Raw genomic sequence first — 65,504 nt, 5'->3', positions numbered from 1 at the left:
TCGGCAGAGACGACGAGGGCTCCGAGGAGGCCAGCAGGTAGCAGGGCAGAGCTAGGTGACTGCCCGGCGCGAGGGGTCGTCTATGAGGGCAGGGCAGCTGGGCTCGTCCACCGCCTGGCGACCACACAGAAGCCCCCTGCCCTTTCGCTCTCCTGTGCGCGTAGTCGCTATTTCATACCTTCTGTGTCTCAGTCGCCTTCGCCCCCTGGGCTCTCTCCGCGAATGTCCTCCACCCCTACGTCCAGAGGAAACGTCACAGCCACCGGAAGAGAACTTCCCAGGGCCCCACTGTCCCGTCGCCCCTCACGTGCACACCTGCCTTCTCGCCTGTGACAGGGACGGACTGCGCGTGCTCCCAGGAAGACCAGCCCCACCCCCCGCCTCCCCTTGGGCTCTAGGTATGAATTCAGGGACACCCTCGTGCGATTTCCCTCCATTTCTAGAAGGAGAGAGCGTGGACTGTGTCCAGTGAGATGGGGGTGGGGAGCAGCCACTGGTTTGGGCCACCTGAAGGTCACGATGGCCTCTGCGGAGCATGTGACTGAGTGACGGGAAGAGAGGACGGGTGGGGGGTGGGGTGCAGAGAACTCGGCTCCGTGAGGGTCTCCCCTCCCTGGCGGAACCGTGTTCTGTGTTGTAACGAGAGAGGGAGGGGCGGGGCAGGGGTGCAGGGGCGGGAGAGGTTAGAAACAGAAGACGCTGAGGGACAAGGTCCAGCAGAGAAGCTGACGGACGACGCAGGGCGCCCACGGCCACTGGCAGTGGGGCCCGAGTGCCGGGAGCGTGTGACACGGTGACACAGTGACAACACAACCCGCCTCAGAGAACCCGCAAGCAGCGTCCTGGTCACAGGTGGCGCTCTGTGCAGCCAGCGTCAAGAACTTTACATGTACCCGACTCCTGTCTCCCACGGCCCCGTCTCTGAACAGGTCGGGTCGGGGGGTCGCCATCAGCTCTTGCCCGGCTTCCAGCAGCTGCCTCCCGACTCTGCCTTCCTCCGGATCCCCCGCTGCTGCGGCCACTCCGGAAACTGTCTGTGCTGCCCTCAGGTCTGGGATGCCCCCTCTCACGGCCTCTGTTGGGACCCTCAGCGCCGTCCAAGTCTCCTGTTCTCCAGCAGCAAGGCCCCTCTGTCTCTCCCCCAGCATCACGTTCCTCGTGGGCAGGAAAGGCGTTTATCTGTCCTTTCATCCTTCTACCCGGTGTCCACCTCTGCCCGCCCCGTCTGTGGGGCGTTGCCCGGGTCAGGGCTCCCCTCCAGCAGGCAGGGCAGGTCCTGTGTCATGGCAAGAACGTGGAACTGAGAGACCTGGGGTCATGTCTGCCACGGAGTGACCGTGGGCTGGCCTGACCATACCGTCTACCTGTAGACCTTCCGTGGGTCTCCGACCCGCCCTGGATCTATAGGGGCCACGTCGACCTGACCTAATCACCTGGTCATGCTGGGTCAGCAGGATCTGGGTTGGCCGCTGGGGGGCGGGGCGGCAGGGTGGGCGTCTGGGGTGGCGAGTGATCCCACAGGGCAGGAGAGGGATGAGCCCGCGCTCCAGGTCCCCCCTTCTGCCTCCTCGGGGCCGGTTGGACGGGCTTATCTCCCCCTGGCACCCTTGCTGTCCTGGCAGATGGGTCAGTCTTTCCGCAGAGACCAGTAACGAATGCGTGGATTATAGCGGGTCTCCTCTGCCCTCCTGTTTTCTTTTAAATTCTCTGTCGAATCAAGTTCTCCCGATACGAAGCTCGCTGTTTGAAAGGTTCTTGGTGCACTCTCTGTGCTGGGCGCCCATCACCAACGGCTGGTCCCGGAAGATTCCCACCACCCCGAAAAGAAGCCCCATCCTGTGTCAATCTCTCTCCCGCATGTGTCCCTCCCTGTGTCAATCCCTCTCCTGCGTGTGTCCAGTAATCTTTGCTCCGTTTCTGTGGATTTGCCCATTCTGGGCATTTCTCATAACTGGAGCCATCGGTTACGCAGCCCGTAGGGACCAGCCTCCCTCGCGTGACCCTGTTGTAGCATGTGTCGGACCTCCTTCCCTCTTACGGCTTCTCATCGCTTGCCCGGGGACCACGTTGCTTACGGAGTCCTCCGCCGATGGATGCGGGGCCGAGTCCACTTCGTGTCCCCGTGGGCCGCCGCGAAGGGTGCTGTACGAGCACCCGGGCACAGGTCTCCCTGTTCCTCGGTTCCCTGCGGAGGAGGGAACGTGGCGTTACCGTGTGGCAGTGGGAGGGCCCTCCAGACTGCTTTCCCGAGGGTCTGCAACACCTCGCGTTCCCTCCAGCACCGCGGACACTGGGTCTGTGCCTCGTCCGTCTTTGAAGGCGGTGGGAGGGCCCGGGGGAGAGGACGCTGCCGGCTCTCGCCGCCCCTTCCCTGATGCTGGTCACGCCGGACAATGTGCTCTGCCGGCCGTAATTGTGTGAGACGCACGCCCGGCCTTTGGGCGATTTCTCGTCCTTGCCGGGGGGACGACGCAGCCTTGGTCCTTCTGCGGATCCGTGTGCACGCACCAAGGGGACCCGTGTGACTCAGGTGCTGCGTGACCACCCTGCCTGGCATCCCCAGTCTCCGAAAGGGGCCAGGGCTTCGTGGAACGGAGTTGGCGGGGTCTTGCGGGGTCTGGGGCGCGAGGCTGTGGGGACGTCTGTCCCGGGTGACAGGCTGCTTCCTCCGGAGCATCGGCCAGGTCACGCTGAGCAGGAGGCCGGTGAGGGTGCTGCGTCTGGGGCTTTCTGGGCTCCAGCGGCACAGCGGCCAGCACGGTAGGAGGGGGCGGGTGGGTGGCATCCAGAAAGCCTGTCCTGGGACACTGGGCGTCTGAAGGATGAGCACAGCAGGGCACCGCCCTGGAGCCCGCATTCCCGTGCCCGAAGGACAGCCAGGAGGCTGGGAGTAGAGGGAAAAGGGCCGGGGTCCCGGCTCAGGGGTCCCATGGGGCCCCTCCGGCCTCGTTACCCTGAGAGCGGCCGGCAGGGTCTGGGCTTCAGGTCAGGTCTGTGTTTGAAGTGACCGCTCAGGTCAGTCTTGGCTTTGGACACTTGGCCGTAGATTCCAAACTGAAAATACGTATTTCCTTTCCTTTCCCACAGACCGGCTAGATTTCTCCTGGAGGCCAGTGCGTCTGGAAGATTCCATGTTGACTGAATGGAGCCGTGGTCCTGCTTCTCCGGGAGGAGGGGCCACCGGCTGAGAGCAGGGTCACCTTTGGGGGCCGGCGGTGGATCCAGGGCAAGTGGGAGCCCAGCAGGGAGGGTGGGGCCCCCGAGCAGCCACAGCCCCGTCTCCCCGCCGAGGCCGGACAAACTCAGCTCTACGGTGGGTGCCTGGCGGCTTGCCCAGACCTGCCCACCTGCCTTCGCTCCCAGACCGTCCCCGGCTCAGAAGGTCAGAACTGGGTGCCGTGGAGGTCAGCTGGTCAGCTGGCCCGGAGCATCCCGTGTCTGCAGATCCGGGTCCCGCCTCGGACCCTGTGACTCAGACCTGTTTTTGGAGGGCGGGATGGCGGCAGGGCCTCAGAGAAGCAGCATTTTGGGCAAGCGCTCCGGGGGATTCTCGCCCACGCCGTGTGGCTTTCGGGCTGCTGTTCGCAAGTGACTACAAACCTGGTGGCTCTAGAAGCACAGAAACCCTTCGGCCACGGTTCTGGAGGCCGGAAGCCCACACTCTGTTTCCCTGTGGCTGCAGCCAAGGCCATGTGCCTGCAGAGGCTCCGGGGCTGTGTTCCCGGCCTCCCCCAGGTCCGGGGCTGGTGGCATCCGTGGCCTGTGGCTGCAACGCTCCAGCTGCTGTCCCATGGGCACATCGCCTCCTCCTTTTTGTGCTTGACACGTCTGGCCCCGCCTGGGTCTCTCGAGGACACTCGTGGTTGCATTTAGGGCCACGATAATCTCCCCATTTCAAGAGCCTCAACTTAATCTTATCTGCAAAGATCCTTTTCTGAATAAGGCGCTGCTCACAGGTCCCAGGGATTAGGTGTCCAGGTCTTGGGAGACCATTGTCCAGGCTGCCACACACGCTAAGTTCAAAAATCCCTGATGTGTGAACGGGTGGTCTCTGGAGGGGAGGGGTGGGGAGGGGAATGAGAAGGGGAGGGGAGGGGGCAGGGAGGGAAGGGGAGGGAAAGGAGAAGGGAGGGGAGGAGAGGGTGGGGAGGGGAGGGAGAGGGAGAGGAGAGGGGGAGGAGAGGGGGAGGGGAGGGGAGGGAGAGAGAGAGGGGAGGGGGAGGGAGAGGGGAGGGGAGGGCGGGGAACAGGTGCGGGGTTGAGGGAGGCAGGCTTCCAGTGACCATGAGTGCATCTCGGGGGTGGGAAGTGCAGAGCGGGGACTGGAGTGGACAACACTGTGATGACCGTCTGGTGGCAGGGGTGACCACACCGGCCATGGGGAGCACCTCGGAGCGTGGAGACATGTCGGGTCAGTCTCTTGTGCGCCTGAAACCAGCGTAATGCGTGTGTCGACTACGCTTCAGCAGTGAAAGTTAGAACGATCACGAGTGGGGTCCACATCCGTAGAGGAGACCAGGCCCAGGGAACTGGAGCCGCGAGAAGAGTGACCCATCCAAGGTCACATTCCCTTCTCCGCAGAGAAGCCGTGACTCCTGACCCCCAGGCCTTCCCTTCCTGGCCCCCCGGGTCCCCAGGAACAGCGACAGCTGACACCTGCTGAGTGAATCCCACACCCTGTCTCGTGACGCCCCGACTGGTGACACTCCCAACCCTGCAAGGCGGGTCCCCCTATTATCTTCCATTTTACAGATGAGAAAATTGAGGGGAGGAGGTTGAATAATGTGCTCAAGGCGAGCTAATTACTGGTGGACGTGGGACAGAAACAACCTAACCTCGCTCGTGGGGCAGGCTCCGCTGGGCTCGCTCTGACATTCCCATCCCCCCCACTTCCTGGCCATCCTCCGAGCCACTCCCCCAGGGCCCGGCAAACACTGGAGCCACAGGACTGGTCTTCCCACCTCAGCCCACCGGGCCCACGGGGCCAAGGGCAGGGGAGCGGGAGCGGGCCTCGTCCATGGTGGGAGTGGCTGGGATGCCACCAGATCTCCTAGGGAGGGCCCCCCCCCCCCCCCGCAGGTTCCCAGCCTCCTAAGCGTTTGCAGAAACGCTCAAGGCAAAGGCGAAGGTGGGTGACATTCATTAGCGCTTTTGTGACTCTCTTCCCAGGGAGCAGGCCCCTGGATAAAGGTTCCCGGCAGCCTCGCTTCCCCGCGGCAGGTGCCCGAGAGCGCGGCACGGCTCTGCCCCCTGTCCCCCCGGGGAGCCCTCGGCCATGTCTGCGCTCGTGGCCAGCGTATCTCAGCGGCGGGCGGCAGCTCACGGTCTTGGCTCCCAGCACGAAGCCGTCAAGTATTTAGGCCAGGACTTCGAGACCCTGAGGAGGCAGTGCTTGGACTCGGGGGTCCTGTTCAAGGACCCCGAGTTCCCAGCGTGCCCGTCAGCCTTGGGCTACAAGGACCTTGGACCACACTCCCCCCAGACTCGAGGCGTCGTCTGGAAGCGACCCCCGGTAAGGAGACCGGCTTGCAGCTGCGGGTCACACGGATGGAGGGTCCTCACTTCTGGTCGGAAGTAGTTGAGGGAGAAATCATGCCCCTGGGCCCTAAGTTTCTGGGTCCCCTATTGTAGAGCAATCCTCCCCAAGACTTTCTCAGAGGCAGTGAGGTATGGAGGGAACACCACACACAGGCTTTGGGACCAGCCGCATTGGATCTGGGCCCGTGTGGCCGTGTGCAGAAACCTCACCTTTCTCATCTGTGGAATGGTGCTTCAGGGTGGGGGGGTGCAGAACCGTCCTCCCCAAACCCAAGCCGTGACCTCCTGCTCCGGGACCCTTGTCCGGTGACTCAACCGGAAGGATGGGGGCCCCTCTGCAGGGTGAGAGCCGAGACCAGGGCTCCGTGCCGTGTCTGGCACATAAGGCGAGTCACAAGGGACCACGATCAGTGGCCCTACGCCAGGCGCCTCTGTTCTCGCCCACAACGGGAAAGCCAAGCTGTGGGAGCCGTCTCCTCGGCAGGGGTGGGGAACGGAGCGCGAGGCAGGGACAGCACCGTGGACGTGATCAGAACCGTCCTTCGGTTCCTGCTCCCGCTGCCCCAGGGTCTGCGTCCTGTCCGGTTTGCAGGACGGTCTGCTGGGGAAACCCGTCACCCCACTCGCTCCTGCCAACCCCTCTGTACCCGAGACCTGAGGGGCTAGTCGGGGGTGTTGGCAAAATCGAGGCCGGGAATCGGTTTTGGATTCTTATTTCGAGAGTTGACGGCCATTTCATTTCCAAGGACAGGTCGTCCAGCCTGAGTTTTGGGCCAGGCGTGGGCTCCATCCCGGGGAAGGCGGTCGGGGAGATCCTGAGGAGGGAGCTGTGGTCCCAGCTGTGAATCGGGGACAATGGAGGCGCTGCACAGGGACGTCAACTGCGAGCCAGGGGACCCAGGGTGTCCAGAGGGGGCAGCCTAGTGGGGCTGGGGACCCCAAAGGGCCTGGGGAGGGGTGAAAGGGGATGACGGGGGTTTCGCCGGGTGACCGAAGCCACGGGTCAGTTAACCTTTGCCAAGGTTTTCTCCTTCATCTGAGATTCTCAAAGCTCCTACCTCCCCGACCACTTTGCTCTGCCCTAAACTGAGTCTTCACCGGGTCTCACTGTCCACATAAACACGGTCGCTGTAGAGCGCACGCGTGGGTTTGCGCGAGGCTGTGCTCACACACCGTGAGGTGTCACACATCCTCTGAGACCCTACTGACGTCACACAGGCTCCCGAGCTGGAAATGGCCCTGACCCTCCCTCCGTCGGGCGCCTGCCCCGGTACCCGGGAAAACCACCCCGGCCAAGAGGCTGGGCCCCCTCCCCGGATGCCTCGGGGCCGCAAGAGTGGGGGCGTCCCGACTGGAGCTGCACTGATGGGCCCCCTTCCCCCTTCTCTCCTTCCTTCCTTTTCTTGCTTCTACTTGTGGTAAAATACACATAGCGTAAAACTTCCCGTCCCAACCGCCTCTAGGCTTGCCCGCCGAGCACTTACCCTCTCGTGCACTGCCAGCACGCCATGGGCTCCCAAACAGCTTGTGAAACGGGGCCTCTGTCCTCACTAAACACTGTACGTGGAACCACACGGTATTTGTCCTTCCGTGACCGGTTCATCTCACTCTGTCCGATGTCCTCAGGGTCACCCCTGCGGTAGCAGGTGTCAGAATTTCCTTCCTTCTGGAGGCTGAGCCCCAGTCCACTGGGGGCGGACGCCATGCTTCTCTCACTCATTCACTAATCGAGGGACGTTCAGGTGGTTTCCACCTTCTGGCTGTCGTGGATCATGCCGTTACGAACACGGGTGTTCAAGTATCTCTTTGAGACCCAGCTTTCAATTCTTTTGGGTGTATGCCCCGACGTGGAACCTCCAGATCGTACGGTAATAATGTTTTTGGTTGTTTTAAAGGAAATAAAATGTATTTTTTTTAGTTTATTTTTAAAAAATGTTTATTTATTTACTTTGAGAGAGAGAGAAAGAATGAGAGGGGGAAGAGGCAGAGAGAGAGGGAGGGAGAGGCTCCCAAGCAGGATCCACACTGTCAGCGGGGAGCCCGACGTGGGGCTCGATCTCATGAACTGTGAGATCGTGACTTGAGTCGATATCGAGAGTCAGACATTTAACCGACTGAGCCCCCAGGCTCCCCTTGTTTCTTTATTCTTTTGTTATTAATTTTTTTAATGTTTATTTGTTTTTGAGACAGAAAGAGACAAAGCACAAGCAAGGGAGAGGCAGAGAGAGAGGGAGAGAGAATCCGAAGCAGGCTCCAGGCTCCGAGCTGTCAGCACAGAGCCCGATGCGGGGCTCGAACTCACAGACTGTGAGATCATGACCTGAGCTGAAGTCGGACGCTCAACCGACTGAGCCACCCAGGCGCCCCCCAACAAGTGTCCTCCTTAATGCCCATCACCCGTTTAGCCCAACCCCCCACCCACCTCCCCTCCAGCAACCCCCGGTTTGTTCTCTGTATCTAAGAGTCTCTTAGAGTTTGCCTCCTTCTCGGTTTTTATCTTATTTTTCCTTCCCTTCTTGTATGTTCATCTGTTGTTTCTTAAATTTCACAGATGAGTAAAGTCCTAGGACATCTGTCTTTCTCTGCCCGACTTCTCTCGCTCAGCATAATACCCTCCAGTTCCATCCGCGTTGTTGCAAATGGCAAGATTTCCTTCTTTCTCGTGGCCGAGTAACATTCCACTGTGTGTACATACAATGCCGTCTTTATCCGTTCATCGGTTTCTGGACACTTGAGTTGCTTCTGTATCTTGGCTGTTGTAGGTGATGCCGCGGTAAACACCGGGGTGCCTGTATCCCTTCGAATTAGTGTTTTTGTATTCTTTGGATAAACACCTAGTAGTGCAGTTGCTGGGTCGGAGGGTAGTTCAATTTTTAACTTTTTTTTTTTTTTTCTTTTTTCAACGTTTTTTTTTATTTTTTATTTTTGGGACAGAGAGAGACAGAGCATGAACGGGGGAGGGGCAGAGAGAGAGGGAGACACAGAATCGGAAACAGGCTCCAGGCTCCGAGCCATCAGCCCAGAGCGCGACGCGGGGCTCGAACTCACGGACCGCGAGATCGTGACCTGGCTGAAGTCGGACGCTTAACCGACTGCGCCACCCAGGCGCCCCTAATTTTTAACTTTTTGAGGCACCTCCACGCTGTTCTCCAGAGCGGCCGCGCCATTGTGTATTCCCACCAGCGGCGCACGCGGGTTCCCCTTTCTCCGCGTCCTCGCCAGCACCTGCTGTTTTCTGCTCTTTGACAGTGGCCGTCCTAATGTGTGCGGGGTGGCCTCTCACTGTGGTTTTGGTTTGTGTTCCCCTGATGATGACGCTGAGCGCCTCTGCATGTGTCCCTTGGCCACCCGGATGTCTTCCCTGGAGAAATGTCTGTTCAAGTCATTTGCTCATTTTTAAGTTGGGTTATCGGCTTTTTGGTTCCACTCGCTGCTTTGGAGGGTGATGCCTGACTCTGTTTGTATCAGGGACTTCATGCCAGCTGCCCGGCTGTGGCTCTAACGACCCTGCCTCGCACCAAGCTGTTAACTTGTACCTGTCCTGCGGGGCACGCGGATGGGGTGGGCCAAACACGCATGCACGTATGCTTTGGTCCTCTTGACAGGAGATGATGCTGGCTACTTAGATGTTTCCTGAAATCATAAAATTTGGTATCCTGACCCTTTCAGGGTCTTTGCCTGTTTTGTTTTTGGTTTCGTTTCGTTTTGGTTTGGTTTTTTTTTGCCTATTTTTACGCTGCTGAGCAGAAGGTCTGCTTGGGCTCTCCTCTCGGTGGTAGAAGATGAGTTTGCCCAGATTGAAGATCTCAGGGTCCAGCTTGTAAGCCCAGGATAAGCTTTGGCTATTCACGATCCGAGTGAGATTTTCTCCACTGGGGCTGGACACAGACGACAGACACAACGGCGGCCGTGTGAGACCCGGGGCCTGCTGCCGCCCTCCCCATGCTGTCCATCCTCGTGTCCCCACGGCGCCCGGGCCCGCCGCCTGAGGGACGCCTGGCGTGCGCGGCCCAGCTGACGATGTTCTTTTCTGCCTATTTGTTGGCAGTTGAGCATTTGGTGGATCCTGAGGACAGACTCCGGGGGAGGGGGTGATGCCTGCTGCGTAGTGAGGACCCAGGGGAGGGGTGGAGGGCGTGGCTCTTGGGAGGTTGGGGTGCAGATGAGCGGCCGGGCCTCCCCCCGGGGCTGCCACATTCCCTCCTGCTGCTGTCTCTGGACTAATGGATTTGGCCGCATCTATTAGCACTGGTCACGCACAGATGCCGGTGTGGAGCTTGCGCAAGCCTTCTCTAGTCGGGGGCAGGCAGCGTGTGGCTGAGAGCCTGGGTCTGGGCGCCAGGCACATCGGGATTCTGGTCCCCTCGGTGCCGTTTCCTGGCCCTGTGCCCACGAGTGAGATGCTGACCCCCAGGACCCAGTCTCGACATCTGCAAAAGGGGTAATAACATCACTTACCTGGCGGGGTTATCCGGAGGCTTGGATGAGAGAGCGGGAGCGGGTTGAGCACAGCGGCGCTCGGGGCTGGGAGCACCCCCTGGTTCACGTCAGAGGGCGAAGTACCAATAGGAACGGAACACACGGGGCCAGGGCAGGGGCGTTAACCTGACCGTGGAGTCCGGGACGGTTCATCACTGCGGACATTCGAGTCGGAAGGGGGGGTCGGGAGCAGGAGCAGGAGGGCACAGGTGGGAGCGAGCAGGGCTGTGCAGGTGTGCGGGAGAGAGGGAGGCTGTGGGAGACAGAGGCGAGGCTGGGAGGTCAAGGGGGCCGGCCGCAGGGGTGGGAGCGCCAGGTAGGTGATGAGGCCGCCACCCTGGCGGTGGTGACCGAGGTGACAGCACCGCGGGCTCTGGAAGCCACGGCCGGAGCTCCTGAAACTGTCAGACGTGGGCTGATGCCCCGGGGCGCTGTGTTTCCCTGTCACCGCTGTCACCGTCGCCTGGAGTGTGCCGTCCAGTCACTTCCTGCCTCGGCCTCCTCAGGGTGCCCGGGGGTCCCTGTGCCCTGCACCACAGGCTGATACGGGCTGGAGTAACGTATGTGTGTGTTGAGATCCCTGCCCCAGCGGCATTAACACCATTACGGAGAAGGGGAAGGGGGGGACGCGTGTCTCTCTGAAACCGCCCGGGCCAGCGCGTTCCTCGGTATCTCCCGCCTGCGTTCCGGCAGCAAGCCGCGTGGGGAGACTTCGGGAACGCGCTGCGGCCACAGCTCCGAGCCGAGACGCAGTCTGCTCACCGAGCTGAGGGTCCGCACAACCCGGGAGTCGTGGCGTTTCTTGGTGCCTGTTTCCGAGGAGGCGTCGTGAATGATGCTAACCGACGACGCGATAAACCGACGTCCCCTCCGCCTGTAGGCCACGCGGTGCCATTCCTACGACAGGGTACGCCGCCTCCAGGTCTCGCAAACCACCGTCTCCCAGACCGAGCGCAAGATCTTAGCAGAACTTGGTCTGAGTCTGCTTAGATCTCAGTCTCATGAACTTGTGTCACAGGAACTGTGACTTGTGCAGCTGGGGACATTGCCATCCTCCGTGGCTGGGGGTTGAAGCCAGGGGTTTGGGTTGGCTCGACTTGGGACTCGAACTCGCGGACCTCAAGAACAGGACCTGAGCTGCAGTCGGATGCTCAGCTGACTGAGCCACCCAGGCACCCCGAGAGTATGTTTTAATGTTTATTTTTGAGAGAGAGAAAGTGTGAGTGTGGGAGGGGTCGAGAGAGAGGGAGACGGAGTCCCAAGCAGGATCTGCACCATCAGCACAGAGCCCGATGTGGGGCTCGATCTCCTGAACCCTGAGATCATGACCTGAGCCGAAGTCAAGAGTCAGATGCTTGACTGGCTGAGCCGCCAAGCACCCTGGGAGGGGACAGTCTTTCAGGAGGGTTTTCAAGGAGCGAGATTCTGTGAGACCCTGCTCGGTGCGTCCTCTCGTCTTTCTTCTCGACGTTTTTTGTCCCTCTCTTTTTAGTTTTTCATTTTCCAAATCTGTCCCCCTTTTGCTCCCCAAGAGCTGACGGTCTGGAGGCCGGGAGCCCCCAGCACCTGGCATCAGCATTTGCAGCTCTGAGAACCCCTGGCTTGGCTGACACCAGGGCGTCTCTCAACTGCCCCTGGAGGTGGCCGAGAGGGACCCGGACAGAGCTGCAGGCCCGCCAGCGGCCCAGCCGCATAACCCGCGGTTCTTACAGCGAGGTTGCGAAGTCTCCACGTGCTGAGAAAACGCGGACAAGACACGTGTGATCGAAAGCCGGCATCTACCGCGACCTCCTACCTCCCCCCACCATTTCCCCATGGTCGGTCACAGAGGGGTCTCTGTTCCTTGAGGGTCCACCCTCGCCCTGGACAGTCTTCCGGGGCAATGCAGACCCACCTCTCCCTTGGGGACAGAGCCGTGGTCAGCCCCTCGGACAGTCTGCATCCTCTCCCACCCAGAGAGCCCCAGACACAGTCCCTCTCGGGTGTTTCTCGTTTTCCCCTTGAGCGTACGCGGCCTACACCTGGCTTTTCTCCGACTCTTCCGTGAGGGTCGGTCCTGGTTTCCCGAGCAAAGGCCGGAAGCACCTTGAGTCTCAGGACCGGTTCTCCCTTCGCTCCCGCTTTGCCCTCTTGCCTGCCTGCTGAGCTGTGCACGGAGCGGGCTCCCGGACGAGTTGGACAAGCTGCTCGGGGGAGTACACTGGCCTCGTGGTGGGGGGGTTCACCGGAAGGAAGGACTTCTCGCGGGGCCCGGAGTTCCAGGCGGATGGCCCGCGGAGGGGCGTGAGCGCAGGGAGTGCGGCTGCGGTGTGTGGGTGCATCACCGCGAGCTCTCGCCTGGGGTCACACCCCACGCCCCAGCGCCTGGGTCAGTGCGAGGGGCCCCCTTCACGCTGTCAGGCGGTTAATGAGCATCCGCGGGTGCACAGCACTAGTTGGGGCGAGGAAACGCTTCTGTAAGCCTCTCTGTAGGTAGGGGTGCTGTCTGAGAGGTGAGCTCACGAGTCACCACATTATTGCCGGGGCCACTGCCTTTCGTCCCTCCCTGCCCTGCATCTCCGCTCTGCACCCTGGCCGCCTTCCCCCTCCGCACCCCTGCTCCGCACCCCGGCTGCCTCCTCCCTCCTCCAGGCTGCAGAGTCCTCGGCAGGTGATCTGGGCTCCTCCCAGGCTGAGCCCTGACCGTGATGCTCCCTGACCTCCACTCCTTCTGGCACCGGACGACTAGTGACTCGTGTTTTGTCCACTTGCTTTCAGGAGCTGTGTGCCAGCCCTCAGTTTATCATTGATGGAGCCAGGCGCGCGGACATCTGTCAGGGAGACCTGGGTGAGTACGGGGTCGGCCACAGCCCTCTTTGTCCATGGTCAGGGCGCGCATGTGGCCGTGTGCTGACTGACGCGAGATCAAGCCGTTGGACGCGCCATCGCCTGTGCGATTTTCTGCGTGGGTCTGCGTTTCTGGGCGGTTGTCTTCACTGTGAGTCTGCACAGCTGGGAGTGTCACTCCCCAGTGGGGTCCCCGCGTGGCACCCGGCCCCTCCTAACGCAAGAGTCACGAGCCGGGATGGCGGGCGCACGGTGGCGACCGTGCTGCGATGCGCTTCGAGGCTGGTTGCCTGTAAGTGGACGTAACTCGCCCATGGAATGGCCACGTCCGTATAATTGTGGTCTGTCCACGGGACGGTTCTAAACTCTGTAGGAAGACGAGGATCCCGTTTTCTCGCCAAGCTGTGTCTCGTAGCCTGGAATCCTGCGAGAACAGCGTCCACCTCCCAACCTCCCACGCTCCCTCCGAATCAGATGCACTTACACTTAGAAAATCGTTTATCCCAAGTTTTTGCTAAGTTCTGGCCTCGGGTGGGGGGCCGAGGCTCCCCTTGAAGCTGCCTCAGCGCTGCTGGCCTCTCAGCCGCCCCCGGCCCGCGGGGTCTGTGCACGGAGTCGCCCGGCGCCGACGTCTCAGGGGACGGGGTGGCCCTCGGTCGAGCTCACTGGGCTCCTGACCGCCAGCCCGCGCCGGCTGCAAGGCCAGAACTGGAGATCAGGCACCGGGTGATCCAGTCCCACCCGGAAAACCAGCAAAGCAAAAGGAAGCATCCACACAGACCCGGAAACCTGTCTTCCCAGGAAGCCCCTCCCTCCTCTCCTGCTGGTTCCAGCCGAGAACACCTGCTCTCCTCAGCCTGCCAGAAGGTTCTAGGAATTGGAAGTTCACAGGGCATTTTATTTTAAGTGTTCCCACATTCTGGCTGTTACACGTGGAGCAGACACCGCCTTGGCCAGAGCCCACAGAGCATGAGAGCAGAGCGGCTGGGACGTGGCCGCGGCCTCCGTGTCCCAAGCCCTGTGACTTCTGTGCCCCTTGCGCCCGGACTCACGGCCCTTTTACTTCCAGCCAAATGTTTAACCTAATTAGCATGCGTCTCAGGGAAACAGCTTTGAATGTCCACTCGTAACAGCTCCTCGTTATAGACACGTTAACTTTGGGAAAGGTATTTAACAAGTGCCTTTTAATTGTCGGCCTGAATAGAGGCTCTTGAGTAGTTTCGAGCAGGGAGAGGAGAGGTTTCCAGAGGAGGCCTGCGTGTTGCCATGGTGAGCGCATGCAGCCGCGGAGCCAGACATGGACCAACTGCCCTCAGAAGCTGCCTCCTGGGTAGTGAGAGGGGCCGCCAGCCGGTGCCCCGGGGAAGCCCAGCCTCCGCGGTGGCCTTTCGAGAGCGGAGCGTAAAGGGGCTGGAGGGCGCGTGGTGGGGGCCTGAGGGCCAGCCGGGCGCCCTGGGCCCTGGGTGGAGGCCCCCGGGGGAGGCTCCCCATCCGACCAGGAGCCAGGCGGCCCCGGCGAGTCAGGGCGCACCTCCCACGGTGTTCGTCCAAGTGCTGAGAGTCCGATATAGCACAGGGGGCCCTACTCTGGGTTTACTACGTTTTTATCACCGTTGCTACCCCCGGTCTATCATTTTGTTATTTCGGACGCACGCCCTTCACCAGTGACAAATCCCAGAGAGTGTGCGGTGAAAAGCTAGCTGCCCGCCTCCCCGGGGCCCCGCCGCCCTGTCACCACCTCTTGTCCGGCCCGCTGGCTCATCGCGTCCTTGCGCTGGAGGCAGAAAAGTGTAGGCACCGCTGTCTGTTCTCTTTGTGCTTAACCAAGTGCTGGTCTTCCCACAACGTGTCGGAACAGCTCGGTCCCCTTCCCGCTCAGCCCTGTCCCGTCTTGACATCGCCTCCCGAGCCGTCTTCTCCTTTGCTGTTACGACACATGTAGCAGCGGATGTCCTTCTTCCTCAGCCCTGTCGCGCGTGGGTGCCTGTCCCTGGGCCTGCGGCACCGCAGGTTCAGTCCGCGGGGCGCCGATCTGCCACCCGCCGGGCCGGGCCTGCCTCCCGGAGGCGTGAGCCGCTCTGCGCCCAGGGGAGACTCTGGGCTCACCTCCGGTCCAGGGCCTGGCCTTCTCTGGAGGCACAGTTTTAGGAGAATAAAGGCTGAGAAGCAAGTGATGCTAGCCAGCTCCTAGCGCCGCAGGCCAGGAGCGCAGGAAGCGCCCGTTCTGGGCCCCTGAGGGGCTCCGCGACCGCGACTATGGGGCAGACGTCTCCGCCAAGTGGGTTCTGACGCTTGCTGCCTTCAGCAAATGGGGAGCAGAGAGAGACTTCCGGAGTCCAGAGGGAAATTAGATCACTCCTTTTGTTTTTTGTTTTAGGTTTATTTATTTATTCTGAGAGAGACAGAGAGAAGACAAGTGGGGGAGGGGCAGAGAGAGGGGGAGAGAGAGACTCCCAAACACACTCCCCTCTGCCAGCGCAGAGCCCGACGTGGGGCTCGAACCCACAAACTGTGAGATCACGACCTGAGCTGAAACCAGGAGCCGGACGCTCAGCCAACCGAGCCCCTGGCGCCCCGGAATTAGAATGGTTTCCGAATCACGACTGCTGCTGCGGAGCAGGGTGAGGGAGAAGGGCCCCCTACGAGGCCCTGGTGGCTCTGGGGCCTCTGCCCTGCTTCCTCTCTGCCTGGCAGCGGGCGTGGGCGCTGAGTGTGGGCATGGGCTCCCCGGGGGCTCCCCGCACCTCCCTGGAATCGCTGTCCTTTCTTCCTGGTTGTCTTTCTTCCGGGTCAGGCCCTGTGTTCTCGTGAAGGGGGCGTGGGTGGCCCGTTCCCCACGTCTCCACAGAGAACGAGCAACAGGTCCTAAATCCCGGCTCCTTCTCTGACGCGTTCCCGTCATGGATTTTTCCGCGTGAGTCGGCACTCCCGCGAGGGGGCCACAGCCGACTGGTGTCTCCATCCTTAAAACGCTCTCCGGGACGCCTTAGATCTGTGGCCTCCTTTGAGGAGGGCGTGAAGTAAGTCAGTTCATCAGGACTGGCGACCAGGCGGTCTCAGCACGTAGAGAGCCAGACCCCTCACGGACTCTGGTGGGCGCGGGTCAGGCCTCCAGGAAGCGCTCAGCCGCAGATGGCCGTTCCCGCAGCCAGGCCTGGGTGAGGAGGGCGAGGTTCACTTTTGCCAATGGGGCCTTCTCCTACTTAGGTGGTCCCCCTTCCCTCCATTTGATACCTAGTGCTCAGTGCCCCTGCGCTCGGACCCACTATCACAGTATCCCGTCTACTCTGAGGAAGGGGCCCAGGACAGTCATTTACACGTTAGTATGAATCTGAGCCAGTGGTTACAGGAGGATTTGTGTGTCCTGTGTGGTCGGAATGGTTGCAGGCAAAGATGTGCAGCAGTGACAGCCGCGGATCACATCACAGTGGTTGTAAATACCTCAAAATACCGTTTCAATTTCTACTCATTACCACCTCGTAATTAAGCTGTCACCAGGCCCCACCCCAAACCTTTTACATCGAACGTTGACAGAGAAACACAAACCTTCCTGTGTCGTAATTGAAAAAACATTTTAATAACAGTTTCGATACAGTTTATGATGTCCTGTTTTTCATGTTATGCATTTAGAAACATTATTCTATCCGTCCCTCACGGGCAGAGATGCTGCTCAGCTCCGCTGGGGTCACTGGGTCTGAGGCCCGAGGCTCCCTGGCCCCCCAGGAGCCCTGCCCTTGGCTGGGGAGTGACGCTCACCGAGGCCAGTGTAGAACTTTGTCTGGTCCACTAGCAGAGAGAGTCCTTCCGGGGAACCACTTGGTCTTCCAGATGCCTGTCCCCCTCCCGTCTCCTGCCCCCGATGCTGCTGCGCTGGCCTGGCCGCACCCGGCGGGGCGTGTCTGCGGTGGGCGAGGTTCCCGCCTGGGCCTTCTGCTGCCACATGCCTCGGGCACCACGCTCCTGGCCTCTTGTGCTTTGCTGAGGCCACGGGAGGCCTTGTAGGTATCTGTGCCCTCCCAGGGCTTGTCTCCTCCTCGCCAGCTGGAGGCTGCCGGGTCCGTGCAGATGGTCCCTCCTCACCGGCTTCCGTCTCGGTCCCCGTGCCTGTGGGCTCTCGGTCCCTGTGCCCACGCAGCCCCCGGCACCTCCTCCTTGCTCTGAGCTTGGAGCCCCTGTTCCCACTGATCCCCACCCGCCTTCCCAGAAGCTGTATCTATGGACGGGGTCGGGGTCGAGGTACCCTGAGGACATTACGTCTGCTGTTAACCCCCGCACGCGCGTGCACCTGTTATGTCCCGATCCCCTCTGCCAGCTGGGGATTTATATTCATATGTATTCTTAAATATTCCTCTTGTTACAAGTAAGTCCTTTTTGCTCAGTGCCAAATGATCCTGTGCAGTGAATCATGAGGTACAAACTCATTTTACAGATCAGAAAACCCAGGACCACAGGAGTTAAGTGGGGCTGCAGGTGGCTCAGCAGACAAGTCCGAACCCACGTTATTTCTGCTTTTCTGAGCTTGTAGGGACCGATTCTCAAAGCTCTGGTCCCAGTGGCCTGCAGACTGTCCCCCACAGTGTGGGGTTTGGGGGTGACACACAGAGCAGGGCCCCCAACCTGAGGGCGGGAATCTCCCACAGGTGCGTTCTCCTGGAGGGGGGCTGGGACTCTCACCCTGTGACTATAAGGGCCCAGAATGTCCACGGAGGCTCCCGCTCGGGTCCCTCGGGGCACAGGCACTGCTGACTTGTTCACTCGCTGGCCCCTGCACCGCCCAGCCCGCCTGGGCAGATACCGCGACCAAGTGGCAGTGTGGTCAGGGAGCAGGTGACGATGACCAGGGTGAACAGGAGCCGGGGACGCCCGAGGCCGTGTCCCAGCTGCCATGTGTCCCAGGCTGCCGGGCATTTGGGCTCTGGGCAGAGCCTGGGAGAGGGCAGAGAGGTGTCCGTGGGGCAGAGGCTGGCCCCAGAGGAGGCTGGGGCTCTGGGGACCCGGTCACCCGGTGACTCCGAGGTTTGGAACTGTCTGGCTTTGTCTCTGCTTGCAGGGGTGAGGGCTGGCATCAGCGTGCCTTGGAGGGAAGGAAGAACGGTATAATTACAGGGCTCGGAGGGCCTGCAGGAGGCCACGAGGCCACGTTCCCAAATGCGGGTGGGCCTGAGACGGGTCCTGTTGTGAGAGAGTCTCACGTGGGCACCCGGGTGAGATGAGACCCCTCTGCTGGCCTGGGCACCAAGCCAGAGCGGCGAGAGGGAGAGGAGGAGCAGGGGAGCGGAGCGGGGCTCCCGGAAAACTCTGTGGTGACAGGGTTAGAAGGATCGTTGTCACCACCAGGGACGTGTTGCCACAGAGCCACATCAAGCTGTCTTGTCCGACCTCCCTCCAGCGCAGACCCCTCCCGTGGGGCTCTGGCTTGTCAGCCCCCCGCTCCCCGTGCCAGCATGCCCCTCCCCCAACCCCGGGGACGTGTGCGATGTCTGGGGGCGGTGTGGGTCGTCTCCGTGGCCTGGGGTGGGCTGAGCATTCTGTCACACACAGCAGGATTCACTCAGGATACAGGAGCTCAGAGACCCACGTCTGCTTCTGGTCTTACCCGGCTGTCTCCGCTGTCCCCGTGTGGAATGTCGTTGCACAACAGCTAAGGCGTGAGACCTTCTCCCCAGTAATCAACACACGGGTTTTCGAATCACTTCTGACAATTTCGTGCCGACCCACGTGATTCCATTCAGATAGCATTTTATCCTGGGGTCTGCGAAAGCGTCCAGGCCCGCTGCCCGCCTCCGCTGGGCTGTCTGTGCAGCCGGGGGAGGCTGGGAACTGTGCGGGAGGGGACACCCCTGTGCGTGAGTGTTTTAATGCAGCCAGAGGCGGGAGGCCTGGAAGGCGCCAGACGCGGAGGGGAGGAGGCCCGGTTGGCTTTGCGCCAGAGGCAGAGCTAAAACAGCACCTGCCTCGGCCGCTGTCCTGTCGAGTCTTGAAGGTGGACTTTTACAAGGTGGCGCAAAGCCCTCCATGCCCTGGGCTGTTCTCAGCGGGACCCCGGCTCTCTGACCACGAGTTGGGGGGAACGCAGACCGTCCGATTACAGGGGTTCCGCCCTGTCTCTGAGGGGCTCCCATCTCTTTTGGGCCAACGCTCCTCATTCAGTCTCCCTTTTTGGGGCGCTTTCTTGCTTCATAAAGGCCAGCCCCTCCCCAGCCTCCCCGAGACGCCTGAACGCAAGGAAGGCCAACCGTCCCCTGGGCGGGGGAGAAGGGCCACGAGGTTCTGACTGCGTCCCGTGTGTGGCCTTCCCCCTGGGCGGTTCTGTGACACCCACGGGCCGTCCTGTGATCCAACTCAGTTCTGACGTTGTGTAGGTGGCATCAGACCCACCAGCCCCAGGCTCAGCCCTACGAGGCCATCCCCACCTCGGACGCCAGGCTGACCTGTGCTTCTGACCAACTGGCTGTGGGTGGGAAGGTCCCATGACCCCTCCTTGGGTCAACGTGCCTGAGCGGCTCTCACTGCGCAGGCAAGCATTTTACTCTCTGGAGCTGGTTTCCTAGAAGAGGATGCACCTCACGAACAGTGACGGGGGTGGGGGGGGGAGAGGCGCAGGGTGAAGTGGGGACGGGGCGGGGGCGCCGGTCTCCCTGAATCTGCATGTGTGCACCAGTGACAGACGCCTGATGGATAGGATCATTGGCTGCCGGGGGATGATGGGCTCCCAGGTCCGCGGGGGGGGGGGGGGGGCGGGGGGGGGGGTAAGGGGGGACTGAGGGCTCCATTCCCCTGGCAACCAGTTAGGTAGGTCACCTGCCCGGGGTGGGGGAGGGGGACTGAGGGCTCCGTTCCCCTGGGAGCTTTCAAAGCCACCTCATTACCGTAACAAAAGAGTGAGTGACACTGTCTCCCACTGCTTCAGCCTGGGTTACCATAACCGAAGAGTGACACTGGGTTTCCTGAGCCCTGAGCCCAGAAACAGGTCGGAGACTGATTGTCACTCGTTACTATAAACGTCTGAGCATCACAGGCCGGCTGGTGCCAGTGTGGTCCCTGGGCTGGTTCCCGGACGTGGGACTCTGTACCCTCGAGCCCGTTCTCCTGCTACAGCCCGGGGTTCCCACACCTGACCCCGCAGCCACCACAGCTCTGGGGGGCGGGGTTCACCTGCCTTGTTCCCTCCAGGCTCCCTCCTCTCCACCCCACCCCCACCCCCAGGCTCTGTGCATCCTGTTCCCAGAGTCCCGGGGGCCCCGCCCTCTGCTGTGGCTTTGTCTCAGCCCTTCTGCTCTTTACCCTGGTTCCTGCTGTTCAGCTTTGAAGGGGCCCCTGCAGGGGCTCGGGCACCTCACCTTTCTCCGTCCTTCCTCCCACCTCCTCCCTGCGCCCCCGTGGCCCAGACGCTGCCCCCCTTCTCCCTCGGTGTCTGAGTTCTTGACACACAAAGTTCACAGTAACACTGGGTGTTCAGACCTCAGGCTTTGACTCTGATGTGTCAAGGGAATTTTTGATTTAGCGACTTCTGTGTCAAAAGCCTGACTCAGGATGGCTGTCTTTTCGCAGACTTAAAGCCTCTTTTGACAGAGCACCTCATCGTTAGGGCTCGGGTCTGCCTGCTGCTTCGTGGCCCTGAAGCCCGTGGCTGCAGGGGTGGAGGGCTCCCGGGCGTCCTGATTTCAGTGGGATAAAAAATCACTTTGTTATTTTAATAGACATTAGCCCCCTTACAGTATAACCTGAGTGAGAGTGGGAGGAATGAAGCTCAGGTGTCCCCGACTTCCCCTGAGGTCAGGGACCCGGGACTCCCCAATTCCAGCCTCCTCGTTGCTCCAAACTCTGCCCCTCCTGCGGCCGGACCTTGCTGGAAGGTGGATGGCGAGGAGGGACTTGTCCGTCACAATTTCCCCCTCTTTCCTGCCCGCCTTGTTCGTCACCGAAGCCTTGTGGCTGCTTCTGGAAATGGGAACATGGCTACACATCACAGCCGTGTCCCTCTTGAGATTCATGTGGCCCCGGCTTCAAGGCAGGTCCCCAAACAAGTGCTGGAAAGTTCTGAGCAACAGAATACATGTCCCCCCAGGAGCCTCTCCAAGGGGAACATCCTGCCTCGGCGGCGTGTTCCTTAGAAAGAACATCCGCTCACGCCTGGCTCACCGGGGCTGGTTGGAAGCCCAGAGCCTGTGAACCCACCGCATGCACTTCGAGCTCTGCGTGAGCACGAGGGGGGGCCCGCGAGACGTCAGGACTGAGGCAGATGAAAGGAAGATTAACCTCCTCGAGCTGGGCAGCCCCGTTTGATGTCAGCCACTGAGGGATGCTTAGTTTCCGTGACTTGACTTGTAATGTCTGAGGTGTCGGAGGCGGGCAGCCGGGAGCAAGGTCAGTGCCAGAGGGAGCGGGGGGGGGGGGGGGGGGGGGAAGGGGGGGAGCCGCGCCTGGCTGTGAGGGCACCTGCCTCCCGGAGAGGCCACCCTGTCAACCCCTCCCCAGGGGCACAGGCCAGGGTGACTTCCCTTGTTATCTCCCCCTGCCCCCAGGTTTAGGGGCAAAGGCCCCGACGTTGGCGGAGGTGGGATCTGTGGGCCCAGAGCATGTCCCCTGGGGCCTCGCTTCCCCACAGACCCGGGAGACTCAGGAGCAAACACGGAAGGTGCTCCTGGGGATTTGCACAAGGACAAGATGTAATCTATTCATTCATTCCGTCACTTGCTTATTTATTTTTGTCGAACACTCATTGAGCCCCTACTATGGGTCAGCCGTCTGCGGGGGATGCCAGACAAAGAATCCACATCCCTGCTGGGGCTCCAGGAGGGTGCTCCACTTGAGGGGGGAGGCGGGGTCACGCCTCGGCTGAGCACCTGCCGTGCAGAAGGAGCTCTGAGTCCACACTGGGTGCTGACCGTGACCCCGAGGAGCACAGAGCGGTTTAGATACGCTCTTCGGGAAACACAACGGAACAGAGTGATGTGTGGCTGGAGAGGGGCGGGGGCGTTGCAGTGACTTGCAGGCAGAGGGACCAGGGACCGAGGGGTCAGCCACCCAGGGGGAGGCGAGGGCACACTCGTGCACATCCGAGTCTGACCGGAGGTCAGGTTCTTGGTAGGAGAGGAAGGGGGAAAACTGGAGACGTGGGTCACGTTCGCGTGTTTTCTGTCTTTCCACTGTCGACCCCACCAACTGGGTGCGTGGAGGTGAAACGGTCAATTTTCAGGGATGGGGCGGGGAAGCAGAGAACTTCCCAGGACTCCCAGGGAGGGTGCAGGGGCCGCCGTGACCTTCAGATGCCGGAGGACGGGGTCCATCTGACCCTGAAGGGTGGACTGAACAGGACGGTGAGGGTCAGAGAGGGCAGGGACCCTGCGGGCCGGCCTGACCAGCGTCCCCGTGTCACGGTGCAGGTGACTGCTGGCTCCTGGCGGCCCTGGCCTCCCTCACCTTGAACGAAGAGCTGCTTTACCGCGTTGTCCCCAGAGACCAGGACTTCCAGCAGAACTACGCGGGGATCTTTCATTTCCAGGTATCGTGCTCTGCTCGTGGCCCTTGAACAGCGTGGGGATTGGGGTGCAGCCGGAAATCTGTGGATGACGTTGGACCCCCCAAATGTCACTACTCTTAACTTACTGTCGACCTGAAGCCGTCTCAATAACGTAACCAGTCGATTCACACGTAGTTTGTGTGTTACGTGTATTATACACTGTGTTCCCAGAATAAAGTAAGTCAGAGAAAAGAAAATGTTATTAGGAAAATCATAAGGAAGAGAAAACACATTTTCAGGACTGTGCTGTATTTATTGAAAACAGTCCACGCATGAGCCGTTCTCACTGTGCAAACCGCGTGGCCCAGGAGCAGCTCCCGCCCAGACCCACGGAATCTGCGGGGGGCCGGGGGCCCGGCGGTCCCCCCGGGGGCTTCTGGTGCTCCCCTGGGTCTGAGAACTGCGGCCCCCACGCATCCGCGCTCCCCGGCTGTGTGGCCTTGAGGAGGAAGCCCCTTTGGGTGAGGGTCCTGGGGCGTGGGGCCCGGTCGCCCGCTGCGTCATGTGGGCAACTTCCCGCCTCCTGCGTTTCCTGCTTTCTCGTGGGTGCGGAAGACCAGGGCCCGCCCTTGTGGGAGCTGGGAGCTCAGGGGGGGCGCTGCCCCGTGTCTGTGCGCCCGCAGTTCTGGCGGTACGGCGAGTGGGTAGACGTGGTTGTGGACGACAGGCTGCCCACCAAGGACAGGGAGCTGCTGTTCCTTCGCTCCGGGACGGGCGACGAGTTCTGGGGCGCCCTGCTGGAGAAGGCCTACGCCAAGTGAGTGACCCAGGAGCCAGAGGAACAGACCTCAGGGCCAGGAGGTCACGGCTCAGTTCTGTCCCCCGTGACCGCATGAATCGGGGGCGAGCCCCTCAGCCTCTGTGCCTAGTTTTGTCCTCTTTGGACCCCACGCTCCCTTCCAGGTCCAGGCGTATTTTTACAGGAGTGATGAGGACGAGTAGGCGGGGCACTTAGATGCTGACCCCTGCCCTGCGGCCTCCCCCCCTTCCCGTGGGCTCCCCACGTGTGATCTGACGCGTGTCACTTTCTGGCTCCCTGTCCTCCAGCCCCATTCCTCCAGCCCTCTTCCTAGAGCAGGCACCTGGGGGACTCCCAGCCTGAGGGAGGGGCCCCCTCATCCCTGCCTGTGCTCCCTGCCCCCAGGGTCAGCTGTGCAGAGGCTGAACTTTGCTTTTAAAGGGGCAGGTGGGTGGCTTGGTGACAGATGACCTGACATTCGTTCCTGCACCTTGCTGGCCCAGAGCAAACTCGGCAGAGGGCCCTCCCTTACCTTCTGGTCCACGCCGCGTCCCAGCCCCAGGCCCCACGGCCCCCTCGCTTGTGAATGGCGTGCTCTTTCCTTCTTTCACAGGCTCAACGGCTCCTACGAGGCTCTCACTGGAGGGTCTCTGGTGGAGGGGTTGCAGGATCTCACAGGCGGCATCTGTGAGTGTTATGACCTGAGGAAGCCTCCGGCCGGCCTGTTTCAGATCATCCGGAAGGCCCTCCGCGCGGGGTCTCTGCTGGCCTGCTCCATTGATGTGAGTCAGTGCGGGCCCCTCTGTTCCCCTCGTGCGGCAGGGGAGGGGCTGGGCAGGCGAGCGGCCAGGAGGCTTTGGGCCAGAGAAGCATCCAGGCTAAAGGGGCAAGTCTGGTGACACATGGGTCCCAGCACGCGGGGGCGGGTTGGGACCTGATTAGTGGGTAGAACGGGGGCTCCCATGAGGAGTTAGTAGCCGGGGAGCAGCCCTGAGAATGGAGTTCTGCTCCCGGATCCCAGCTCCCTCCTGTGCTCTCCCCTCTCTGCTGAGTAACCGTGGGCTTTAGGAAACAGATTTAGGAAACAGATAAATGACGGACATGCTCGACGGGCTTTGGGACCCCTGAGGAAAAGGGAAGTGGTTCTGGAACCAGGGTGCTGGCCGTCCCGACCCTGGGGCGGCGTGGACGGACGCACTTTTCTGCAACGTCTCTGCATTAGTGTGTCTTTGGTGGAGAGACGGTGCAGGGCCTGGAGAGAAAGGGGGGAGAACCAGGCTTGTTCAGAGCAGCCGTCCTGGATCGGCGGCACGGGGTCACCCTCGGGGAGCAGGTGACGCCCCAGTTTCCGGGGGCATCTGGAGGCTGTGAGCCTGGAGCTGTGGGCCTGCTTGAAGGGGCTGGATGGGGAGGGCTCTGCTCCCTGAGGTCACTGCTGCACCTGCACCCCAGCACTGCACGGGGCCTGTCTGGGCGGCGTGTCCTTGGAAAGCCCTGTAGGGGCCACCCAGACAGGGTCAGGATCAGGGTCCTCATTCCCCATCAGGTCTCCAGTGCAGCCGAGGCAGAAACAGAGACCACAACCTGCCAGAAGCTGGTGAAGAGCCACGCGTACTCGGTCACTGGTGTCGAAGAGGTAAAACCGGGGAGGGGAGGGGAGACTGCACGCGCCCAGGGCACCCTGAGAGGGGCCACCTCTGAGAGGTTCCCTGTCCCCCGAGGTCCCTCTCTGGCTGCCCCTGACACTCACAGCGAGGGCCCTTCTGGCCTTGTAGATGACGTGGCCTGTGTGAGCCACAGCTCCGTGGGCTCCGAGGAGATGCGGCCTGGGGGGCGGGGGTGGGGGAAGGCCCTGGAGAAAGTGTAGAAATTGTCAGATTCCACACTCATCCCAAGCGTGTGTATACAGGTGAAGGGGTGGAAACCCGCACAACCCCGAAGGGGATAGAGGCAGTGATGTCTGCTCTCAGGACGGGGCATAACAGCGGGAAGGAACACGGGTTTTCCCTACTCTCCAACCCGAGCAGAAAGCAGGGGCTGTGGTTTTCAGTATTTTTAGTTACTGGACTCTGCCCACTTCCCTAAAAGGATTTGCAGTTGTTTACAGAGAAAAGCACAGACACTGTCAAACCATAGCACAAGGGTAAATACACCAGACAATCCAGGCAAAAGACAGTGCTACCGTTGAGAAATGAATTTTGCTTTGGGTTTCCCGCTGGCCAAGGCAAAAAGGGAAATGCGATGGGTATCTCAGTTTTTGTTATTTATTAAAATGAAACAGGTGTTCGTTGCATGCGTTTGTGTCCCACAACTATCCTCTTTAGTGAAGCCAGTTCTCCAGTACAGATTGAGCGTGAATGTGTAAGCACAGGGCTGGGTGTCACGGGAGATACAAAGGAAAGCAGGACACCGAGGACCTAATGATTCGTCGTGTCTGGGTGAGCGGGTGCAAATGCTGGCATGAGGGCTCCTAGTGAGTGTTCAGTAACCACCAGGGAGGCAGGAGGTGTGGGCTTCGTAGACAACTGCCCAGATGTCCACCCTCCCTCCACCACCTGCTGACCCTGGATAACTTAACTCTCTGAGTCTAGGATTTCTGAGCTGCAAAATACAGGTGCTAGCAGCACCCAGCTCGGAGGACCCCCATCAGGTTTATTTTATTTTATTTTATTTTATTTTATTTTATTTTATTTTATTTTATTTATTTATTTAAAAAAAATTTTTTTTTAACATTTATTTATTTTTGAGACAGGGAGAGACAGCATGAATGGGGGAGGGTCAGAGAGAGAGGGAGACACGGAATCCGAAGTGGGCTCCAGGCTCCGAGCTGTCAGCACAGAGCCCGACGCGGGGCTCGAACTCATGGACCACGAGATCATGACCTGAGCCGAAGTCGGATGCCCAACCGACTGAGCCACCCAGGCGCACCCCCCCCCCCCAATCAGGTTTAAATGAGGTGATAGTGCCCTTGAACTGCTTAGCGCCCTGCTTAGTCCGGAGCACATGTTCCGTGAGTGCTGACTGCCATGCTGCTGGCATTTGTCTGGAGGGCGCCTGTCACCGTTATGTTCGTTCCGGCCGATACGAACTTGTTAGACACGCTACATGTCCAACCCAATTGTGGAAAACAGAGCAGTTGGCTGCATCCTGAAAATGTGTTCAAATAAGGGTGTGGTTGTTTAGGGGCATTGAAAGTTGAGTGGGAGCCCCCTCTGGGCAGACGTGGGGGTGGGGCAGCCCGGACACAGCAGCTCAGGTGCTTTTGCGCACGCGTGGACCTTGCAGGTGGATTTCTGGGGCCATCCCGAGAAGCTGGTCAGACTCCGGAACCCGTGGGGCGAAGTGGAGTGGACGGGGGCGTGGAGTGACAGGTAGGCTCTCCCTCTCCGTCCTCACCTCCCCCTGCAAGGGCGGCTCGCGGACACGGTCCTCTTGAGACCAAAATCGCCGTGAGCACCGTGGCACTTTCTGTCCACGAGCAGGCCTGTTCAGAGGGTGCTGCGTGGCTCCGGGCTGGGAAGGCACAGCTCACAGCACGTGGTGGGGTCTCTGCCTGGCGTTTGCAGATCTGGCAGCTGGGTTGGAATTTTGCTTGTCACTGAAGTTTGCCTGTTTCCCAACTGCCACAGACCCCCAAGGGAGGCCAGACCCTCAGGTCAACGCCTCCCAACTCACAGACCCTGGTCTCTGACAAAGGCCAAGCTTGGGAAGTGGGGTCCACCCCCAAGGGCCAGCAGGCAGTGGCGGGTGGATGCGAGCAAGGCTCTCACTCACCATGGGACTCCTATTGGTCCTTCCGGCAAGGTCATGAAGGACCGGACAGGCTCCCCTCAGGCAGGCCTCCCGCCCTGGATGGGGAGCCACTGGAAATGAGAATGAACTCCCCTCCGTCCCCTCAGTGCATCCTTAACCTGGGGGGGGGGGGCAGGGATCTGAGTGCTGTCTGTGCGTCCTTAACCTGGGGGGCGGGGAGCCGCGTGCTGTCCGTGCGTCCTTAATCTTGGTGAGGGACAGGGAGCCGTGTGCTGTCGGAGCTCAGCGATGGTGCTGGGCTCTGGGGGGCCTTTGGCACGTGCAGCCACACGTCACCAGTGCCCACCTGCCTGCCTCCCTTCAGGGGTGCGCCACCAGAAACAGGTGTCCCTGGGGCCACAGATTCTGATGCCCCTGCCTGAGGCTGAGCAAAACCCAAAACCTCACTTCTGCCAATGGCCCAGAAAGGGCAGAAACCGAACGAACCGAAACTCCGAGTTTTGGCCGTTTCGGCCGACGGCTGTTTGGCCGGAGGGCTTGTTTGAGCCCGGCTCCTTTCCTGACGGCTCTCAGTCTCTCAGAGGTCGGGGCAACTCCGAGCGGAGGCGTGGGTGCAGGTGAGGGTGCAGGCGGGGACCTGGCAAGGACGTGGGCGTGCATGTGGGTGTGGACAGGGGTGTGGCCGGGGGTGTGGGTGCAGGTGTGATGTGGGTGTGGACGCGGATGTGGACAGGGGTGTGGCCAGGGAGTGTGGGTGTGGAGAGTCGTGTGGACGTGGGTGTGGGCGTGGACGCGAGCGTAGACAGGGGTGTGGCCGGGTGTGGGCGTGGCCACGGGCACGCATGCCTGACCAGCTTCCGCAGGCCTCTTCTCTCCACCCGCTCCTGTCCTCCGGACCGGGAGCCTCAGTCAGACGTGGGAAGGGGCCCCGAGAGTGAACTTAGGGCAAAGTCCCTGCCGCACAACTGGGGTCGCCCTGCAGGTGCCGTGGGGTCCGTGTCCCCGCCGGCGTCCTGTCCCAGGTGCGTGCCCCTCGCCCCCACTGTCTGTTCTGCCTCTGTCTGCTGGGCTTCAGCTCCCGTCTGTCTGTGGCCCTCGGGGGACATCTGTCTATTCTAAACAAAGTGCCCTGCAGGTGACCTTGCTCGGACGACCACCTCGGCTTCGATTCAGAGTATTTCAGGGCGGCCTGGGGGCTCCGTTGGTTAAGTGTGGGACCCTTGATCTTGGCTCAGGTTCGTAGATGGAGCCCAGCGTTGGGCTCTGCGCCTACAGCCCGGAGCCCGCTCGGGACTCTGTCTCCCTCTCTGCCCCTCCCCCCACTCACACTCTTTCTCTCTCTCAAAATCAATAAATAAACTTAAAAAACTAATTTTATGATTACCACCAGTGCACCAGAGTGGAATCACATCGATCCCAGGCGGAAGGAGGAGCTGGACAAGAGAGCCGAGGACGGGGAGTTCTGGTGAGTGCCGTCTGCAGGAATGTTCCGGAATGTGACAGGGTCCCCTCGGGGGCTGTTCTTCCCCCCTTTACTCCCCTGCCTGCGTGTCTGTAGCATCGAAGACGCGCTGTCCGGGCCTGTCCTCCCACATTCCCACATCTGTCCATCGGGCAGAGCGCTAAGCTGGGCTTAGCAGTGAGGCAGGGGGACTCCCTCATGGCGGGCAGAGGCAAGTGACAGGGACGCCGTGAACGTGACGTGGCCTGGGGACGTGTCTGCAAGTCATTGCTTGGAGTTAAGTCAGAAGACGCCTGCTCAGGCTCCCAAGTGGCCGGCCCGAAGGCAGCACCCGCATGCGGTTGGGTCTCTGCCTGGTCCTTACCGCGCCGGGGGGCGGAGGGGGGGCTCCCTGATAAAACGGAGGCGCTGACAGTAGCAGGGACTCGGACAGCAGCCCCGCGGGTGCAGAGAGGGTCAGAGCCGGCCGCGGCCGCCCCTCTGTCCTGCCCGCAGGCTCCCCCTTCTCTCCTCTCAGCCCTGCGCTCTTGACCCCCAGCCCTCTGCCTCTTCTGCCCCCAGGATGTCATTTTCGGATTTCTCGAGGCAGTTCTCCCGGCTGCAGATCTGCAGCTTGTCCCCGGACTCCCTGAGCGGTGACCAGCTGCACAAATGGAACCTGGTCCTGTTCAATGGCCGCTGGACGCGGGGCCCCACCGCCGGGGGCTGCCCGAGCTTCCCAGGTGAGGCAGAGGGCCGAGGGGGCCCGGGCCCTTCTGGTGCGCCCTCCCAGGGCTGGCTCCCGGCACAGGCCCCGCGTCTCCCTGGGCTTGGGGGCCCCGGCAGCCCCCCACCGGAGGCCTGAGCCCAGCTAACACCGTCCCTCAGCTTCTGCGTGTTCAGGGTGTCCTCAGGCCCCCCACCGCCCCCGCCCCCCAAGGGCCTGCTTCTTCTTGTTTAATGTGCCCTTGGCCCCCAGTGCCAAGGCCCCCTGCCCTTTCCTTGGGCTCCTCCCGGCCCCTGGCGGACAGCCTCCCGACTCCGAGAACGTCTGCCGCGTCCCCCAGGGTGCGTGTGCGCCTGGGCGGGCAGCGGACACGGAGGCGGAGGGGCCTGAGCCTGGGGGTCCGGACGGCCCCTCCGCCCTCTCCCGGGGCCACCGGAGCCCCACCCCGCTGGGGACAGCCCGGTACAACCACCCACATCTGCACCCCCGGGCCCTCGTCCTGCTGCGGGTGGGGGCCCTCTTGGCTCCCAGGGCGGCACCGACACACGGGCGCACTGAGAGACCCACCGCACGTCTCTAAGGAGAAGTGGAGGAAAGCAAAGCCCACTGGCTGCACCCCTCCCCCCCCGGAGCCCCACCCACCCCTGCCCGGTTCCCCGCCCTCCCTGCTCTGAGGCCTGCGGCCCCACCGGCTGGTGGAGACCATCGGCCCCCCCAGGCAGAGCTGGGCCAGGGCTGTGTCGTGCTGTGCACGCGGCCCCGTAATAAAGTCCCGCGTGCGTGCAGGCCACGTCTCCTCCTTCGTCACCCCCCTCCCAGACCCAAAGCCCCACTCTGGCGGCAGAGACAGCGGGCGCCCACCTGGCTGAACAGGTGCCGGGCCCTGGGAGCGTCGTTTGGTACAGTGAGAACACCCACCTCGGAAGGCGCTTTGTAAACTGGGTAGTGTTCCGTGAACGGGGTGTAGTATTTTTACGGCCCATTCTGTTCCTCCGGTTCCGTTAAGGAGTGAGCAGAAAATGGAGGGATTGCGGTAAGGTTGCATTTGGGAGAAATTAAATATGCTCGCCATTAGCAAGCTCTCAGAGAATGCCGGGAGATTTGCAAGGATCACTTAGGGGCTCAGAGCCATGGCGGACAGAGGTCTCTGCACGCAATCCCGGTCACCTCCGCATCCTTCCCGCCCTTCTGCGATGGCTTCCTGAAGCCACAGGGGTTTGCCTTTGAAATCCACACACTTGTGCCCTAAATAAACAGTCCTGACGTGGGGATTGGGAAGGCGGGGTCGAGTACGTAATATCACCACTGATAATCCATGGTTCTTGGTCCCCTGCGTGGGCCGTGTCATTTCGTCCAGTTGGGCCCTTCCCAGAAGGATGTGAGAGCCCCCCCATCCCCTCCCCGCCAGGGCCCTTCCCAGAGGATGTGAGAGCCCCCCCTTCCCCTCCCCCACCCAAGGTCCAGTCCCCCCACCGTCCCCTCCCCCCAGGGCCCTTCCCCAGAGGATATGAGAGCCCCCATCCCCTCCCCTCCCAGGGCCCTTCCCAGAGGATGTGAGAGCCTCCCCTTCCCCTCCCCACCCAGGGCCCAGCCCCCCCCCACTGTCCCCTCCCCCCGAAGGCCCTTCCCCAGAGGATGTGAGAACCTCCCCTTCCCCTCCCCACCCAGGGCCCAGCCCCCCCACCGTCCCCTCCCCCCAGGGCCCTTCCCCAGAGGATATGAGAGCCCCCATCCCCACCCCCTCCAGGGCCCTTCCCCAGAGGATGTGAGAGCCTCCCCTTCCCCTCCCCACCCAGGGCCCAGCTCCCCCCCATGGTCCCCTCCCCCCAGGGCCCTTCCCCAGAGGATGTGAGAGACCCCATCCCCTCCCCTCCCAGGGCCCTTCCCAGAGGATGTGAGAGCCCCCCTTCCCCTCCCCCACCAGGGCCCAGCCCCCCCCCCACTGTCCCCTCCCCCCGAAAGGCCCTTCCCCAGAGGATGTGAGAGCCCCCCCTTCCCCTCCCCACCCAGGGCCCAGCCCCCCCCCCATGGTCCCCTCCCCCCAGGGCCCTTCCCCAGAGGATGTGAGAGACCCCCACTCTCCCCTCCCCCTGAAGGCTCTTCCCCAGAGGATATGAGAGTCTCCCCATCCCCTCCCCCCCGGAGCCCAGCCCCCCCACCGTCCCCTCCCCCCAGGGCCCTTCCCCAGAGGATATGAGAGCCCCCATCCCCTCCCCCCACCAGGGCCCTTCCCCAGAGGATGTGAGAGCCCCCCTTCCCCTCCCCCACCAGGGCCCAGCCCCCCCCCCCACTCTCCCCTCCCCCCGAAGGCTCTTCCCCAGAGGATATGAGAGTCTCCCCTTCCCCTCCCCCCCAGGGCCCAGCCCCCCCACCGTCCCCTCCCCCCAGGGCCCTTCCCCAGAGGATATGAGAGCCCCCATCCCCTCCCCCCACCAGGGCCCTTCCCCAGAGGATGTGAGAGCCTCCCCTCCTCACCCCCCACCCCCGTCTTCTCCCCCCAGGGCCCTTCCCAGAGGATGTGAGAGTCTCCCCTTCCCCTCCCCCCAGGGCCCAGCCCCCCCACCGTCCCCTCCCCCCAGGGCCCTTCCCCAGAGGATATGAGAGCCCCCATCCCCTCCCCCCACCAGGGCCCTTCCCCAGAGGATGTGAGAGCCTCCCCTTCCCCTCCCCACCCAGGGCCCAGCCCCCCCCCCCATGGTCCCCTCCCCCCAGGGCCCTTCCCCAGAGGATGTGAGAGCCCCCCACCGTCCCCTCCCCCCCAGGGTGCCGCCTGGGTAAAGTGCTTGAGGCCCCGCGTGGAGATGCCCGTAGGGCCCCTCTTCGGTTGCGCTCTCCCACTTTACTCTGTCACGGAACGCTGTGTGCCCTTGGACGACCCATCTGACCTCTCTGTGCCTTGACTTGTGTAGTCGCGCGCTGAGAGAGTTTTAAGGGTCAAGTCGGAAGTGAAGCGGTCTTTCCAAATACCCGTGGGTGGTGCCGCGGGTGTGCTTCTTAGCTGCCGACCGTTACCCCTCCTGCGCCATCGAGCGAGAGCGTGACCCCGGCCACGTAGGGAGGCCCCGGCCAGGGGATGGACGGTCAGCCCCCCGAGCTGCTTCTGGCCGTGATCTGGGGCAGGGGCCCCCTCTGCGAATGGACAGATGCCCATCAGACAGGTTGTCTCTATAGCCTGTCCTGGGGCGTGACTCCTCCCCCCAAACCTCCTTCCTCAAGGAGGTGGGCCTGTCTCCACAGGCCAGGAGCTGAGAACACGGGGTGTTAACCGATTCCCCGGGGAAGGCACGGAGGTTACTTGCCAGAGTCCTGGTGTGGCCCCGGGGCCATCGGACCTCAAATATTCCCAGTCCAGCATGTCTGGGCCCCCGGTGGCTCAGATGCCCCCGTGCCAGGTTTCCCGATGTCACGGGATGTGTCTGCTGCTGCGTGGGAGGGGGAGGGGAGGGAGGGGAAGGCTGAGCACCCCGAGAAGACGGCTGGCGGACACCTGCCTACACGCGGCTGCCGTTCTCTGCGATGACCCAGCCCTTCCCTTGTATCCTTCCCCTCCTCCCCTGCCACCATCTCCCGGTGACTTCCAGCCACTCACTGGACCAATCCCCAGTTCAAAATCCATCCGGACAAGGTGGATGATGGCCAGGAGGGGGGCTCGGCGAGCCCCGCTGCACGGTGCTGCTGGGTCTGCTGCAGAAGAATCGCAGGCAACGGGAGAGGACAGGACAGGGCCTGCTCAGCATCGGCCTCAGTGTCTACAAGGTACTTCCGGAGCTGGGCCATCCTTCATTCCACACTGGGGGGGGTCTTTGCTTGGGATGTTTTGGCCAGTAATTGGGGTGCATCTTTCCTATCACTTGGATATTTCTCATCAAGCACTCTTCTTGCTCCCCTAAATGCCTCTACTGAGGCTTGAATTCCACCATTAGAGATTCATTCCTATGGCTTACACCTCTGCTGTTAACGTCGAGATGTGTAATTCCTTAAAGTTTGCTGGTTATCAAGGGCTCAGTGTTAATGCACTTTTGGACTTTCCAAGTACAGGCTTCTCAGGGGACCGGAGCCAAGAACATGGGGCATGAGGCACTTGAGTGGGGGGAGGGAGGCTGGATGTGGGAGCCAGACACACCTTTCCTCCCGTGCTGGGCAACCTTGAGACCCTTCTTAGAACCCACAGGCATGGCCGGGGTGAGGGCAGCCACCTGGCCACATTTGGTCCTGTCTCTGGGTTAGGGACACCCTCTGTGTCAGGCGGTGCCCTGCTCCGGTTTGCACCGGAAACCACCCTCTGTGACTCCACGGCCTCAGGGACACGTTAAAGCAAGGCGTCGCTGGGAACGAATCAGAAGCCGCCTTTTTACACAGGCAAAGACTCCTTGCCGCAAATTCCGGAGGGGTTCCTGGTGGTTGTTTTTTTTGTAATTTTGTTAAGAATGAATTTCTTGGGAAAAACGCAATTTCAGTCCGGAAGAACACGAGCCGGCGGGAGGCCCGACACCTCAGAATAAATTGACACACGAGAAAGGAAGCCCACTGCTGAGCTCCGACCACCCCCGGCCCCTTTCTTCCTCCTGCTTTAGAACGTGAGGCTTTGCAGTTCAGGGTGTGGTATGTGTGCGTCTTCTATGGCGGAAGCGTGCCCGTGGAAAGTGGCCGGTGGGTTGATGGCAGGAGAACAGAATGTCCGGTAAACAGCCCCAGTGCCACCCCAGCTTGGCCCGTCCCCCCCCACCTAGAGCGTGCAGAGCCCCAGACCGTCCCCCCCTCCCAAACCTACAGCGTGCAGAGCCCCAGACCGGACTCCTTTTCTGCAGGGATGAAAATCGAGAAGGCGTTTACGAATGTGTGTCAATTCCACGTGCTTTAGTGAGTGTCTGCTTTGTGCCGGTGCTGTGCTGGCGGCTGGGACACTGTTATGCTCTCAGGAGCCATTAAAACCCCAAATTCAGCTGAGTGAACATTAAAGACCATACTGGCTTTGTTCAGTGACTTGTGAATCGGGCAGCGTCCCATTTGGCAAGGAGGGAGGAGCCCTGGTTACAGGCACAGGGTGGGATAGGGGAGTTCCAGGGAGGGGCGGATCGGTTCAGGCTGGGTCACCTTCCTTTGGGGGACAGTTGGGGTCTGTCAGGTGGGTCACCCCTCTGGTGCGGCCCAGTGACTACAGATGAACTGGGTTGAGATTTCATCCCTACAAGAGGATCGAAGTGTCGTCCAGTCAGGTATCAAGTGTCACTGGTCGTGGGGAGCACCTAGGGCTGCGGGGAGCATCTGATGTTGTAGGGAGCATCTGATGTTGTGGGGAGCACCTGGGGTTGTGGGGAGCATTTGGGGATGTAGGGAGTACCTGGGGGTGTAGGGAGCACATGGGGTTGTCAGGAGCACTTGGGGTTGTGGGGAGAACCTGAAGATGTAGGGAACACCTGATGTTATGGGGAGCACCTGGAGTTGTGGGGAGAACCTGACATTGTAGGGAGCATCTGATGTTGTGGGGAGCCTCTGGGGTTGTGGGAAGCATCTAGGGATGTAGGGAGTACCTGGGAGTGTAGGGAGCACGTGAGGTTGTCAGGAGCACTTGGGGTTGTGGGGAGAACCTGAGGATGTAGGGAGCATCTGATGTTATGGGGAGTACCTGATGTTGTAGGGAGCACCTGGTGTTATGGGGAGCACCTAATGTTGTAGGGAGCATCTGATGTAGGGAGCATGTATAACTGACTTGGAAAGCTCTGTGCGTGTGCAATCTGGAGACCTGTGTAGTTTGAAAGCTGACACTGTTTGGGAAGCAGCCCTGACACCCCGAAGGCTAAAGAGCCCAGGTGTCTGTTCCCTCTGTCCCCTGTTACCTTTCTGCTGTGACAACAGGCTCAGGCCAGGCAGGCCTGTCATTTGTACCCAGGATCCTGCATCTCTAAGGTGACCATCCCTCTCCTTCCATGGGCCTTGCTTTCCTGGTCTGTGCTCTCCGTGCCAGTCTGTGAGATATCATCTGCCCCTGGGATGTCAGTCCTGAGTGAGGGACGTGGGGTCCTGGTCCCTGGGGTGTCAGTCCTGAGGGACGTGGGGTCCCTGCCTCCAGGGTGTCAGTCCTGAGTGAGGGACGTGGGGTCCCGGCCCCTGGGGTATCAGTCCTGAGGGACGTGGGTCCTGGCCCCCGGGGTGTCAGTCCTGAGGGACGTGGGGTCCTGGTCCCCGGGGTGTCAGTCCTGAGTGAGGGACGTGGGGTCCTGGTCCCCGGGGTGTCAGTCCTGAGGGACGTGGGTCCTGGCCCCCGGGGTGTCAGTCCTGAGGGACGTGGGGTCCTGGTCCCTGGGGTGTCAGTCCTGAGGGACGTGGGGTCCTGGTCCCCGGGGTGTCAGTCCTGAGTGAGGGATGTGGGGTCCTGGTCCCCGGGGTGTCAGTCCTGAGGGACGTGGGTCCTGGCCCCCGGGGTGTCAGTCCTGAGGGACGTGGGGTCCTGGTCCCCGGGGTGTCAGTCCTGAGTGAGGGACGTGGGGTCTTGGTCCCCGGGGTGTCAGTCCTGAGGGACGTGGGGTCCTGGTCCCCGGGGTGTCAGTCCTGAGTGAGGGACGTGGGGTCCTGGTCCCTGGGGTGTCAGTCCTGAGGGACGTGGGGTCCCTGCCTCCAGGGTGTCAGTCCTGAGTGAGGGACGTGGGGTCCCGGCCCCTGGGGTATCAGTCCTGAGGGACGTGGGTCCTGGCCCCCGGGGTGTCAGTCCTGAGGGACGTGGGGTCCTGGTCCCCGGGGTGTCAGTCCTGAGTGAGGGACGTGGGGTCCTGGTCCCCGGGGTGTCAGTCCTGAGGGACGTGGGTCCTGGCCCCCGGGGTGTCAGTCCTGAGGGACGTGGGGTCCTGGTCCCTGGGGTGTCAGTCCTGAGGGACGTGGGGTCCTGGTCCCCGGGGTGTCAGTCCTGAGTGAGGGACATGGGGTCCTGGTCCCCGGGGTGTCAGTCCTGAGGGACGTGGGTCCTGGCCCCCGGGGTGTCAGTCCTGAGTGAGGGACGTGGGGTCCTGGTCCCCGGGGTGTCAGTCCTGAGTGAGGGACGTGGGGTCTTGGTCCCTGGGGTGTCAGTCCTGAGGGACGTGGGGTCCTGGCAGATTTTTCAATCAGAACACAAAGTAAAAACCTAGAGGCTTTCCCCCTTCGGATTTCTGGGGTTTGGTAGTCCAGACGGCCTTCCCATCAGCGACTTTGCAGCGTCAGAAATGCAGTCTGTCTGCAAGTTGTGGGGAGGACCACGAGGCACGGAGGGGGGCCCTGCTCCGGCGGGTGACCTGCCCTCTTCTTCTGCCCTGCAGGTCCCCAAAGAGGTAAGCAAGCACCTGCAGAGGCGTCTTCCTCCCACACCATCCCAAGAGCTGCTGACCCTGGCAGGTGGCAAAGACCAGGTCGGCTCCCGCCCTGCCCCCGAGGAGGGCGGGCGGGGGGCGGGGGCAGTGGTGACCTTTGCCCCTGTGTGCCGGTGACCTGATCTGAACCAGGTGATTACCGAGGGCACCTCCTTATCTAGCCGGCAAAATGAGTACCCTGATCGCTGATAAGAGGAAGAGGCACCAACTTTATCTCTTTGGCTCCCGGCTTTTCCTGCGCGTCCTCAGTGACACAACATCGCTGTCACCCTCACATCAGGGATCCCCCAGCTCCCCGTGCGTTGGGCCGGCCGCAGGCAGAGCCCCAGACAGACAGCACCTCCGGGGAGGGGCCGGGCCTGGCTCCACGAAGTCCGGCCCCTTCCTTCCGGCCTCTCCCGTGAGCCCGTCCTTGGCTGCCCTCGGCCACCCCTGGGCAGCTGTAAAAAATCGTCACATCCAGGCGCACCCCAGACCACCTACGCGGTGACCCCAGCATGCAGCCGAGCTTGAGAACCATGGCTCCGTCTGGGGGCCCTCGGGGTCACATGGAGGTGCGTTTTCCCACTGCATCGCACCCCCACTTTCCTGGGGCCGTGAGCCGGGCCGGCTTCTCAGGCCCCAGCCCGTGCCTCGGTCCAAGGCCACAGACACCGGCCAGGTCCGCCTGCCTGCTGGCTCCCAGACACGGGTCAGTGGTTGTGGGCGTCACGCAGAACCAATGCAAGGTGGGGAGCCCAGAGCTGTTCCCACGAGGAAGTAACTAAATCCAAATCTGTGTCAGGTCTGGGGACGCTGGTTTCCATCAGACACGTCCCCTTCATGAGAGAGAGAGAGAGAGGTCACTCGAACGCACAGTGTGCATCCCGGGGCCCTCCACAGTCACCATGGATCCCTCGCTCTTCATGGATCCCTCACTCTGCAAGTGCGGGCTCCTCGGGGCCCCCGGGGTTGTGAACACGAGGCCGCCCCAGAGTTCCTGCTGCAGATCTGGGGCAGGCTGAGACCGTGCACTTCTGACACGTCCCCAGGGACGCTCCTGCCACCCTGGGCCCACCCGCCATTGACGTGCACTGTCGCTGGGCCACGCCTTGATGGCACGTGTGGTCCAGGGACCCGGTGGCACACACCTGTCTGGGGCCCCTGGAAGGACAGAGGGGCCCCTGTTGCCTCAGTGTCCTCCAGTTCAGAGGCCGTGGGCTCTGTACCTGCCCCACTGGCTCTAGGACCGTGTGTCCCCTTCCTGACACACTCTGAAAGAGTGAGTCCCCAAGTCGGCTTTACTGCTGGTGCCCTGCTCCCCCCACTGCCGTCATCAGGGACGGCGACAATGACGCTCTGCCCTTGGCTGTGGCCCTGCTGGCTGCACCCCTAGGGTTCTCTGGCCCAGAATATGAGAGTTCACGGGGGCGGGGGGCTCCTAAGAGCGCCGTTGACCTCGGACCCAGGTCGGCAGGGCCTGCCTGGGGATCCCTGTGGAGTCCTGACCGGGCAGTAGGGGGCAGGTGGCCCTGCTTTCCACCCCCGCTTCGCAGACCTGTGATCCAAAGAGGGTCTGGCGACTGTGGGTGGACACTGTCCCCGCTGGGGTGGGCGCTGCAGGGCCGGGTCACATAGAAGGTCGCAGCCCTGCAGCGTCACGTGCAGGCGTGAAGACACCAAGCGCGGAGGCTGAATCACAGCGGTCCCAGCGGTCCCAGCGGCGGCACCTGCGGCCACTAATTAGCCTGCGACACACACCAGCCCCTCCCACCACACATAGACGGGTCACCGGGTCACCGGGGGCACCGTGCTGGGCCTGGGGGTGGAACTGGCAGCTCGCCCCACCCCCACCCCGTCAGCTTGCAAGACGGTTTCCCCCAGGCCAGCAGGCCCTCTTGGCTGCTTCTGTTCGCCAAGCAGGATTTAAGCGCCTCCGGGGCCAGGCCTGAGCTGGGGCCCAGCACTGCCCAGTTACAGCCACAGAGAAGGGTCAGTGGGACGGGCGGTGGGTGGTTTGCGAGGTCAGATCCCCAGCGGGAAGCGCGGTGCACCCTGGAGACCCCGCCGTGCTTCTCCAGGGAGGGGCAGGGGTCTGCACCGAGGCCCCAGCAAGGCGGACCCTCAGACGGGGCCCTAAATACATGTGGGGACCGACACGGGTGAGTCCCCAGCAGAGTCCGGGCCTGCCACTCCTCGGGTCAGCCATCCCCAGGTCCCCAGACCAGACCAGGCGACCAAACTCTCGAGCCCCGTCCCCCACGATGCTCCCCGATTCTCCGCACGCTGACCCTGCCCCGCTTTGTGCAACAGCAGAGTCCAGCCGACGCGCCCCCGGTCCGGGACTTCTTCCTGGGCCGCCAGCCCACGGCCGGCTCTGACTGCAGCTGCCCCCGGGGGAACCTGCTGGTGCGGCCCTTCCAGGATGGCGACTTCTGCCTGAGGGTGTTCTCGCAGGGCAAGGCCACAGCCCCGTGCGCGTCCTGTCCCTCCGTGATGCCGGGCGGGCGGGGTTCCCGGGCGGGGGCGCACAGGGCTGACAGGTGACAGCCTGGCTCACCTCCACTGGTCCCAGAGGACTCTGCAAACTCCCTGTTCCCCGGGCCCTTTACGCGGTCTACAGGGTATATACACCCCATAGACTGTTTGCTTAAAGATGGTCAAGGCCGGAGAGAAGGGGCGCCAGTAACATCTGGGCCCAGGGGTTCCTTCAGCAGAGAGGCCCCTGGGCCCAGAGAGTGGGAGCCGGAGGGAGCACGGCCTCCTCCACCCCCTACACGTGCATGCATGTACACTCATGCACACACTAACATACACACATGTATATACACAGCACACCCCACATGTGTACACACACATGTGCACACACAGACGGGCACACACATACCTGCACACACATGCACACACACACGTAAACACACATACATATGCATGTGCACATACAGACACACATACACGCACATGTATATACATATGCACACACATGCATGCGCATATGTATACCCCCACGGTGCACACACATACATACACACATGCATATGCACACACACGTATATACACACACAGATACCCCCACATGTGCGCACACACACACTCACATACATATACACATATACACACAAATATATACACATGCACACACATGCACACACACGGACGTGCACACCCATGCACACGCGTATACACACATACATATGCATGTGCACACACATACACACATATACGCACCTGTATATACACATACACACGCATGCATGGACATATATATACCCCCCCACGTGCACACACATACATACACACACACATGCATATGCACACACATATACACATATGCACACACATACACATACAAATATATCCCCCCCCCACACACACACACACCACACCACACACCACATACATGGTTGCAGGTGCACACGGCTGTGGGCTTGCCGGCTCCTTGCCCAGAGACAGCGACTATAGGATTCACAGAGCTGGGGTCTGAAGGTCTTGGGTGGGAAGCCCATCCTGCAGAAAAGTGAAATACTTCCTGAAAGAACTTGGCTGTCAGCAGTGCGTTTCACTTACTGGTATTTGTTTTTCCTCCTTTTGTGTTTCAGGGAGACGGGAGATGTGGTAGCTGGAAACCCACAGGAGGTAGGAATCTCTCGGAACACCGAGCTCTGGCTCGTGAGGCTTTCTTGTTGATTTGTAAATGTTCTTTATATGTTAAGGATCATAACCTTTTATTCATCAGGGCCACAACATTTCCTAGGTTCTGGCCCCTCCTGCCAAAGACCAGGCGGCATCAGTGGGACCCAGGTTTGGTGGCACCTCCCTCCCTCGTGGGGGGGGGGACCGGGCCGTATGTCCCCCATGTGCAGTGGGCGGGACCCTCAGACAGAACAGCCTGGGCCATTTTGTGCAGGGCAGAGAAGGCGGTGGGCGGGAGATAGACCCCAGGCTTTCAGGGACAGATGGTGGGAGTGAATGAAGCCGCTGAAGGAGAGCTCATCCAGAAACGCCAGACACAGGCCACTCCCTTTACCCTCCGTCCTCACCCCATCCTCCGTGTACTGTCCCTTTTCTCCCGCGGTGTATGTGGGGGCAGCACGCGGAGGGGCTGCTCCGTGAGGGGTCATACTGTCCGTGTCCCGGGCACTCGGGGTGGGAGGGACGGCCTCCGGGGCACCGCCGCCGTCTGCCCCGCGGCTGGGATGTCTGCAGACGCGCACGGGTGCCCCGCGGCTGTGGGTTTGGGTCTTGGACCGAAGGGGGCAGACGTGCTCTGTCGCCGGCACCTGTCGAGTTTGTGAGCTCGTGTTTCTGCAGGGGGAGGAGAAGCCGGGGCTTCGCTCGATCAATGCCATCCTTCTATTTGAACTCTGGGCTCAGCCACCGCACCTGCCCCGAGGCGCTTTCCCGGCTGGCGGCTCTCGGTCACCGGAGCTGCCCGGGCCCCACCTGCAGCAGCAGCCCAGCCTCCTGGTGGACCTCTCCCCAGCCCCCCACCGCCTCTCTTGCTGCCGTCCCAGGGGGTCCGAGAGGCCGGTGTGCCCGCATGGAGGGAGCGGGTCGGAGCCCGCAATTCAGGTGGTTGGACCCATCCTTCACTTTCACCCTTTTTGGTTCCTGTTAAATCACTTAGTCCTGGCCCTACACCCCCCTGCATCAGGTGGGTGGGAATTCAGCCCAGAGACTGTGGGGGCTCCCCGCGGCCCACTCCCGTGGTCTTGGGGTTTTCTGAAGCACAAAACAACGCAAGACTCTTCCGGTCCCAGGTGCTCGCTGCTGCCCCCGGCCTTCTGCACGAGGTCTGGGGCTCCCACCCTTTGTGAACCAGGAGCCCCCAGGCCTGGGGCCTAGCCTTCCCTCCTGAGGTCCCACGGAGCCGTGAAGGGCTCCCAGGATCCCAGGGCCCCCGACGCACACGCACACGGGGATCACGTCTGCAGGGGACTCAGGACTTACAGAAGACAGGGACAGTCCTTGCCTTCAAGGACTTCCCTTCTCCTCCCTCCAGTCATGACAGTCGGATGTTCGAGAGCCCGACTGTCCGCCTGGAGTGGGGCGAACAAACACTTGGGATTTAGGTGTGGTCTTGGCCTGTTGGGTGACACGCTGACCACGGTTTCTGCGTGGGTAAAGTGTGGTAAAGCAGATAAAGTGTGGGCAGGGGTGAGGCCGGCCATGAGTGGTGAACGAGATGCTGGCACACAGCCCGTGGCCATCGAGGGACAGCGTCGTCAGCCAGCACGGCGTTGGTTCGTGCTTTTCCGAGTGGTGGTTCTAGAACACCGACTTGGCTTTCTGGAAACTCCTGGAGACATCTGGGACGCGTGTGACGGTTGGGGGAGAGCCCGTGTCAGGCTGGAAAGTCTCTGGACAGACCCGTTCGTGGAATGATCGGTCATTGTCATGGGACGTTGACACACACCAGCTCGCGTGTGCTTCTCTGACCGCCCCCCCCTCCCCCCCGCCACCGCCCCACAGGCCCAGTCATTTAACAACAGAGGGAGGAGGGAAGGGGGCTCGGAGCCTGAGCCGGAAACCACCGAGCGACCCCTGTGGTGTTTGAACTCCCGTCTTCCCACTGGGCTGTGACCTCAGCCAGTCTCTGGTCCCGTGGCTGCTTGAGAGCCTGCTGGACGCATGGAGATTCTCTGCTGTCGGTGTTTCTGTCCTTCTCTGAGAGCAACTCAGGACTGAGACTGGAAATTCAGGGCTGGTGGGATCACTCCCCACAGCGGAGAGGGGACGTGCCTGCCCGTGGCGCGTGTGCGGTAGGAACAGGCAGCGAGGGAAGTGGGGTCTTCACTCTCCCAGCGACCCCGGCCTAACCCTGGTCGTGCTTCCCGCCAGCCGCACCCCCCGGGAGGTGGACCAGGAGGACAGCCAGCCCGGGAGCCTGCTGGGGAAGCTTGCGGGGAAGGTGAGCGGGGCCCCACGACCTCCCAGACAGGCAGGGGTGTCCAAGAACTCAGGCCACCTCAGCCTTTGTCCCCTAGAGTCCCTGTGAGCCCAGAGGGTGGCTCCACCCTCATGGCCTGGTCACCTCCCACAGGCGCACCTGCTGTTAGCATCATACTGGGGCTCAGGCTCCAACACAAGGATTTGGGGGCACAGACGTTCCGTCCTTAACAGGAGGAGAAAAACAATATTCTCCACCCCCCGGGGAAGTCCAGGAGCACTTAAAAAATTTTTTTAAATGCTTTTATATTTTATTTTTGAGAGAGAGAGAGAGAGAGAGAGAGAGAGGGAGAGAGTGGGGGGAGGGGCAGAGAGAGAGGGAGACCCAGAATCCCAAGCAGGATACAGGCTCCAAGCTGTTGGCACAGAACCCGACACGGGGCTGGAACTCATGAACTGTGAGATCATGACCTGAGCCGAAGTCGGACACTCAACCGACTGAGGCCCCCCAAGCACCCCTACTTTTTAGAGCGAAGAGTGGAATAGAAGAAAATACAGAGGAAGCCTTTGCAGGAAATGAAGCCTGCCTACACTCCCTTTGCATAGCCATTCAGGCTGCCAGTGTAAGAATGGGTCCATTCACGTTTTCGACGGTCGCTCGGACCAGTATTTTACTGACGGGGCCTCGTTGCCGTGGCCCCGGAGGGATCGTATCTTATTGAGAACGCAGAGAACAGTGAACAAAACAGCCTGTCTCCCCTCCCCTGCTGGTGGGGCCGTGCTGGTCGCTGTCCCTGCTGTGCTGGCTGAGGGGCCTCCAGAGGGACAGGCCGAGGTCTGGACACAGGCTCTCAATAGCCCTCCCTTTTCTGGCAGGCAGAGGGAGGTGGGGTCTTAGCGCGGGCGCCCCGGGGGGCTTTGGGAGCACTGCCCTTGTCCCCGGGAGCCGAGCCAGGGCCCGGGTGGTGGGGCTGCGGGCTGCACACGGTGACGCCACACGTCACCAGGGGAGGAGACGCGGCTGAGGTCACACAGCCACCGCAGCCCAGCGCCCTTCTCGGCACCTCGTGTGTCCCCTGCCCGAGGCCCGTCCCCGGGTGAGCTTTAAAGGACGAACGAACCTCCCCTCTGGCTCCGGTGTGTGCCCTTTCCTGGACGGCTGGAGGAGTGACCCTTGGGGTCAGACCTCGTTAGGTGTCCAACCCTAGCTCTGTCCCTTGGTGGGTGTGAGGCCCCAGCAATCACATCACGTGGAAAGCCACGTCGCATCGTGCATGTAGGTGTGGACGGGTGACGGAAGCACATGGCACCACGGAGGCCGCGTGGCTCTGGGGGTTTGAGGACGCTGGACGTTGGGTGTGTGGCTGGGTCCGTGTCAGCTCCTGGTCCCGTCCCTCCCTCACTCCTGCTAGGCTGGGGTGGGGGGGGGTGGGGGGGGGCCGGGTCAGCCGCCTGGGGCTTCCCGCGGGTGGAGGAGGGGCCGGCACCCGGCAGAGCGGGGGCAGAACCCGGAGGGCAGGGGAGGCGGCGGCCCAGCGAGGGGAGCCCTGGGGAGACCGGCTGGGGCCGATCAGGGCGTGGGCAGCGGCCTGACGGCCACCCCCCCGCCCCCCCCGTCCGCTCTATGCTCCAGGCCTGGCTTCTGCCTCTGCTGAGGAAGGGGTGAGAGATGGGGGGATGCCTGCGGGGCCTTCGGCTCCTTCCTCTGTGGCTCCCGGGGTGCAGGCGAGGTGGAGGCCCGGGCGCAGTTCCAGCAAGGTGCCTGTAACGCCGTATGGCCGCTCGCCCCTGCCGTTCCGGGTGGTCTTGAGCAAAGCACTCAACCTCTCTGGGCCTCAGTTTCCCTCTCCACAGAACGGGGATGCCGGTGGTTTCGCCGGGGGGGGCGGGGGCGGTGGTCGTTCCGAGGACGAGGCCACGGGGCACAGAACAGGGCCGCCCGCAGCGGCGGCTTTGCTGAGAACTCACGGTAACTCTCATTATCCCACTTCATCCCCGAGCAGCCTTGGGGGCGAGTGTTCCTATTAGTGTCATTCCCGCTCGATGGGGGAGGGGACCAGAGACGGGCCTGCCACAGTCCCGGGGCTCGGAGAGGTCCGCTCCACCGTCCAGATCCTGATTCCCGCCCCCCTCCCTCCATTCGAATGTTTAGAAACAGACGTAAAATTCGGGGGATTCGACATCAACACTTGCAGGGAGATGATCAGCTTGATGGACAGACGTATCCTTTGATGTTTCCCTTTTCCTGGAGTTTGACGACTCCCGACTCCCGACCTTTCCCAGTGAGAAGGGAGGGAAGGGACTAGAAGGGGCGGAGCGCATGTCCGTGGGCTGCGAGCAGTAAGGAAGAGTGCGCCTGCCCACTCATTCCTCCGTAAGCCCGCCACTCTCTCCGCTTCACAGGTGGGAATGACAGGTGGGACACTGACAGGTGGGAAGTGACAGGTGAGGATGCTGACAGGTGGGGATGCTGACAGGTGGGAAATGACAGGTGGACACTGACAGGTGGGAAGTGACAGGTGAGGACACTGAGGCACAGTGGAATCCAGAGATAGCAAATGCACCTGTGCCTTTCTCCTGTTAATCCCACCTTCCTAACCCTAATCCTATCCCTCCCCCCTCCCTTCCTCCTCCTGCCCCTCCCCCCTCCTCCCTCCCTCTCCTCTCCCCTCCCATTTCTCCCCTCCCCCTCCTCCTCCCATCAGCCCCTCCTTTTCCTCCTCCCCCTCCCTTCCTCTCCCCCTCCTTCCCCCTCCTTGCCCCTCCACTCCTCTCCTCTCTCCCTTTGCCTCCCCCTTCTCTCCTGTTCCCTCCACTCCCTGCCTCTCCCCCCTCCTCCTTCCCTTTCTCCTTTTCCCTTCCCCTCCTCTACCCTTCCTTTCCCTCCCCCTCCTTGCCCCTCCCTTCCCCCTCCCCTCCTCGGTCTCACCTCTCTCCCCTCCTCTTCCCTCCTCTCCTTGCCTCTCCCCTTCTCTCCCCCTCCCTTCCTCTCCCCTCCCCTTCTCACCTTTCTCCCCCCCCCTTGCCTCCCTTCTCCTCTCCCCTCCCCTCCTCCCCTCTTCTCTCCTCCCCCTCCCCTCCCCACCTTTCCCCCTTCCTTCCACTCCTCCTCTCCCCTCCCCCTCCACATCCCTCTCCTGCAGTAACACAGCTCTCCCATGGCCACCACCGCTAGTCTAGAATCATCGCAGGAGATAAAATACGTTTGTTTTCTCCTGGCCTCAAGTAACCTCACTTTACACTGAAGACGTGTGGGAGTTTTCGGAAGGAATGGGAAGGGTGTTCCAGGTGGAAGGAACAGCGTCGGCATCCGTGAAGGCGCAGAGGGAGAATGGTCCAACGTCTCCTCCTGGAACCTTGCCTGGGGCCGCCGTCCTCCAGAGCGTGGAGGTCAAGGCCCTTTCTTGGAGGCGGAGGCTTGGCGGGTCCTCAGTCTTCGGGACGGGTTTGCGCAGCAGTCCCACAGAGGGGTTAGCGCTCGCACAGTAAATGCGCGTGGTCCACAGAAGAGAGGTCCCCCCAGGGCTGAGCAGTGGCCCCTGGGGAAGCTCCGAGCCCCTTCCAGGCGCTGACACGCACTGCCGATGACTTTTCTGTTGACATATGGCATTCTAGCCAACTAGTTGTAACGATTACCAGTCACAAGTCACAGAGATAACCGACTAGTTGTTACAATCACAGGTCACGGAGATTTAAGTCCGGAAGTGACTTTCCAGGGCCTCTAGCCCAGCGCTCTCAATAACCAGCATGACGGGGTGTTAGGTGCTCCTTAGCGATGCTGCTCCAAGGTCTTTGGGCTCATGACCTGCCCTTTGCTCTGTGCCTGACCTCAGAGGGGGCCGTAGTGGGTGCCTGACTCTTTAATCTTCATTTGAATTGGTTTCCCACCACCCTCCCCACCGTGATCCCCCGGGGCCCCGCTCCCTGCACACGTGGGTGGCTCACTGAGGCCTTAGGACAGGACGGTCACTGTGGTCACAAGATAAGGTGGTCCTGTGGACTGTGGGCGTGTTGGCCTTTACGGAGCCCCGAGCCATGGAAAGGGCACCCTGGGGCTGGCAGAATTCAGGGTGATCTGGCTGAAGATTCAGAGGTACCTGGTGAGTCTTCCCTTCTGGGGTGGGGGCTGTCCTGGGGGGGCCTCCTGGGTCATGTTTCCAACCCCTTGCCCCCCAGGTGGGGACTGTCCTGGGGGGACCTCCTAGGTTGTGTTTCCAGCCTCTCACCCCCGAGGTGGGGGATATCCTGCGGGGGGGCCTCCTAGGTCCTGTTTCCAGCCCCTCACTCCCCCCTGCAGGTGGGGGACATCCTGGGGGGGGTGCCCTTCTCAGTCCTGTTTCCGGCCCCTCGCCCCCCCAGGCACTCAGTCCTGGTCTGTTTCCCACCCTAGTCTGCACAGATGCTGATCACGGTCAAACCCAGCACAGAACCCGGACATGTGGTTCAGGAGGGCCCGGGACAGCAATGAGGTGCCAGTGCCGAGCCCTTCGAGGAACGCCCTGCCGTTCAGAGGGCAGAGGGGCCATCTCTGGCCCTCAGCCCAGCTCTCACCTTTGTTCCGGAAGCTTCTTGGGGGTCAGGGAAGCCGTGAGTGGAGGGCGTAGATCTGGCAGGGCCCCCAGAGGCTCTTTCTACCTGGTTTCTCTTCTGCTCTAGTTGGTTTGTGGGGAAACCGATCATACCCACTCGGGGGCCATCGACACCCACGACCTGAGGGTGGCCCTCAGGAAAGCAGGTGAGGATGTGCGGTGTAGACAAGCCTCAGGGACAGGCGTCTCACTGTAAATACTCCTACTGGGCTGGCGATCATGGCGGTGACTCTCCTCCGTGGGGCATCCATGTGACGGTGGCTAGAACACCTTCCCCCCCCCCCCCCACCCCAGGGGTCTGTTCAGCGCGACATCCAGGCTTCTCCCAGGGCCCTCGCGGCTGCTGGGAGGGTGCCGGGCAGAAGGCGCCCTTTCTTGCAGCGGTGGCCGCGATGTGCGGCTGGACGGGTGCTGGGGCCACGGGCCTAGTTCAGTGCCCAGGATTGCCACGGGTGACGAGACCTTGGAGGAGGCCGGCCGCGTCAGTCCGAGCCCCACCCTGCCGTGACCCGGGCCCTCCCTGCGTGTTTCACGCTCAGCACCGGGTGCAGAAGACCCTGGCCCTGTGGTACACGCACAGCAGATGCTGCATCGACTTCGATGGCTTCTCTGCCTGTGTGACCGGCCCGGAGGCCCTCTTCAGTGAGTCCCTGTCCCTCAGTCCCTCCCATTTTGCTGCAGGTGTGGGGGCAGGGGCAGGTTGGTCGGTGGAGCCAGGAGGACCTCCTGGGGGAGGCGGGACACACTCAGGCCACGCCCAAGGTCAGAGACTGCCTTTCTTGGAGACTCCAAACGCTGCTGCCGCATCAATAGTTTGCCCGCTTGTGGTTCAGGTTGTTGACTGCTAAGTGCAATCACTGGGCCAGGCTGATGGAGTCCCAGTAGTGGTGAAATGGCTTTCACTGTCTGTTGTCACCTGTGCCTCCCTGGGGATCATGTCAGTGGGGCTGGAGACCCCTTGGCTGGGCAGTGAGTGGGCCCCCTCCCCGTCGGGCTGTGGCCTCACGACAAAGTATCCTGCTAAAGGGAGGGGTTTCTTCACTGAGGGCCGGGAGGTGGTTCTAACGGGAGTGGGCGGGGCAGCCAGACACAAAGCTGACAGAGGGGGTCATCCGCCAAGGGGGCCACCGTGGTCTGTCCGCAGTTCCCTCTTCCCTCCACCGCCTGGAAACAATGGCAGGTTCCTAGAGCTTCGGAGGGTGGAGAGGACAAGAGACGGTCTCTGCTCACAACTGCGGTTTGTCCCCTGGGGCAGGGGGCCGCGTGCCCCCCAACCCACCCTGCGCGCTAAATCTACGCACAGCTTTTCAGAGTCCCTGAGGCAGGCGGGAGCTGGGGGGGGGGTCAAGGAGGGGCTTCCTGGGGGGGCGGTGGGTGCACGGAGGCAGCTCTCTGGCGGTTCCGAAGCCCAGGACCGCCCCTAATCTCCTTCCTTCTCTGGCGCTCCAGAACTGTTCAGGCTGCTGGACGAGGACCAGAGTGGCAGCCCTTCCTCTTTGAGGAACTGCTTGCTGGTGGGACTTGGAGGTTCCTGGACGTAAGGGGGGCTGCGTGGAGCTCATTCACGGTGACCTGTGCTGAGTTCTCGGGCGGGCACCGCAGGGAGGAAGGCTGTCGCCGTGCAGCCGTCCGAGCACGTGTGTTGATTATGACCGCGAAGATAATTTCGGGGATGCAGCCCTTGTTAGTGTGAACGGAGCTGTGGGTGGTGGGCCATCTAAGGCCTGACTTCCAGGGCCGGACATCTCAGATTAACGCGGACCAGGGGGTCAGAAGCCAGTGACAGGTGGGAGTGTCCGTGGCTTGGGTCCAGGGACCTGGGGGAAGGTCTTCCGGGAAACTTGCCCGAGGATGTCCACCTGGTTCACCTGGAAGCGAGTGTGTACATGCGTGTGCTTGCACACACACACACGCACACACCTGTTTGGGGCAGTTCCTCTCGGGTCTAAGCCTTCCCTGAGTCATGTTTCTGCTCGTGGGGGCGGGTGACTGAGCTGAGGGCTTCCTTATCGGGCAGCGCTCGCTGGCGCATGGACGTGTCGCGGGAGAGCGTCTCTGGCAGGCACATGGCTCACCCTGGTGTCCTTCTCTTGCCATGGCTCAGCTGTGTGTTGGTCTGACCCGGGCTCGTGGCCATCGGGGATGCTCCGCCCGCCCGCCCGCGCTTTCCTCCCCATCCTCGCGGTTCCGTGAGCCTCGGTCCCCGAAAGGCCGCTCTTCCTACCTTCCTTGCCTGTCACTGTCCCCGCACGGACCCCGGCCTGTCCCACCTGGCAGTCTGGGGGCCGGGGCTCAGTGTTCAAGCCGACCCCGGAGCCCAGAGGGCAGACGGAAGTCAATTAAAGTTTGGCCCAAACAGTTCCTGCCTTTGTCTAGTGTTGTGCAGGGTGGGGAGGGCTCTGCTGGTCCTCCTTCAGGAGAGGGGTTTTGGGAAAACTGAGCTGCAGGGGTGGAGATGGGGGGGGGCTGCCTCCGGGGTCCGCAGGCCGGAGGAGCACAAGGACGCATGGGTGGCTGCTTCCTGCCCTTGTGAGGAAGGAGGGGGGGGGTCTCCCTTCCTCGCTGGTGGCCGGGAAGTCAGCGCATCCTTGCTGGCTCTTCCCTGCGGCCTCGGGAAGGAAGAGGAAGGTGTGAGCCTGCTGTGGCTGCCGTAGCCGCGGATCCAGGGGCCCACAGATCCCAGGGCCCGGATGGCCAAGATCCGCGCACAGGTGGCTGGGCTCTGGGGAGAGCCCCCTGGGCCACGATCCTCACTGTGTGTGCGGGCGGAGAGCAGGGAGGGAGCAGGCTCTCTGGGGCGCTCGCAGGGCACAGACCCGGTCATGGGGACCCCACTTGCTGGGGCTCATCAGATCCTGGTCTCCTCCCGCGGGCCCCGCCACCTACAGCTGGTGCCTGGGGTCCAGCTTCACGCGTGGATGCGAGGGGGACAGCCACTCAGCCCCTGCCAGCGAGCTGCTGGAGAGAAACCACGCACACGCCTTGGCCCCTGCGGCTCTGGCGGAGGGTAGTCTTCCGCTTCTGGAAGCAGAGCTGGATGCACACCCCTCCCAGGAGCGTGGCCGGCGGGCACGGGCACAGGCCTTTAGCTGGGGCAGGGGCTCTGGGTGTCGCCCCTGCAGGCAGCGCTCCGTCCTGACGGCGGGGGAGGAGGCAGTTCTGTTCCGGTGGCCGTGTTCTTCCTCGTCTGCCCCGGGGTGACATGGGGCGGCCTGGGGCCAGCACCTGCCTGTCCCCCAGCCCTGCTGCTGTTGGTCAGGTGCTCGCTGACCCAGCACAAGCCCCACCCCACCCCGTTCTTGGAGGACAAGGGGATTTGGCCTGATTCTTCCTTACACTTCAAGTACAGAATGGCTGCCTACGTTGAAAGTGATGTGAGGGGCACCTGGGGGCTCAGTCGGGTGAGCGTCCAACTTCGGTCAGATCGTGATCTCGTGGTTCGTGGGTTCGAGCCCCACGTGGTGCTCTGTGCTGATAGCTCGGAACCTGCTCGGGATTCTCTCTCTCTTCCTCTCTCTCTGCCCCTCCCCTGCTAGCGCTCTCTCTTTCAAAAATAAAGATTAAAAGGAAAATAAAGTGCTGTGTTGCAATCAACTTTCAGTAATTTTATTTTTTTTTAAGACTTTTATTTCTTAATTATTAAAAATGTTTTAAGTATTTATTTTGAGAGAGACAGAGCATGAGCAGGGGAGGGGCAGAGAGAGAGGGAGACGCAGAATCCGAAGCAGGCTCCGGGCTCCGAGCTGTCAGCACAGAGCCCAATGCAGGGCTCGAACTCACGAACCGGGAGATCATGACCTGAGCTGAAGTTGGACCTTTGGCCGAGCCAGCTGGCCACCCCCAGGGGGTTTTATTTTAAGGCCCGCAGGCTTCAACTACTTTTGCGGATAGTCTGGTAACCAAAAAAATAGTCTCGTCATAAAATGGTGTTTGCTGTGGGGTCTCACATCCCCAGTACAGGTTGTGGGGGATGCCTCACCTGTGCAGCCCAGGAGGTGGGTAAAGGTCCCAGCAGTACAGAGCTCGCCTCTCACACCCCTGCAAGCTCACGTTATGCTCCTGTGTTAACCTGGACCCAGGCGGTTGGAGACGTTGCTTTTCGATGTGACCTCTTCTTCCCTCCTGGGTGAGGCTGCGTCAACCGGTCGGCCTCCTGGAATCCGGGGCTGCACCGCGTGGTCCCCGGGGAGGCCCCCGTGGTGTCCTGTGCCTCCCCTATCTGCGCCCTCTCCCCCCCCCCCCCCCCCCCCGTCACCACGTGCTTCCCCAGCTCCCTGGAGCCCAGGTCAGCGCCCGGCACAATGTAGGCCCTCTGAAAACTTGGTCCTTTTCTTTGCCAATGAGGAGGGTCTCCCAGCGGGAAGGGGGCGGGGGGGGGGGTTGCAGTCGCTCCCAGTAAGCCGTGGCAGCAGAAGCAGGGGGACTGGGGTGCGGGTATATCACCGCCGGGCCTCTGTGGAGGTGTGGAGGGCAGGGGCCTGGGGAGACATGCGGCCCCTGCCCCACTCCATGACACCAGGGGCATGGGGGGGGGGGCGGCCTTTGATTCGTGCAGAGGGTCCGTGTGGGCTCTCAGTGTCCCCACCTCCTCTGTGGGAGACCACACGGCGTGGCCGGCTGGGCAGCGGCTTCGGGTCTGGCCCCTTCCTCCATAGCTCTGGTCCCCACTGCCTGCAGAGCCCTGTCACTGCGCCCGGAAAGGCCTGCTGCATTTCCTCCTGGGAACGTGGGAGACACGCGCTCCCACGCAGTCCCCAGACTCAGCCGAGACCCCTGGGAGCGCGGAGCCAGTGCTCAGGTGCAGGCGTCAGGTGCGCTGGGTACTTGGGACGGCTGCAGCCCACCAGGCCCATCCTGCCCGCACGCAGGGCTTCCCGTCAGCTTCGTCCCGGGACCGCCCTCTTGTGACTGTGCGCACGGTCACCAGAGCAGCTTGGAGCCCAGGAGCAGACCGCGGCCCCACTGTGGGCAGCAGGGGGCCCTCCCGGGAGCTCCCGGTGTCCTGCCGTGTGCCCCCCGCCGTTGGCAGCCACCACGTTACGGGTGTGGGACTGCGGTCCAAGCAGGGACGGAGACACGTGTCCTGGAACCATCCACCCTCAGTCCCGTGGGACCGGCCACGTGCACGTCCGGCTTGGGGTCTTTGCGAAGGATGACATCAGCCACCCGCTGGCGGATGGCCCGCCAGCAATGGGGCAAAGCGCCACCACTGGAGTTTGTACGTCGTAGAGGCAGGTGTCACTCATGTTTCTGGAGGCCGGTGCGGCTCACAGCTGATGAGGCACAGGGCTTTGCGGGCTGGGAATAAGGGACGTGGTCTGGGCCGCCGAATCCCTGAGGTGTCCTGCTCCAGAGCAGGTGCAGGGCTGCAGGGGCGGGGCTGGTGGACGGGCAGGGGTGGGGCTGGGGCGGGGACTGCATTTCCACTTGAAAAAATTTGTTACTGATATGTATGCATTTATATTTTATACATGTTCTATACACATTATCACTTATTAAGTTACACATAAATTCATGTATTTATTTATACATTGACATGTTTATAAAATACTGATTTTGTATAAATCTGATATAAATAAAGGTGAAGGAAATGTATACTGAAACTCCATATACGACCATTCTTTGCTGAAGAATTTTGCTGAAGGAAATCACCGATATTGTGACATTTTACCCTAAATTATGCGCTTGTAGAAAGGACATTTTATTACACAGTCACAATACCATTATCCCACCTAACAAATTTTGTTTTATTTTATTTTATATCTTATTACTTTTCATTTCATTTTACATTTCTTTATTTTATTCTTATTTTATATTTATTTTATTTTAACTTAATTTTATCATTTAATTTAATTTTAATTTTCTTATTTTATTTTATTTTAAAGTAGGTTCCACGTCCCGCATGGAGTCCAGTGTGGGGCTTGAACTCACGACCCTGAGATCAAGACCTGAGCTGAGATGAAGAGTTGGCCGCTAAACTGACCCAGCCACCCAGGCACCCGTATATCCCACCTAACAAATTAACAGTAATTCTTTAATCACACTTAAAAACCAATCTATATTCAACTCTCCGGGTTGACTCCAAAATGAACTTTTCTGGTTAGTCTGTTTGAGGGGGGACCTCACCTTGCCCCTTCTGGTCTCGAGCCGGGCCGCTGGACGAAATAAATCTCACGCCAAGTGCCCGTTCCTCTGGCCTCCTCCCTCTCCCCAGGGCCGCGTACGCTGGGTCGCAGGGCACCTATGGGGAAGGGGCCTAATTTCTCCCCACTGTGGTGGCCACCTCCGCGCGCGGTCCTTGGAGGCAGGGTCTCTGCTCCTGGTCATGGCTTCATGTCGAGGATCGGGGGGCTTCCCTGGCCTCCAGGAGGTTCCCCTTCCCAGTCCTGCCTCCTGTACCGAGGCCCAGCTTTCAGGGAGGAGACCCCTGAAAGCGGGTTCCGGTCCCGTTTGTCACATTCGTCCGCTGAGCCAGAAGGCACCCGGCCTGGCCACCGACTGACAAGGGGGGCAGGAGACTCACAAGAGGAACGGTTGTGAGGCCTCAGTGCACCAGCCTGCGTGTGCATGTGGTGGAGAAGTGGGAAGGGCACAGGGTGCCCTCCAGACCTCTCCAAAGGGCTGTGACCCCCTGGGCCGGAAGTTCAGCATGAATCACCACTGCTCCCCACCTGTAACCACGTTTCTGCTCATTTCCCGGACTGTCGTCGGCCCACAGGCCTCTGTGCCTCAACTTCCTCGCCTGTAAATGGGGCCACAAGAATACACACCTTATAGGGTTATTGTGAGGGTAAACGGGACGCTTCACGAACCACACGGAGCAGCGCCCATGTGCTGGGAAGCAGGCCGTAAACGCCGGCAATTTTTACTGGTTTGGGGCTTGTTTTTGTTGTTTGAGGCACAGTGGGGGTCTTGTCACCGTGATCTGCTTTTAGGCCCGGCTTTTGGGCCCAAGTGAGAGGGTCCTGAGGTTCAGCCGTATTCCCAGAGTCAACATGCCAGCAAGCATCCCTTCTGGCTTGAGGGTGGGGCAGTCCCAACAACACCAGGCAGGGAAAACACGGCCAATGGGACCTGCGTCTGAGTTTTCACCAGGGGGCATGGCTCTGTTAGCAAAACACCGGGAGAGCAGAAGGGAACTCTCCAGATTTTAGGAGGTGCTGGGGCAAGCCTTCCGTTCCGGCTTGGATGGAGCTGAAACCAATGAGGAGGAGAGGACTGGGAATTGAGCGAAGTTACCTGGTGACAAAATTCAAGCCGACAGGTTCCGTGGTCAAGTTCATCGGTTTACACTCCGGAAGGCGTTGGGGAGGAAGGAATTTCCCTCTGTCCAAGGCTCTTCTGGCTCATTGAGAATTAATTTGACAAGAGGGAGATTAAGAGGAAATAAAATTTAGTTTTGTACGTAAGGGAATCCACACCCTTGTGAGATTTCAAGTCGGGGGAAGTGAGGTGCACGTGCTGTCCTGGGCTAAGGAGAGGGGTGGGGGCCCGGGGACACTGCGGGGAGGATGGCCCTTCGCGGGAGGTGAGAGGTGCCCTGCTGCACAGCGAAGCTTCTGAAGGTAGAATGGAATCTTTGGATGGCACTCTTCCAGCTGTAGGTCCTTTATCGAAATTCCTCTTTAGGAGCGTGGTGGGGGGGGGGGGGGCGATTGTTCAACGTTTCTTCCTGAGTCCTTCGGGCGTTCGTTGATTTTATCTTAGAACAACCTACGTTTCACTGTAGACTGTCTTGGGGCGGCCGGCCCGTGGTCCCTACAGAGAGATTGACGCGGAGGGTTCCAGAGGCCCATCCGTGGATGTGCCCGGGGCGCCTACCCAGTGGGCACAGGGGCTCCTGTGTGGTCCAGCCTCCTCCTGGTGACCCGGAGTGGCATCCCCTCACCATCCCCAGGCAGTGGAGCAGTTCCACTCAGGAACTCAATCCATACACGTGTCTCAAACGTCAACTACGCGTGAGGCTCAGTGCTCACCCTGGGAGTTGCCGGGCAGCGTGGGAACATGAGTAAGACAGGTGCCCGCCTCTGACAAGCTTCCTGTCTAATGGGGCAGACAGATTCATAGACAAGTAATGACAGCTTGAAGGAGCATGACATCAGTGTTTGCGGTGCAGAAAAGTCAGGCCACAAGGGGACGGAGAGTTCCATGCTGGGGAGGGGGTGTGGGCTTCGTGCAGGTGGGTGGGCAGCTGACAGCTGGAACTTCCTTCATTTGCTCAGTAAATACTTAATAAGCACGAGCTTTTCCCCAGGCATTGGGCAGCCACTGGACAATGAGAGGGGAGCTGCCCTGGGTGCAGGGAACGGCATGAGAGAAGGCGAGAGCCCGGGAGAAAGACGCGGTCGTTTGGAGAAGCCTCTTCTGGAAGGTTCTGTCACTCTAGCCCTGCGGGACCCTTCTTTGCTTATTCCCATCTTCCTGCCATGATCCTGCCCAGGGCACGGTTCCTTTCTATGTCAGAGGCAATACTTCCAGACTACTCCGGATAGGGCACGGCCCTTGGCCTCCTGAGGCTCAGGTCGCTCAACGGTGTGGTGTCCGTGACCTCCATCCTTGGGCAGGAGGACCGCCTGCAGACCCCGGGGTTTCTGTGGCTGCTGCCACTGGTGGGGGGGTGGGGGGGGGTGGGCGGAGCACCCTGACAGGCAGCCAGCTGCGGCTCCGAGGCCGGTCCTGACCGCCCAGAGAGGAGAAGAGGCCCCGGGGACAGTCCTTCATGGGGAGCATCCCTGGTGAGGCCGGAAGTGCTCCCCTGCAGCTGAAAAGCGATCCGGAAGCTCAGCTGGCAAAGCGCACGGGCTCCCCACCATACCTGCGTCCCTGGAACATTCACTGATTAACGATTAAGTTCTGAATCCCACTCGGCGCGCTCCCTGATCACACAGGGGACCCACCGGCAGCTCTAAAGGGTTGTCTGTTGCACAAGTGATTCTAACAGAGGCTCCTCCAGAAGTGGGAGGGGGGCGCTGGGAGGAAGAGGAGGAAGAGGAGGGAAGCCTGGCTGGCAGGGCCCTGCTGGGCTGGGGGCTGCGGGCCAGCGGGGGAGCTCAGACAGGCGCGGCTTCCTTGGGAACCGACGACAGAGCAAACACCAACACAGAAATGTAACCGACGACACGCCCGCATTGCGGCCGGCGGGGGGGGGGCTCTCGGGGCGCTGGCCGCGTGTCAAGCCTCGAGTCCCGTTTTGCGCTGATGGAAGCGGACTCTGGCTTCTTCCTCTTTTTCTGTTCTGTGGGGTTTTTACCGACACGTGGACTTTTCACCTTCGTTTTCTTCTTTGGTGTTTATATGAGGTTGGACAGTGCAGACAAGTGGCTTCCGTACCGTGTCGGCATAATTGGATTACCGGACTCTGGATTACCGGAGTCTGTCAGGCTCACTACGCATAACGGAACACCTACTATGTGCGGGGACGCATGCTAGGCGGTGGCAGGGCCACAGGCATGAGTGAGATAGGATCCTTGCCCTTGGGTGTGCGGCTACAGCGTGAGAAGAGCTGCAGGTATGAGACAGGTGGCCCCGGCCAGAAGCTATGGGCAGTGGTGGAGACATGTAGGGGGGGCCATCCCCACCCCCGCGCCGGCTTACAGCTGCGAGGCTGTGGGCAGTGGGTGGTCCTGAGTGGCGGCGTTGGCCATCCACTGAGGTCCAGCAGGATACAGGTATCACGGCAGCTGTCTGAAAAGAACGATCAATGTGACACATTGTTGCTCTGACCGTCGTAACCACTCAGTAAGTGCAGCAAGAGTGCTCATAGCAGCTGCCACTGCCTGTGGGGTCCACGAGCAGAGAGGAAGGACACGGGAGCTTAGACACTCAGAGGCGAGACCCCACTGAACTGAGACTCAGCCCCGCAGGAGCAGGTGCCTCGGGAGGGGAGCCCGTGCCCCAGGGAGGCCCCCCGGGTGCGGGGGGACGAGCTGCACAATGGGCTCTGCCATGGCTGGCGCCCTGGTCTGCAGATCCCGCTGTGGCGGGTCACGTAGACTCACGAGGGGCTCGTCCCAGATGCTGGAGGCTCACTCATTCAGCACGGGTTCCCGAGCGGTCGCGGGACGTCTGGCACCTTGTGGCCTTGGAGAAAACGCATGGTGAGGTGAGGGGAGAATCGTGGGGCACCCGGGAGACCAGATGATCTGAGCAGGAGCAGGAGCAGGAGAGAAGCTGCGGGGGCTGGACGTCACAGTGCTGACAGGGACAGTGGCTCAGCTCAGCCTGCTGCCCGTGAGGGGGAGGGGCCGCTGGGCCGCTGGGCTCGCTCCGAGGGAGGGCGTTGGGGTCTGTGGTTGGCCCACATGGGTAGGAGGAAGCGGCCGGAGGGTCACAGCACCTGTGTCACCGGGGGTTTCATTGCTTGTTTAATGCTGGCACGTCCTGTGGCGGTAAGTCAGGGAAAGCCGCGCCTTCGTGCGCCTGGAGAACGTTAGCCTGAAGAGTGCGTCTCAGTGCCCCGGGGTCGCATGGCATCCGCCACTCCGAACGGGCACACTTCCCTGCTCACTCCCCTTCTGCCCATCCCAGTGTCCAGGGGGGCCCTGCCTGTCTCCCCCGCGCCCCCCGCCACGAGGCCACGTGTCCCCTCCTCAGCTTCTCGCCTCCTCCTTCCCGGTCTCCTCTCTGCTCCTTTCTGGCGGTCAGGCCCAGACCCCCAGCCCTTCTCCAGGCTGACTGCCTCTGACTGTGTCCTGGGGGTCCGGCTGCCTTCTGGGGATCCGTGCACCGTCGTCCTGTGGGGTCTGAGATTCTCCCTGTCCCCGGGTCCTCTCCCCGTGTACCTGGCCCTCCCCCCAGGTTCTTGGTGCCCCTCGGTCTTGGCCCAGCTTGCTGATTCCTGGCCTGTGCCCGCCCCCGGGCTCCCCTTCCCCTCCCACTGCTGGATCTGGGCTCCTTCCCTCTCCCATGGCCGGCTCCAGGGGAGGCCTCCTGAATCAACCTCGTTGGAGGCCCCGCACTCTGGCCCTGCAGTGAGAGGCTTCCCAAAGGCGGCCTGCTCTGTCTCTCAGAACTTTGTGTGGTCTGATGTCGGGAGAGCACAGTGTCCAGGACCCCGAATGGGCCCCACGGTCCCTCCTGACCTCGCCCCAGCTTCGGGGCCCAGATCGGCCGCAGGCTGGCTCTGTGCCCCCGCAAAGGCGTGAGCTCTTCCCTCACCTGTGCCCTCTTTTCCTCCCCCCCCCCACCCCTCCCCCTTGTTTCCAGCATTTGACCGTCCCCCGCAGCTGGAGTCTCGCAGCCTGGCAGACAGAGGGCTGGGGCCCTGGCCAGAGGGGCCAGGTGTGCGGTGCCCTGAACTTGGGCCCCAGCACGGCGTCAGCACAACGGGAAGGATGGCGCCTCCGGAGAAGGAGATGCTTCTCTGTGGCGGGCGGTCACCTGGGAGGACCCTGTGGTCAGCCACGTGTCTAAGAAAACCACAGGACGCAGGGGTATCTTTGGGCGGCTCTGGCCTGGCCTCTGCTCTCAGGAGGGACGAAGGTCTCTGCCGAGCGCCCAGTGTCCCAGGACGCCCAGCCCAGGGCCCCTTCCTGGATTTCTCCTGCCAGCTGGCCTGTCCCCCGACCCCCACTCCGATCTGGGCCCACAGTCTCCGTGGTTCTTCCCCGGGTTTTCTCTCCCGTGTGGGCTCTGCGAATGTTTCGTTTTCCTCCCCCACCGACCCCACTTTCAGAGGAGGCGTCCAGACCAAGCAGACCAGATTCGGGCCAGCCCTTGGCCCCCAGGGATAGGCCCGCAGGGCCTCCCCAGGACAGTCCATACAGCCTGGTGCTTCCCTGTCCGCGGGCTCATTTGCTCGTGGCCTGTGGGTCTCCCAAGGGGACAGCTCTGGGCTAATGGATGCTGAGTGGCCGTCCTGGGGGCCGTGCTGGGAGGACCCTGTCCTGCATGAGCATCCTGGTTCTGGGGGGCTGTGTAGGAGGGCGTACTCCGGCGACCCCTGGGGGCAGCGGCTGGGTCGTGCCGGGCTTGGGCCGCTTGCCAGACTGCCTCCTGGCCCGCTGTCCCCTCCAGGCCCCGCCGGGTCCTGCGTTTCCAGCGTGTGGAGTTGGCTGTTGAGTGTGAATTCTGTGCCTACACATGTGTCACACGCTGAGACTCTGGTGCCCAATGCGCAGATTCATGGAAACCAAGAGGCGCACGGGGTGCGGGACATCCAGCCCGCACCCCGGACGGCGGGCCCCGCCTCCCTGCCGCTCCCGCACCCGTTCAGGGACTCCTCCGGGCGTCAGTGTCCTTTTCTGCCATGTGAGGGAGCCCGGCCACCGCCCTGCGACTTCCTGCCCTCGGAATGCAGTGCTCTGTGTTTGCGGAGTTCAAGTGTCACGAGGACGTGGTGTCAGTCACGGGGTCGGCCACACGCCCCATTGGCGGGCAGGTCTGGGGTGGCGGCGAGAGCGCATAGTAGGGACGTGGCCACCAGGGTCCTGGATTTCCACGTCCTCGCCCCTGCTCGGCCCCGCGCCCCCCGGCCCACGAAGGCCCCAAATTAGCAGCAGTAAGAGCTAACGGTGGCCGAGTTTTTCCAAAAGCCAGGATTTCTGTGTCACTCCATTCAATCAGCAAGTGTCGTGGACGTGACCCCCCAGCTCTGCCGCTCGCAGGCGGTGTGGCCATGGGCCACGTGGTTGTCGCTTACCTCTCTGTCCCTAAATTTTCTCATTTGACAACGGGAGGAAGGATCGTACTTACCGCAGGGCTGTGGTCGGCATGAGAGGACCTGGCCACGTGTTCAGAACAGTACATGGCGAGTACTCGTTAACGTCTGGCTCTCAAGGCTGCAAACATCCTGGGAGCGGGCACCTCGTCCCCCTGGCTGCTGAGGAAATCGAGGCTCAGAGAGGGGAGGGCAGGGGCCGTCTGGGCACCGCGGATGGGCCGGAGAACAACAGACACTCACTTCTCCCGGATCCGCGGGCGGGACTCTGAGGTCAGGGTGTGGCGTGGCCGGGGTCTGGGCAGAGCCCCCTTCCTGGCCGCAGCCCCCCTCCTTGCTCTGCTCTCCCTGCCAAGACAGGGGCTCCACCCTCAAGGCCTGGTCGCCTTCCACAGGCAACATCTGTAGACACCGTCACACTGGGGCTCAGGCTCCAACACGCGGGTTTGGGGGCTCAGACGTCCAGCCCGTCACGGCGTCCTCCTCACACACCCTGGCCTCCTGGGACGGTTCTCCCCAGCCTGGTCCTCAGCGTGGGGTCCGGGTCCCCGTCCCCTCGCTCAGATGCTCCTTGAGACTCTCAGATTGAGAGGACAACAGTTGACGTGACAATGTGCAGATTTCCCAGGGAACCGCGGGAGAGGCAGGCCGAGGACAGGCGGCGAGGAGGCCGTTCCCGGTGGGGTCCTCTCGAGATGTCACCAGGACCGAGGCCCCCTCGAAGGCCGGGCGCAGGGAGTGTGTCTGCGCCCGGGACACACAGGCTGGCCCATCCGCAGGACTGATGGACTCCGCCAGCAAGATCGTCAGCAGGAACTGAAAGTCCCCCAGAGCGATTCCTTCCAGAGTGCGACGGAATTAACACGACTTATTTAGTGCAGTGGTGATGACGAGGTCCGCGTGGTCTTCCCAGACGACAAGCCGACTAGCCGTTTCCTGGGGAGGCAGGGCGGTCAGCGGGAGGACCTGTGGGCCGTTTGCCGGGAGGCCTCCCTGGCTCCCTGGCCGCTGCCTGGCGTCGGGGTCGGCCACTTCTCCCCAGGGCGGTGCCCTGTGGGCGGCCCGGCAGCCGGGGGTCCCGTTGTGTGTGTGACAGGTGACACGGCAGGCGGCCGGCTGTGCCTCTGGTTCAGGGAGAAGAGCCGGGTCCTGGCGAGTCAGTCAGACCGGAAGCATCTCCTGGCTGAGCGGACCTGGATTTACCCCCCATCCCAGCCTCCCAGTTCCTCACCAGCACCGGGACACCTCGAGCCACCACTCCCTGCCTTGCTGGCCACGGGGACATTAGGGACAACGTTCGGCCCCCAGGGCTGGGACCTTGCAGCTCTTGTGCTGTTACCTCTCCTTTTCCTTTCGCTTCAGCCCTTGATTCAGGCCGGTGGGTTTTCTGCGTGGACTCCTGTGGCTTTGAGCCATTTCTGGAATGGAGTGGAAGATAAATAAATTACGAGTAGTGGTAAGGGTTAGTGACCCAGGCAGAATGAGAGCCCTTATGGTGTCCCTCCCTCTCTTCCTGCGGGACCCCACTGTCTGCATCCCACTCTTGCTGTGGGGAGGCCACTCCAGGAGCCACCAGGATGGGGGGCCAGGAGGGGGGCCAGGGGAAGGAATGAGCAGAGCCTGGGGGCCAAGGTCAGAGCTGAATAGATGGTCGGAGACCCAGGTCGTCAGGAAGCCAGTCGATTGGGCAGAGCCGAGGAGTGGAGCGGGGCTGGTGGGCAGTGGTCAGAGTGGGTGGTGTGGGATCCTGAGCAGACGTGCCCACGGGGGGCCAGTTAGGGACACTATGGGCCAGGACCGATAAGGGGGTGTCTGGGTCCCAGCCCCTGGCTGAGCCCAGAAATGACGCCAGTGCTGCGGGCCCCGCGACCGTTCAGCAGGCACCACCAACATCACCCTCAGCCAAGGAGTCGAGGGGGGCCCAGCTGGCTCAGTGCAGGGAGCGTGGGTTGGGCGTAGAGATGACTAAAATAAATAAATAATTCACTTGAAAAAGTGGTAAGAGGAGGAACTCTGGGAAGCACGACAGTCGGGCCTCTAGGCCTTGAAGCTCGAGGCAGCTCCGGCACATCCGGCTGGAGGCACCTGGGCTCCGCGCAACTCGATTCCGCCCACCTGGACTCCACGCACTTGAGCTCCGCCCACCTGGGCTCCGCGCAACTCGGTTCCGCCCACCTGGGTCCCGCCCACCTGGGCTCCGCGCACTTGGGCTCCGCTCACCTGTGCTCACGCAACTTGGTTCCGCCCACCTGGGCTCCGGGCACCTGGGCTCCGCGCAGACAAGCTGGGAGGCTTCTGGTCCAAGAGATAAACAGGTCTGAACACAGATGGTTCTTTCTTCAGGTGGAAGTTTAGTTTTCTCGAACCTGATAAAAATGAAGTATTAGAAAGGGCAGATATAGAGAAAGTCTGGACAGAATTCCGGAAAAACGTCAGGACGGATGTTGACTAAAACCCCAGGCTCTGAGTCGGATAAATGTCAGATCCCCAAATTCCTAGTCATGCGGCCCCACCCTGGCCTTGGTCTTGTCATCTGTAAAACGGATGGGCTGGAAAGCTGGGAGACCCCAGGGCATGGGGCCCAGCTCTGGGGTCGGGGACAGGCCCAGTCCCATTCGGAGAATCCCCAGAAGCGTGTTCTTCCTGGGGTGACGTCGGGAGCTTCGACACAGCCAACGAAGCCACGAGACCCCAGATCTGGCTTCCACCAGCGCTACTGGAAACAAAATTACAACGCTTTGAAGCAAATTCTATCGCATTTAAAAATACTTTGTGTCTAGGGACTCCTTTACATCCAATTCACCAGATATGATCATTTTAAATGCAGATGAGTTAGGCAAAATCTGTTTTTCTATTTCTTCACACCTACAGGAGATTAAAAAACAAAACTTGCTTTGGGATCAGGGTCCCACGTCCATGCTTAGGTGCTGGAGTTAGCAGGTCTGGGCTGCGGTGTGGATACTGGGGCGGGGTGCTTCATGGGGGCCTTCTGCATGAGTTATTCTGATGGGGGAAGGGCGGCACACAGGAAAGGGGCGTCAGGGTGCTGGGTGCGATGCTGGAGTTGGGAAGGTGATGTGTTACAGCAGGGCCTCTGGGCTGTGTCTGTGGGGACAGGGACGCGAGAGCCCAGGGACGCGGGAGCCCGGCCTGGAGGGAACAGAAGAGAACGGGGTGTCCTCCCGGCTGTGGGAGCCCCTGGGGAGCAGGCGTCAACCCAGCGTGTCGCTGAGACAGTGCACCCAGCGGCCATCTAGGGAGGTGTCCTCGGGGTCTTCTGGGCCGTGGCCTCGGGAAGGAGGAGACCCCGCTTCTCGTGATGTACGTCTGCTCACCAGTTGTCCGTCTCATTTCCAGCATCCAGACTTAGAGCTTTTTCCTAAACTAAACCCCTTGTGAGGGCAGAGCATATACCACAAATCTCTATAATTTTGCTGTGCACTTAAAGCCTCTTTAAAAAACAAATTAGACCTTGAAAGAAACAGAGTTCAGGGGAAACGGACGGCAGTCCACACAAAGGGAAAACTCCTTCTGTACTTCCAGGGGCTTTCGGGAAGGAGCACGTCCCGTCCGCCGTCTCCGCGGGAAGCTCCTTCTCCTGTCCGCGTCAGTGACTCACGTTGGGTCGTTTCCCGAGTTTTCAGCGTCATGGCGCAAAGTGGTTGTGCATTTTCTCCTGATACTTAAATCTCTGCTGTATTTGCAACCGTGGCCGCTTCTTTCCTGTTACGTTTACTTGTGTCTCTGTCTCTGGGCACATCTCTGTTTCCTCGGCGACTCGGAGCGCCGGCCCGTCCGTGCCCCCCGTGCGCCCCATGTTAGCACAGTCTGGGCTGGCCGCCAGGATGGGGCCCTGCATCTGAGTCCGTCTGGTTTAAGCTCAGCGGGAGGATGTCACGTTGTCCCGCGGAAGGGCCGCGCGCTCACTCTCACACGATCCCGTTCTGTCTCTGCGGGTTTTCCGGACCGCATCCCACTGACCCTGCACACCAGGCTCCTGCAGAAGAGAAAACTCCCCTCAGGAGGCTCCGTGGTGCTTAAGAGTCGGCATCTCCTCCCTTCCGAGAATTGAAGACAGTAATCTGTAGAATCAATGTCCATGTCGGGGTTGTTTTAATATTTTAAGTGGATTCCACTGCTGGTGACTTTTTTTAAATGTTTATTTATTTTTGAGAGAGAGAGAGAGAGAGAGAACGAGCAGAGGGCAGAGAGAGAGGGAGACACAGAATCGGAAGCAGGCTCCAGGCTCTGAGCCGTCAGCCCAGAGCCCGACACGGGGCTCGTACTCGCGGACCGCGAGATCGTGACCTGAGCTGAAGTCGGACGGTCAAGCGACTGAGCCCCCCAGGCGCCCCTCGCTGCTGGTGATTTTTAAACACACGCACACAACTTCTGCTGCCCCGTGTGGTGTCGGGGGCACGGGGGCCGGGACAGGGTCGCTGCTGACGCTTGATTCACACGCCTCACGCCCAGACCTGCTTACCTGACACGGGCTGGTGAGTCTCTGCCTCCAGGGGCAATTCTCCCTGCTGTCCGTAGCGTTACACGTACGTGACAGTCACTTGCATGCAGACTTTTTACGTGGCACTTTTGCAGAGGGCTTTACACACACAGCTCCCCGCCCCTGCCCATTATCCCTCCCAACTCCCGTATGTGGGAAACCTGTCTGCACATCAGGCTTCAGAGCATCGGAGGCCTGACGCTTCCCCCTCAGGTCCCATGAGGAGTCACAAGCAGGGCCCCTGGCTGCCAGGCCTGCCCACTGGCTCCCGTGTCTCTATTTGTGCCGGAAGCTTTCTCCGCAGGGGCCGTTTCCAATTCGAGTGGGAGGTTCGCAGGCTCGGAAGGACCGTGAGGGCAAGGGAGCTGGTGTTGGCCCCGACGTGGTGCCAGGGCACTCTCGGTGCCAGAACCCCAGGAGCTCGGGGGCAGAAGGACGCCCTCTCTGCCAACAGCGCCTTCCCTGAGGACACGCTCCCGGGATGGTCACCGGGATCATCCCTCCTGTTGGACGGTCACCGAGCGGACAGACGCTGGGCAGGTAGCTGGGACCGTGTGGGGCCCACCGGCCCTCCCGGGGGTGATGATGTGGCCGGTCCCTGAAGGCCCCGAGTGCAGGCGGGGTGGGTGTCTGTGAGGAACTGGCAGAGTGTCGTGTCCCCTCGGCTCAGGGCTTCAGTCTCCGGGGGGATGAGACGCCTGCCTTTCCTTCCTCTCCCGGGATGGCCGGCATACCCGTGTTCACGCCATCCGCTGCGGCTGGGCCACCTCCCGCTTCCTCACCCCATGTGACCCGTCACCCCACGTGAGGTCTCACGTCTCTGGCTTCGGGAGGGAGCCGAGTGCACACGGGACGCTGGCTCGAGGCCCCAGGGCCACTGCGGTCACCGAGATTTCCGGGCAGGTCGGATAGGCTGAGGATTTCAGGGGGTCCCCACCTTCGTCTTGAGGAGAAAGGGGGCGTCCTGACCACAGGTCCCCGGTCCTCCTGCCGGCCGGAGGGGCTCACCCTTCCACCCGATTTGGTGAAAACATCTCCCACTTTCTGATCCAAATGCTGCCTGTCGCAGGGACACCCGAGCTGTGCCCTCCTTCATCCCAGGTCAGGATGGAAGGGTCTTACACGGATCGGCCAGAAGCTCGATGTGGGACCCCTCAGTTTGGACATGGAGGTCCAGGGCTGAGCCCCCCAGACAATCTAGAAGGTGAGGGACAGGCTCACTGGTTTGTGAGGAAAAAAGCACGGGTTTCTTCCGCCCGGGATCGGCCCGCTCTCCCAGGGCCAGGCAGGTCGCAGGGCCCTGACCTCCTTGCATGAGCGGGGGCTGGGGTGGACAGTCGTGGGTCCTGTCCAAGTGGGCTGCTGGCGGGGGGCCTCAGCTGACAGAGGGCTGGGAGTGGGGAGTAGGGTGGGGACGGGCTGGTGCAGGGGGCACAGGGTGGGGACGGGCGGGGAGTGGGGAGCACACTGGGGACACGATCTCCTTCACACACGTCAGGCGGCTGGCTGGTGGTATCTCCAG

At 61.4% G+C, this 65,504-nt stretch overlaps 1 protein-coding gene across 1 annotated transcript; it reads left to right on the top strand.

The window, feature by feature from the left end:
- Positions 1-5,119: 5,119 nt before the first annotated feature.
- Positions 5,120-47,042, top strand: LOC131496467 (calpain-8-like). The gene is given in 21 exon segments (XM_058702026.1): positions 5,120-5,512; positions 12,775-12,844; positions 22,230-22,348; positions 22,990-23,123; positions 23,719-23,887; positions 24,652-24,741; positions 26,391-26,476; positions 28,249-28,323; positions 28,882-29,042; positions 32,608-32,667; positions 32,670-32,846; positions 33,601-33,707; positions 36,316-36,405; positions 38,659-38,819; positions 39,945-40,014; positions 40,657-40,871; positions 42,187-42,256; positions 44,089-44,203; positions 44,387-44,455; positions 46,261-46,334; positions 46,891-47,042. Coding segments are annotated over 21 exon segments (2,478 nt in total). The 5' UTR covers positions 5,120-5,275; the 3' UTR covers positions 47,020-47,042.
- Positions 47,043-65,504: the final 18,462 nt, after the last annotated feature.

Source organism: Neofelis nebulosa, chromosome 15, assembly GCF_028018385.1.
Source record: "Neofelis nebulosa isolate mNeoNeb1 chromosome 15, mNeoNeb1.pri, whole genome shotgun sequence".
NCBI lineage: Eukaryota > Metazoa > Chordata > Mammalia > Carnivora > Felidae > Neofelis > Neofelis nebulosa.
Note: the sequence above shows the minus strand (reverse complement) of the source record. Positions and strands in the feature narration are given on the sequence as shown.